The 65,406-nt window shown below is 45.1% G+C and overlaps 1 protein-coding gene across 13 annotated transcripts; it reads left to right on the top strand.

The window, feature by feature from the left end:
- Positions 1 to 7,924: 7,924 nt before the first annotated feature.
- Positions 7,925 to 58,275, top strand: c2cd5.L (C2 calcium-dependent domain containing 5 L homeolog). Of its 13 annotated transcripts, none has more exons than XM_041585780.1 (28): positions 7,925 to 8,070; positions 12,636 to 12,747; positions 13,523 to 13,609; positions 15,468 to 15,639; positions 16,945 to 17,040; positions 18,097 to 18,252; positions 20,814 to 21,012; positions 24,269 to 24,420; positions 26,450 to 26,617; positions 29,559 to 29,644; positions 29,841 to 29,949; positions 39,836 to 39,950; positions 42,067 to 42,249; positions 44,925 to 45,116; positions 45,320 to 45,506; positions 46,173 to 46,337; positions 46,479 to 46,619; positions 48,223 to 48,286; positions 48,377 to 48,438; positions 48,912 to 49,010; positions 49,166 to 49,255; positions 49,378 to 49,465; positions 50,657 to 50,743; positions 51,944 to 51,982; positions 52,145 to 52,240; positions 55,183 to 55,373; positions 57,328 to 57,474; positions 57,789 to 58,275. In XM_041585780.1, the coding sequence occupies exons 2-28, from the start codon at positions 12,658 to 12,660 to the stop codon at positions 57,924 to 57,926; spliced, it is 3,399 nt and encodes a 1,132-aa protein (XP_041441714.1). In that variant the 5' UTR covers positions 7,925 to 8,070; positions 12,636 to 12,657; the 3' UTR covers positions 57,927 to 58,275. The 13 variants fall into 13 exon arrangements, with proteins under 13 accessions (XP_041441714.1, XP_041441720.1, XP_041441717.1 ...); XM_041585783.1 differs by having other exon boundaries at positions 7,926 to 8,070; positions 42,067 to 42,162; XM_041585782.1 differs by having other exon boundaries at positions 7,926 to 8,070; positions 42,067 to 42,162; positions 46,476 to 46,619.
- The last annotated feature ends 7,131 nt before the right edge of the window (positions 58,276 to 65,406 follow it).

The following is a 65,406-nucleotide window of genomic DNA, read 5'->3' as shown; positions in this document are numbered from 1 at the left end:
ATACTGGGAGTGTACTCATACTGGCAGTGTACTCATACTGGGAGTGTACTCATACTGGGAGTGTACTCATACTGGGAGTGTACTCATACTGGCAGTGTACTCATACTGGGAGTGTACTCATACTGGCAGTGTACTCATACTGGGAGTGTACTCATACTGGGAGTGTACTCATACTGGCAGTGTACTCATACTGGCAGTGTACTCATACTGGGAGTGTACTCATACTGGGAGTGGCGTTTGTTCTGAAAATACGCTGAAATGCAACAAATGATCCCCCAGGAGTGAGATTTACTAAGAGCCACATGACTAGCGTGCATTCACATGGGTGTTCCCTCTCCAGAGATAAAATCAGCCTTTGGGGGTGTCATGTGATTCCACGTGAGCCTTTGTCTGCGCTGGAACCTGTCGCCCCGAGTCACAGGGGAAAGAAATGGAACACGAGATGAGAGATTGCGTTTATAGTAGTAGTCCTTACAGGGAAAGTGAATCAGCAGCAGAACTTTCAGCTTCAATTCAAGCTCCTCCCTTGTACATAAAAACCATATTCTCGCAGAGACTTGGGCCCGCCCCCGAGGATCTCCTTATTATGTTTATTGCTTTTTGCCCCAAATCTGGAGATAACTTGGCGGGTTCGGACCTTCCTATGAGCAGCGCTGCCATCACAGATCAAGGGACATTACTACTAATCTAGCAGGGCCCTCCTTTTCTAGGGGCCCCAATTATTCGCCTGACATCACCTGGGCTCCTGGCAGCAAGTAGGAAGGGGCCCCAATAATAAAATGCTAATTTTCTGGCAAGAATTTGGGATATTTGTCACTGAGTGATCCAGTAATTAGGGGGATTAATACGAGGGCCCTAAGTCTGATAGGACATAAATATGTTAGTGAGAGCGAGGGATCCAATCAAAAGCCTCCTGTGTATTAGGCAATTTCCCAGAGTCGATCCAGTCTCTGGTTCTGTCCAATGATCAGACAGACAGAGAATGACGTTCAGGACGGAGCTGCCCTACCAGTTTCACCTGTGATATACACAAAACTCTTCCAGTTTTTCCACTTGTCCCAAATTCCACAGCCGGAATGTTCCAGGACCTGCTCCCCTCCCTGGAAACAAAGTGTCAGCTGATAAGACACCTGGATACACCTGGATACAACACTCACCTGTCCCACAGCAATGGGGGCGGAGCTCTAGGCAGGTGGGGTCACCAATTCCTTTCCTGTACCTGGGCCAGAAATATTTATTGTGCAAATACATCTCTCCTGGGGCCCCGGGGAGGGGTGCGGGGGGGGTATTTACTGAGTGTTGACACATTCCTTCCTCCTCATGCTGTCACTCACACTCATGTCACCATGGCAACCCTGAGCTATCAATACACACATACATCTACCCTCATATGTACTGTGACCAGGGAAGCAATATGGCAGCTCCTGCACACACACACATACAGTGTATATATAAATACATATAACTGAGACATACAGGAAACACAATGTACATATGAGCCTCACAATGACTGTAAATATCCAACTCTCTATCCAGCATTACATATGTCTGTATCTAATGGATCAGAACTTGGCCTAATGTGCAACTTTATCTCTTTAATTAAATGTATTCTCTTCCCGGCCCATAATGATTCTCTGCTTATTCTGAGCAGCAATAAATGAGGTCTCCATGGCGACTCTGTTAACGAGTGGCTCATTACAGGGACAGAGGAATTAGTTCTGGGAAGGGCCCTATCCTGGCACCAGGGGGAAAGATGGAAGTATATATGTGCCTATATATTATACACTTTATATACAATAATATGGATGATGTGGGTGGAAGTGAGAGTGAAAGTGATAGTGGAAGTGAGAGCAGAAGTGAGAGCAGAAGTGAGAGTGGAATGAGGTTGGAAGTGAGAGTGGAAGTGAGAGCAGAAGTGAAAGTGGAAGTGAGAGCTGAAGTGAGAGTGGAAGACAGATTGGAAGTGAGAGTGGAAATGAGAGTGGAAGTGAGAGTGGAATAAGGGTGGAAGTAAGAGTGGAAGTGATAGTAGAAGTGAGAGCGGAAGTGAGAGTGGAAGTGAGATTGGAAGTGAGAGCGGAAGTGAGAGTGGAAGTGATAGGGGAAGTGAGGGTGGAATTGATAGCGGAAGTGAGAGCAGAAGTGAGAGTGGAATTAGTGTGGAATTGAGAGTGGAATGAGGGTGGAAGTGAGAGTGGAATGAGGGTGGAAGTAAGAGTGGCAATGAGGGTGGAAGTGAGAGTAGAAGTGAGGGTGGAAGTGAGAGCGGAATGAGGGTGGAATTGAGAGTGGAAGTGAGAGTGGAATGAGGGTGGAAGTGAGGGTGGAAGTGAGGGTGGAAGTGAGAGCGGAATGAGGGTGGAATTGAGAGTGGAAGTGAGAGTGGAATGAGGGTGGAAGTGAGGGTGGAAGTGAGGGTGGAAGTGAGGGTGGAAGTGAGGGTGGAATTGAGAGTGGAATGAGGGTGGAATTGAGAGTGGAAGTGAGAGTGGAATGAGGGTGGAATTGAGAGTGGAATGAGGGTGGAATTGAGAGTGGAATGAGGGTGGAAGTGAGAGTGGAATGAGGGTGGAAGTGAGGGTGGAAGTGAGAGTGGAAGTGATGGTGGAAGTGAGAGCAGAACTGAGAGTGGAATGAGGGTGGAAGTGAGAGTGGAAGTGAGAGTGGAAGTAATAGTGGAAGTATCATATGAGTAACACACTTGCACACTAATCCCTGCTCACTAAATTCCACACATTTAGAGTAAACACAACTTTCTCTGAGTACAAAGTCAATAATTGTGGATAAAGGAGTTTGGGGAAGATAAGGAGAGAATATTATCAGTCACCAAGCTCTTTAGTTATAGGAACTGTTGCCATTTGTACTATTTATTATCACTCTCCAAACACAGGGCTTTCCCTGATCCCCCCGACTTTCACCTTTATATGGGGGACTTCTGGGATATACACAGTGCAGGGCTGTGCTGAAATCTATGATGCACTATTGTCATTATGGAGTCAGGAAGGAATATTTCCCTCTGAATGAACTTGGAACTGAAGGAAAGAAAGATTTGTGTTTCAGAATGAGCTGTTACATTTCATTCACACAATAATCTCTAAACTGTCTGTCCTGGTGTTGCAGGAAAGCATCCGTCTGTCCGTCACCCAAACGACAACATTCTACACTGGCTTACTTATTGCACCCCCTGGCTCCCCTATAAAGCCGGGGTCAATGTGATGCAATTCTCTGTCCTGTGAATCCCTAATGGGACATTCAGTGTGTTCCCCAATAATCCAGTAGCACCCAGGGGACACATAATAAGGAACATGATTATTTTAAGGTGAAAAGGAAATTTTCACCTTAAAATAAGGGATGAAAACCAGCCAATCCCAGGCAGGGAATCAGAACAAGATGGCAGCCTTGAGACTGTCTGTTATATAGAGGGGCCCCGTGACACCTACATTGACTCAATACACTGACGGCTTCTACCGACTCATCAGTGCAACAGTGTCACAAAGCAAGGAGGTGGGTCGGGAGCTGCCCCCTGGGTCACAGGAGAAACAGCAGCAAAATAGAAACACTATAAATAGTAGAAATACACGAATTACTCCCTGATCCTCCTGCACTGAAACAACCAGCAACTCTCTCTGCTCTTCAACTTCTAACAAACAGGGGAATTAGAGTTCCAGAGAGGAAAATGTTCCTAAAAGCTGACAATCTATAAGTTAAGAGAAAGTTCACCATGTCCCAAAAATGGATACAGATAATCATACACTGAATATAGTAGCGGGATAAGACAGGGGCAAGTGAAAAGTAGCTTTATTTCTTCTTTATAAACCCATGAGAAAGACAAAGATAATGTTCTGCATGGCAGCACCCACCCACGCATGTTACAGGAATACCTGCCAACAAACTAAAGAATCTCTCATTGTGTATTGGGTATCATTTACTCACTTGTACTTATGCTTTTCCTACTTGCACTGTGACTAGTGAGTCTATTTCCTGGTACTCATGTGACTGTCTCTACTACCTTTGTACGGGGGAGTGTATTTCCTGGTACTCATATGACTGTCTCTACTTCCTTTGCAAGGGGGAGTGTATTTCCTGGTACTCGTGTGACTGTCTCTACTTCCTTTGCACGGGGGAGTCTATTTCCTGATACTCATGTGACTGTCTCTACTTCCTTTGCATGGGGGAGTGTATTTCCTGGTACTCGTGTGACTGTCTCTACTTCCTTTGCACAGGGGAGTGTATTTCCTGGTACTCGTGTGACTGTCTCTACTTCCTTTGCACGGGAAGTGTATTTCCTGGAACCTGTGTGACAGTCTCTATTTCCTTTGCATGGGGGAGTGTATTTCCTGGTACTCGTGTGACAGTCTCTACTTCCTGTGCACGGGGGAGTATATTTTCTGTCACTCGTGTGACTGTCTCTACTTCCTGTGCATGGGGGAGCGTATTTCCTGGTACTCGTGTGACTGTCTCTACTTCCTTTGCACGGGGGAGTGTATTTCCTGGTACTTGAGTGACTGTCTCTATTTCCTTTGCACGGGGGATTGTATTTCCTGGTACTCGTGTGACTGTCTCTACTTCCTTTGCACAGGGGAGTGTATTTCCTGGTACTCAAGTGACTATCTCTACTTCCTTTGCACGGGGGAATGTATTTCCTTGTACTCGTGTGACTGTCTCTACTTCCTTTGCAGGGGGGGAGTGTATTTCCTGGTACTCATGTGACTGTCTCTACTTCCTTTACACGGGGGAGTGTATTTCCTGGTACTTGAGTGTGACTGTCTCTACTTCCTTTGCACAGGGGAGTGTATTTTCTGGTACTTATGTGACTGTCTCTACTTCTTTTGCATGGGGGATTGTATTACCTGGTACTCGTGTGACTGTCTCTACTTCCTTTGCACGGGGGAGTGTATTTCCTGGTACTTGTGTGACTGTCTCTACTTCCTTTGCACGGGGGAGTGTATTTCCTGGTACTTGTGTGACTGTCTCTACTTCCTTTGCACGGGGGAGTGTATTTCCTGGTACTTGTGTGACTGTCTCTACTTCCTTTGCACGGGGGAGTGTATTTCCTGGTACTCGTGTGACTGTCTCTACTTCCTTTGCACGGGGGGAGTGTATTTCCTGGTACTCGTGTGACTGTCTCTACTTCCTGTGCTATTAAAGGAAATGCATTGGGGGGTAATGGGGCAGCAGACAGGGCTCTAGTGACACCCCATATCCTCAGGGTGAATGTCCGGCAGATAAATCTGTGAGATATTGGTCTGTGTATGACACAATCTGGTCAGATCTGCAGATAAGCAGCTGTGGGCAGAGATCCAGTTGGATTTACTTGAATTACTTGGATTTCTTGGCCAAATCTGCCCCCCTTACCCTGGACTTTAACACCCAATCTCTTATGTAACAAAAATAAAATCAATTAATGTTTAATCGGTTTGGCCGCACCGACTTTTCTTCCCTGAGATGAATCAATGTTTATGCTGTTACCAGACTTCTGTTGGGGGGCATTTCACTGTATTTAAAGACACACACACCAAATACAGTGCCACGGGCCCAACAAATTAACATTGTGGCAAAGTTGAAGAGGGTCGCTGAGAGTTGTAGTTTAGCTACACTGATATCAGTTTCTGTCTGTCAGATACAACTTCTACTTTATGGGGGTCCTAGAAAGTATAGGGGCCCCTCCTGTTTGTATTGTGCCAATAGCAGTGACAGGAGATCTCGTTACACCCCCAACTACTAACAAAGGCCAATTACAGTCTCTCTGCCCCAATTACACCCCATTGGCTTGTGCTGAACTTCCCCTTTACCTGTGTTGCCCCCGCTGAACCCTGGCAGTTTTCACTCATTAGACATTGCCGAGAGCTAACGATTAATTAGACCAGAATAGACAGCAGGGCTCCCATTGGCTCATCCTGGCACTGCCTCAAACTGTATTTAAAGGGAAACCAAATCTATAGGAAGAGTCTGTGTCCCAATCAGTTTCTCTTAAAGGGAAATGTCTCATTAAATAAAGGGGCCAATGTCTTTAACTGCTTGTACCTTGAAATGGACCAAAGGGGTCGGGGCTTTATTGATCAGCAGATTCTGACTTTTCCCCCAATCCCCCATGTGTCTCTTTTTAGTTATTGGGCCCCGCAGAGAGCTCAGGGACCCCTAAATTCTGAGAACAAGACATTTCCCATGAACATTTATTGCACTTACCCCTGTATAGTTACTCCTGTAGAGTTACTCCTGTAGAGTTACCCCTGTAGAGTTACTCCTGTAGAGTTACTCCTGTATAGTTACCTCTGTATAGTTACCCCTGTATAGTTACTCCTGTATAGTTACCTCTGTATAGTTACTCCTCCTGTATAGTTACCTTAGCACTCCTGTAACGTTACCTCTGTATAGTTACCTCCTGTATAGTTACCTCCTGTATAGTTACTCCTGTATAGTTACTCCTGTATAGTTACGCTCTGCATAGTTACTCCTGTATAGTTACTCCTGTATAGTTACTCTGCATAGTTATCCTGTATAGTTACTCCCTGCTTATAGTTACCTCTGTATAGTTACTCCTGTATAGGTTACCTCTGCCTAGTTACTCCTGTCATAGTTTACCCTGGTATAGTTTATCCCTGTTATAGGTACTCCTGTATATTTAACCCTGTAAGTTATTCTGTATAGCTACTTCCTGTTGAAGTTATCCTGTATAGTTATCCCCTCGTGATGTTACCTCCTGTATATTTAGCTCCTTGTATGTTTTACTCCTGTATAGTTACCCCTGTAGTTACCCTGTAATGTTACCCCTGTATAGTTATCCTGGTATAGTTTACCCTGTATAGTTACTCCTGTATAGTTTACTCCTGATAGTTACCCCCTGTATAGTTACCTCCTGTATAGTTACCCCTGTATAGGTTACTTCCTGTATAGTTACTCCTGTATAGTTACCTCTGTATAGTTACTCCTGTATAGTTACCCCTGTATAGTTACTCCTGTATAGTTACCTCTGTATAGTTACTCCTGTATAGTTACTCCTGTATAGTTACCCCTGTATAGTTACTCCTGTATAGTTACTCCTGCATAGTTACCTCTGTATAGTTACTCCTGTATAGTTACCCCTGTATAGTTACTCCTGTATAGTTACTCCTGTATAGTTACTCCTGCATAGTTACCTCTGTATAGTTACTCCTGTATAGTTACTCCTGTATAGTTACCTCTGCATAGTTACCCTGTATAGTTACTCCTGTATAGTTACTCCTGTATAGTTACCCTGTATAGTTACTCCTGTATAGTTACTCCTGTATAGTTACTCCTGTATAGTTACCCTGTATAGTTACCCCTGTATAGTTACCCCTGTATAGTTACTCCTGCATAGTTACCTCTGTATAGTTACTCCTGTATAGTTACTCCTGTATAGTTACCTCTGCATAGTTACTCCTGTATAGTTACCCTGTATAGTTACTCCTGTATAGTTACTCCTGTATAGTTACTCCTGTATAGTTACCCTGTATAGTTACCCCTGTATAGTTACCCCTGTATAGTTACTCCTGTATAGTTACCCTGTATAGTTACTCCTGTATAGTTACCTCTGCATAGTTACTCCTGTATAGTTACCCCTGTATAGTTACTCCTGTATAGTTACTCCTGTATAGTTACTCCTGTATAGTTACTCCTGTATAGTTACCCCTGTATAGTTACCCCTGTATAGTTACTCCTGTATAGTTACCCTGTATAGTTACTCCTGTATAGTTACCCCTGTATAGTTACCCCTGTATAGTTACTCCTGTATAGTTACCCCTGTATAGTTACTCCTGTATAGTTACTCCTGTAGAGTTACCCCAGGGGTTGTTGGGTGCTGGGAGTTGCACAGGCAGAAAGTGAACAACAAAGATTTGCCCCCTGACAGGGCAATAAACACTGTTCTACCCAAGAGCAGCCAATCAAACTTTTCCTCTATCTCATTATTACCCCAGAGCTTCCTGGCGCACCGCCTTTCTCACTGTATCGGATCCTCTCGCTCTCCGTACTCATGGTCCTTGGTCACGTGACAAGACTGGAAGCGGAAGAGGCTGCGAGAAGACGAGGGGGAACTGGGGACATGTGAGGGTGAGGATTCCGGGGGAGTCGGGAAACGAGACCTGTGTCTGGGGGGAACTTGGAATCCGCAGTGTTTGTGGGACGATACCCGGGACTTACCTGCCTGTGTTACCCGCCCTCGGCTTGTTTTATACCGGCACCGCCGCGACACCTCTAGACCGGGGTCCTACTGAGACACAGGAAGTCTTAGTGATACCCAGGGGTTACTAGTGATACCCAGGAAGTGCTAGTGATACCAAGGGGTTACTAGTGATACCCAGGAGGTGTTAGTGAAACCCAGGATTTACAAGTGATACCCAGGAGTTACTAGTGATACCCAAGAGCTACTAGTGATACCCAAGAGCTACTAGTAATACCCAGGAGGTGTTGGTGATACCCAGGGGTTACTAGTGATACCCAGGAAGTCTTAGTGATACCCAGGGGTTACTAGTGATACCCAGGAGTTACTAGTGATACCCAGGAGGTGTTGGTGATACCCAGGGGTTACTAGTGATACCCAGGAAGTCTTAGTTTTACCCAGGGGTTACTAGTGATACCCAGGAAGTCTTAGTTTTACCCAGGGGTTACTAGTGATACCCAGGAGGTGTTGGTGATACCCAGGGGTTACTAGTGATACCCAGGAGTTACTAGTGATACCCAGGGGTTACTAGTGATACCCAAGAGTTACTAGTGATACCCAGGAGGTGTTGGTGATACCCAGGGGTTACTAGTGATACCCAGGAAGTCTTAGTTTTACCCAGGGGTTACTAGTGATACCCAGGAAGTCTTAGTTTTACCCAGGGGTTACTAGTGATATCCAGGAGGTGTTGGAGATACCCAGGAGTTACTAGTGATACCCAGGAGTTTAGTGATACCCAGGAGTCACTAGTGATACCCATGGGCTAGTAGTGATACACAGGAAGTCTTAGTGATACCCAGGAGTTACTAGTGATACCCAGGAGGTGTTAGTGATACCCAGGAAGTCTTAGTGATACCCAGGGGTTACTAGTGATACCCAGGAGTTACTAATGATACCCAAAAGGTGATAGTGATACCCAGGAAGTGCTAGTGATACCCAGGAGTTATTAGTGATACCCAGGAGGTGTTATTGATACCCAAGGTTTACTAGTGATGCCCAAGGTTTACTAGTAATACCCAAGGGTTACTAGTTATACCCAGTAGTTGTTAGTCATACTCAGGAGGTGTTAGTGATACCCAGGGGTTACTAGTGATACCCAGGAGTTACTAGTGATACCCAGAAGGTGTTTCTAGTATAGGTAAATTTAAAACAACTGAACTTGCTGAGTAATCAATGAAGACATATGCCGAGAACTTCCCACACCAGTCAGTTGAACTGAAGAAGCTGCTCGGATGAGTAGTGAAACATCTTCATTGATTACTCAGCAAGTCCAGTTGTTTTAAATTTACCTATACTAGATATACCATGACCTGGATGAATGAAAATCTTCATAGTCACCAGGAGGTGTTAGTGATACCCAGGGGTTACTAGTGATTCAGAGTAGTTGTTAGTCATACCCAGGAGGTGTTGGTGATACCCAGGGGTTCCTAGTGATACCCAGGGGTTACTAGTGATTCCGAGTAGTTGTTAGTCATACCCAGGAGGTGTTGGTTATACCCAGGGGTTCCTAGTGATACCCAGGAGTTACTAGTGATACCCAGGAGGTGTTAGTGATACCCAGGAGGTGTTAGTGATACCCAGGAGGTGTTAGTGATACCCAGGAGGTGTTAGTAATACCCAGGAGGTGTTATTGATACCCAGGAGTTACTAGTGATACCCAGGAGTTACTAGTGATACCCAGGAGGTGTTAGTGATACCTAGGAGTTCCTAGTGATACTCAGGAGTTCCTAGTGATACCCAGGAGGTGTTAGTGATACCCAGGAGTTACTAGTGATACCCAGGGATTACTAGTGATACCCAGGAGTTACTAGTGATACCCAGGAGGTGTTAGTGATACCCAGGGGTTACCAACTGTTTCCAGGGGGTCCTACTAATTCCCCGGAGGTTCCAGCTGATAGTGGTGCCAGTGATACACAGAATTAGTGCTCATTAATAAGCAGAGTTTGTGCCAGAAATACATTGTGCCCTTTGTCTGACTGAATTGAGATCCAAACAGTTTTCTGCTGAATTCTGCCCTTAGTCCTGCCCCCTTGTGTATTCAGCTCAATTGTAGGAGGAGGAGGAGGAGGGGTTATATACGGGAGCGTTCAGGGACATAATAATGTGGGGGTTGGTGAATTGTGGGCAGCATTTTGGTATAATTTGGGGGAATAACTGGCACAAAAATGATGTGGCCCCATGATTACTGTTGGCAGCCCTGCTCCCTGTTACCTCCCTTTATAATAAACCTCTGCACCTGTCAGTCAAGAGACAGTTATGAGATGATGGGAGAAGCCCATTGTGGGGGAGGTGCAGCAGAACCTTCATTTCTTAATTAAAACACCGGGCAGAACTTATAGTACAAGCCAATAACTCCCCCTGTGCCCCGCTACTCATACATACAGAACCTCAGTGGTACCAGGGGAGCGTTTATATGTAAGATTGGGCCAAATAGGAAATATCACATGTTGTGAGTAATGTTTATCCGCCCGTTGAACTTGACCTTTACTTTCACCGATAAAATTAGCTTTTAATGTTTACAAAATATGGTGGGTAAGTGTTCCATGAATACCCCCCCCCTCATTAAACTTATAACTGCCTCCGCCTCCAGCACAACTTTAACCCACGTCGTTCCTGTTCAGCGGCCCGTCCCTAAGGAGGCAAAATAATGAATTTGTTTTTTGGGTCCGAAAATACCACTTTCTTTATAAATGAATTCACACCTGTAACTTTGTGCTAGTCCACTTGTTATAAAGGCATCCGGCCCTTTCTTAAAGGGGTTGTTCCCCTTCCAAACACTTTTTTTTCAGATTGTTCGCCATAAACAAAGACTTTTTTTCATTTGCTTTTCATCTTTTATTTATTTTTTTTCCATTTTCCCAAAATTGAAGTTTGAAGTTGAATGTTCATGTCTATAGTGTCTGGCAGCTCAGTGATCCAGGGAGAGTCCTGCAGCAGATCGAGTACCCGCGGGTTACCCGCAAGAACCTGCGGGTTGCAGGTCGAAGTTCCGGGTGCGGATATAGACGCGGGTTTGCGGGCCGCGGGTTTTCTCAGTAGCGATTTTTACTCTTTTTTTTCTGATCATGCCTACTTCTAATGATGTCACTTCCAGTTTACAATGACAGCACTTCCTGTTTTACTCCTTTTTTTCTGGTCACGCCTACTTCCGATGATGTCACTTCAGGTTTACAATGACAGCACTTCCTGATTCTTGATGGTCAGCGGGTCGATGGTCCGGGTTGCGGATAAGGTCCTCGCGGGTCGGGTAGCGGGTAAGAATGCGAGTCCGGGTTGCGGATTGCGGGTCGGGTACTGGTTCCAAAAAATGGACCCGCGCAGGACCAGGAACATCCGAACTGTTACAATTTGCTACATTTAGTTGATACAATAAGTTGCGACATTTAGTTGAACATTAGCAACTATTGTATCAAGTCTAACAGCTGCCTTTATTGAAACTCAGGGATTCTGTTCAAGCAGGGACAAAGATAAGAAATGTATCAACTAAATGTATCCATTTAGATCCGTTTACAGGGTCGGCGACCCCCGCCGACCAGACCTGCTTTAGAAGGTGAAAAATTAAACTTTACACTTCAATATTAGAAAAACAGTCACACAAAGAAAATAGAAAGTAATTGGAAAAAGTCTTTATTTCTGGTGAACAATCTGATACCAACTGAACTGAAGAAAGTGTTTGAAGGTGAACAAGCCCTTTAAGGGGCCGATTCATCAAGGGTCGAATATCGAGGGTTAATTAACCCTCGATATTCGACTGGGAATTAAAAAGATATTTGAAGTCGAAGGATTTTTGCACAAATAGTACAATCGAAGGATTATTCCTTCGAATCGAACGATAAATTCCTTCGAATCGAACGATAATTTCCTTCGAACCGAACGATAAATTCCTTCGAACCGAACGATAAATTCCTTCGAACCGAACGATAAATTCCTTCGAATCGAACGATAAATTCCTTCGAATCGAACGATAAATTCCTTCGAATCGAACAATAAATTCCTTCGAATCGAACGATTCGAAGGATTTTAATCCAACGATCGAAGGAATATCCTTCGATCAAAAAAAACATAGGCAAGCCTATGGGGACCTTCCCCATAGGCTAACATTGACTTCGGTAGCTTTTAGATGGCGAACTAGGGGGTCGAAGTTTTTTCTTAAAGAGACAGTACTTCGACTATCGAATGGTCGAATAGTTGAACGATTTTTAGTTTGATTCGAAGTGGTAGTCGAAGGTCGTAGTAGCCCAAAAAACACTTCGAAATTCTACGTTTTTTTACTTCGAATCCTTCACTCGAAGTTAGTGAATCGGCCCCTAACTGTCTGATGTATCTTTTGGTCCGGCCGCTTTGGAGAGAGAATGCCAGTGCCCAATCCATGGTTTTGAGAATCCTCTCACATACATGTATTGCTCCCCTTGTGGTGTTGCCGGTGCACTCACAATGCTATTATCTCCTTACTCAGGTGCAGTCGGGGGTCCGTCGCCATGCCCGGGAAGCTGAAAGTTAAAATTGTGGCCGGGCGCCACTTGCCCGTAATGGACAGAGCCAGTGATCTGACAGATGCCTTTGTGGAGGTGAGATGGTCTGGGCCCAAATTGAGAGCGATTTCCCTTTATTGTAGAGTTTGACTTGTGTGCCATCCTATTACTGCCCCTGGGCCCTCCAGCCGGATAATCATCGTGATTTGATGCCAAGGGCGGAGTCAATAACTGGCAGTTGCAGTGGCACACAATGAGTGGCTTTAGGGAATTAGATCCATTCAGCAGCTTAGAAGTCGGAATTAGGCGAGTGGGGACTTGCCTGGGAATTTCTTGCTCTGTATCAACTGGGAAATGTTCTTTATATATTCCCGGGGGCTGAGGCACTTTTATATTAGGGGACAAATAAACTTTTATTGGTCACCCCCCTTTCCCAGTGTAGGTATTTAGTCCTTTGGCTCATCCTTCCCGTTTCTGTGGGATATTTTTTATTATTAGTTATTTTTATTACAAATGGAACCCAACATCTGTTTAAACCTCCAATGCAGGGGGCACAATGTCCAGTGCCGCGCTTAATCCTGCTGAGAATTTGGGCGGCAGTTTGGAAACCGCCGGCTAATCTGAACCAGTCGGATCAGCCTGGAGTCCCACAAAGACAGGGCCAAAGCTGCTACCGACTCACCCCAAAAAGCTGCTATTGGGGCAAATGGATCAAAGTTGTGATGTTTTCTGACTTTATATCCCCACAAAGTACTAGTTACTATGTAGATGAATATAGAAACAGATGCAGATACTATGCTGCTATTCAACACAACATGTTACGAGCTGTGGGCTCTTTTTTTCAAGCGTCTTTGTTCTGTTCCCTCTGCAGGTGAAGTTCGGCAACACCACTTTCAAAACGGACGTGTACCACAAATCTCTGAACCCACAGTGGAACTCGGAGTGGTTCAAATTCGAGGTAACGATTTATCGACCAAGAACAAAGCAACCCAGTCTCCGTCTGTCTCACTGCACCCGGCATAGGGCTGGCCACGGAAACCCGAATATGTCCCAGACGATTGGTGCCCACAGCACCCCAGTGCTAAATGATAGTGCGGGTGTTAGTGGACTCAAACGAGGCACCAAGTGCAGTGCCTTTTTGAGAAGAGAATCTCCAGCCCCGGAGATTAAATCGAATTAAAATTAGAATCAAGGACTGACTCCCTTAAATTGGTTCCTGACTTATACGTCTCTAAGAGATAGATATATACAGATACAATTTCTTAATAGGGCGTCTATGACCCCCTATGGCCTGTCAAAAATGTATAATAATGTCGTGAGCAAATAGGCACCATGTTTCATGTCTTCTGGACCTGCCCGGCAATTTAGACATTTTTGGGGTGAGCTGCTGCAATTTCTGAATGAGAAGCTTCCAAATATCCGCTCTCCAAAATTGTGTTTATTAGGAGTAATAGGCAACTTCGGTCCAGTATATGCTACCTACAGTCGCTATATTATGCCAACAAAGGCTATAATAATGCACTGGGAATCTCTTGACCCTCCTCCCGTACGATTTTGGCAAAAGTTGGTAAATGATTCCCTAAAAAGTCAAAAATGTACTTATCTAGCAAAGGAAATTAAATGCCATACGGTGTACTTGCCTTGAACTGCAAAATGTCTATTTGTTTTCCTCTGCACAATGGGGCCCATGTGAGCTGACTTGGAGGAGAAACTGCCAGTTGCGGTTCTACATTGTTACAGTGCTCAGGCCTGTGGTTTGATTTATAGCTGAAAGCTGCAGATCTCCCCGTCATATGTTTGTTATTTTTTTGCCTAAAATTCAGCAGGTTTTTAACCCAAAGGGGAAGTCACGTTGCTGCAAACAGGCAGTTACATCCCCCCCCCCTGGGCACCACGTGCCCTTTGTTAATCTTAGTTATATTCCAGTTTGTCCTGAAAATCTTAAAGGAACGGTAAAATATTTTATATTTAAAGTTAAAGGATAACTAAACCCTAAAACTGAATATGGTTAAAAACTGCATATTTTATATAATGACCTTATTGCATCAGCCTAAAGTTTTGTCTACTCAATAGCAGCAATGATCCAGGACTTCAAACTTGTCACAGGGGGTCACCATCTTGGAAAGTGTCTGTGACACTCACATGCTCAGTGGGCTCTGATTGGCTGTTGAGAAGCTAAGCTTAGGGCTCGTCACTAATTATCCAGCAGAAAATGAGCTTCCCTGGCTGTAATATAAGCTGATGCTACAGGTTTGCTGATTATTCAATTCTGATGCTAATTGCACTGGTTTCTGTGCTGCCATGTAGTAATTATGTGTATTAATTACTAATCAGCCTTATATTGTGACATTTCTATTCTATGTGTACTGTATATTGTGAGTGGCTCCCTAAGCTCAGTAAGTGACAGCAGCACAGAGCATGTGAATCAGTGAATCGGCAGAAAAGAAGATGGGGAGCTACTGGGGCATCTTTGGAGACACAGATCTTTACTGCTAAAGGGCTGTGGTTGCCTTGGGATGGAGCAAAAGCACAAAACATCATGTACAACATTTCTACCTACTTCTTTACTTAGGCTTTAGTTCTCCTTTAATGTCTGCCCAACCAGCACACACAATATTTCTTGGCAACAAATGCCCAGTTTTATTTGAGAAAGCTTTTTATTCTGTGCTGTTCCAAAGTCCCATGAACAACGTTTGACCCCTGTTTATCTCCCGGGTAACCAACTGTAAGTTATAGGTTAACAAGGGGGGGCTTATTCCTTATTAGTATCCCTTGTAATTGACTTGAGGAGACTCCATTCTGTGTGTTCTTTGCAGGTGGATGATGAAGACCTCCAGGATGAGCCCCTGCAGATCACAGTCCTCGATCACGACACATACAGCGCCAACGACGCCATTGGCAAAGTCTACATTGATATCGACCCCCTGCTCTATACGGAAGCTGCCACCGTCATATCCGGCTGGTTTCCCATCTATGACACAATACACGGTAAATGTTTGGGTTATGGGAGATATCTCATAGTACAAGTTGATCCAGGGACTGGTCCCATTGCCATTTTGGAGTCAGGAAGGAATTTTTTCCCCTCTGAGGCAAATTGGAGAGGCTTCAAATGGGGTTTTTCGCCTTCCTCTGGATCAACTGGCAGTTAGGCAGGTTATATACAGACTTAAGGTTGAACTTGATGGACGTGTGTCTTTTTTCAACCTAACTTACTATGTTACAAGTTGATCCAGGGACTGGTCCCATTGCCATTTTGGAGTCAGGAAGGAATTTTTCCCCCCTCTGAGGTAAATTGGAGAGGGTTCAGACGGGTTTTTCGCCTTCCTCTGGATCAACTGGCAGTTAGGCAGGTTATATAAAGACTTAAGGTTGAACTTGATGGACTTGTTTCTTTTTTCCACCTTACTTACTATGTTACTATGTTACAAGTTGATCCAGGAATTGGTCCCATTGCCATTTTGGAGTCAGGAAGGAATTTTTCCCCCCTCTGAGGTAAATTGGAGAGGGTTCAGACGGGTTTTTCGCCTTACTCTGGATCAACTGACAGGCAGGTTATATATAGACTTAAGGTTGAACTTGATGGACGTGTGTCTTTTTTCAACCTCACTTACTATGTTACAAGTTGATCCAGGGACTGGGCCCATTGCCATTTTGGAGTCAGGAAGGAATTTTTCCCCCTCTGAGGTAAATTGGAGAGGGTTCAGACGGGTTTTTCGCCTTACTCTGGATCAACTGACAGGCAGGTTATATATAGACTTAAGGTTGAACTTGATGGACGTGTGTCTTTTTTCAACCTCACTTACTTTGTTACAAGTTGATCCAGGGACTGGTCCCATTGCCATTTTGGAGTCAGGAAGGAATTTTTCCCCCCTCTGAGGTAAATTGGAGAGGGTTCAGACGGGTTTTTCGCCTTCCTCTGGATCAACTGGCAGTTAGGCAGGTTATATATAGACTTAAGGTTGAACTTGATGGACGTGTGTCTTTTTTCAACCTCACTTACTTTGTTACAAGTTGATCCAGGGACTGGTCCCATTGCCATTTTGGAGTCAGGAAGGAATTTTTCCCCCCTCTGAGGTAAATTGGAGAGGGTTCAGACGGGTTTTTCGCCTTCCTCTGGATCAACTGACAGTTAGGCAGGTTATATATAGACTTAAGGTTGAACTTGATAGACGTGTGTCTTTTTTCAACCTAACTTATGTTACTATGTAAAATACACAGGGGTTGCCCGTAGTGGAGCCATGTTTATGTAGGGAACTTAGGCTTGAGCTTGAATTTGTTATTATTTGTGCCCAGGTATCCGGGGGGAGATCAGCGTCATAGTGAAAGTGGATCTCTTCAATGACTTGAATCGCTTCAGACAATCTTCCTGCGGGGTTAAATTCTTCTGCAGTAAGTGTCACGTTAACTATTTACCAACTGCGCTACAGGCAGGGACGTTTCATTCTGTCAAGAAACATCCTCACTTTCATAAGTTACACCTATAGGTGGGAGCTGCCATATCGCTTTACCTGAGACAGTACAGTGTGTGGGGAGAGTTAACTCATTGCGCAGGGAGAGTGTAGCAGATACAGACAACGTGGGATATACACTTGGGAGTTTCCAAGTGGCCCAGCATTGGCTGTTTCATTGACACCCAGTTCCTGTATTTTGTTCAGACGTGCAGTGCAGGGTTTGGCTACAGAGCTTGCAGTCACGTATGCAGTTCACAGTGGGGAACAGAGAAGCTTTTAGAGAGATGAAGCTAATGGGGAACTAATAAATTACAGAATGAGGCAATGCCGTTTCCGTTCTGCCCCAAATCCTGAAAAAAACTCTTATGCAGGCGGGGCTTTAGAAATGCCATTAAAGGGGTGGCTCCCCTTTAAGTTAAATCTTAATATGTTATAGAATGGCTAACTATAAGCAACTTTTCAATTGGTCTTCGTTGATTATTTTTAATTATTTGCCTTCTTTTTCTAACTATTTTCAGTTTTCAAACGGGGGGGGTCACTGACCCATCTAAAAACAAACGCTCTGCAAGGCTACAAATTTATTGTTACTTTTTATCACTCATCTTTCTATTCAGTCCTCTTCAAATCAGTGCATGGTTGCTAGGGAGAATTTGGACCTTAGCAACCAGATGGCTAAAATTACAAACTGGAGAGCCGCTGAATAAAAAGCTAAATAAGTCAAAAACCACAAATAATAAAAAATGAAAACCAATTACAAATTGTCTCAGAATATCCCTCTGTACATCATACTAACAGTTAATTTAAAGGAGAACAACCCCTTTAACCCTTTCCTTGCTGGTTGATCCCATAGAATCTGTGACATTGAGGCCTCTATATGTGGGTGAAACAGATTCTCTTCCAAAGCTCTGATTGGTGGGTGAGAACTGGTTGTATGTTGGGGGGTACCCCCCACCCTTGCCTCCTGCTACAGCTGACTCTTTAACTGTTCCAACAGCTACATCCATTCCCAAATCATACCGAGCCGTCGTCATTCATGGGTTTGTGGAAGAACTGGTGGTGAACGAGGATCCCGAGTACCAGTGGATCGATCGAATACGGACCCCCAGAGCCTCGAATGAAGCGAGACAACGGCTTATTTCATTAATGTCTGGTATGGAGCACTGCGACCTGCAATCAACCTTACACTTCAGATAGACTCCCTTCCCCTGTAAGATGCCATCATAGTGTTCTAGTCCCACCCCTTGCTTGAGTCGCAGACTCCTGTCCCAGTAAGTCACCATATGACTGTGCCAGTGCCATGCCAGCTCCCTTATGAGATAAACATTAACCCCACTGCATGACTGACTGAAGTCCATTGCTGTATCATTGGTTTTTTTGGCTCAGTCATACATAGGATACAGTTCAGCAGGAACAAAACAGCGGCTATTGTGTGTTGGAAAAGCAAAGGTCGCTCAGTGACTTGGCACAGGCATTTGCTGATGCAGCTCTCTTGTGCATGCCCTGCACTTACAATTCCCAGCATTCCCACTTACATAGTAACATAGTAAGTAACCCTTTAATTCCATTTATTTGCCCTTAACTCCAGACTGGCGCAAGTTATCAGTTATCATTAAGCCATGGAGATATAGAACCTCTCAGAGCCGACCAGTCTCCGCTATTGAATGGGTTAACAGACGGTTCTTATCTGAGATCTGATAATATCGGTATCTCAATTTATAGACTCATCAGTTCAGCCTTATCAATCCTTTAAGGAATCTGATTGTCACTGCAGAAATGGAGCTGAACGTCTGCCAGGGGGCACTGATTGGGCGAGGAGATAGTAAGGGGCATGGGGCGGCTGTATGGCAGCAATAGGAGAGCTCATTGGAACAGAACTACACCCTTATTCTAAATATCCAGGCCACAAAGGAGCGAGGGAGAGATTTATTGTTAGGATTAGTTCCTGCCGACTCCCAGGAAACCAGATCTTGTTACAATGTTTTAGACACAAACGTATCTGTACATGGCCTTTAATTTCCAGTCTTCTTACATCAGTTAATGATATATAATTGGGCTGGGATGTTGGGGTCCCACCTGGAATCCTTAGGCAGGGGCCACAAACTGCTATCCTCCTATTTTTATTCCCCTTCTCTTTATTATGTTATCATTTCACCCTTTCTGCTGTTTGTATTTCTCTTCCTCCTCAACTCTTCCTCATCCTACCTCTTATTTATTCCCTCACTGCTTTCCCTTCTTCTCTCTCCTTCTGTCTCTCATCCCCTTTCCTTTTCTCCCCCAACTGTTTGGCCTTACTCTCCCCCATCCTCCCTCTTCTCTCCCCTTCTATATTTCTCCTCTCCCCCATTTGTCTCTCTACTCCCTAACCGCCCTTCCCTTATCTTCTTCTGTCTCTCATCCCCTCTCCTTTCCTCCCCCAACTGTTTGGCCTTACTCTCCCCCATCCTCCCTCTTCTCTCCCCTTCTATATTTCTCCTCTCCCCCATTTGTCTCTCTACTCCCTAACCCCCTTTCCCTTCTCTCCTTCTGTCTCTCATCCCCTCTCGTTTCCTTTTCTCCCCCAACTGTTTGGCCTTTCTCTCCCCCATCCTCCCTCTTCTCTCCCCTTCTATATTTCTCCTCTCCCCCATTTGTCTCTCTACTCCCTAAACCCCCTTTCCCTTCTCTCCTTCTGTCTCTCATCCCCTCTCGTTTCCTTTTCTCCCCCAACTGTTTGGCCTTACTCTCCCCCATCCTCCCTCTTCTCTCCCCTTCTATATTTCTCCTCTATCCCATTTGTCTCTCTACTCCCTAACCCCCTTTCCCTTCTCTCCTTCTGTCTCTCATCCCCTCTCCTTTCCTTTTCTCCCCCAACTGTTTGGCCTTACTCTCCCCCATCCTCCCTCTTCTCTCCCCTTCTATATTTCTCCTCTCCCCCATTTGTCTCTCTACTCCCTAACCCCCTTTCCCTTCTCTCCTTCTGTCTCTCATCCCCTCTCCTTTCCTTTTCTCCCCCAACTGTTTGGCCTTACTCTCCCCCATCCTCCCTCTTCTCTCCCCTTCTATATTTCTCCTCTCCCCCATTTGTTTCTCTACTCCCTAACCCCCTTTCCCTTCTCTCCTTCTGTCTCTCATCCCCTCTCCTTTCCTTTTCTCTCCCAACTGTTTGGCCTTACTCTCCCCCATCCTCCCTCTTCTCTCCCCTTCTATATTTCTCCTCTCCCCCAGTTGTCTCTCTACTCCCTAACCCCCTTTCCCTTCTCTCCTTCTGTCTCTCATCCCCTCTCCTTTCCTTTTCTCTCCCAACTGTTTGGCCTTACTCTCCCCCATCCTCCCTCTTCTCTCCCCTTCTATATTTCTCCTCTCCTCCATTTGTCTCTCTTCTTCTTTTGTCACTTGCCCCCTACCACTTTATTGTCATGCTTGTTGTGGGTAGAGCACATGACAACATATTTTGGACAGTGAGTGTATGTGACAAAGAGCCACTGAGGGCTGGATACAAATCCCCAAAACCAAGGGCTGGCACCAAAAATTAAAAACACATTTTTTAGTAAGTCAGGCCTTACAACTAAAACAAGTTTATTCAGATCATGTGTTAAAAGTACATAGAGAATAAAAAATACTAATTTAGTTCTAGTATTTTATTTCGTTTAGTTTTATGTTAATTAATTGTCTATAGAGATGCGCCTGCTGTTTACAGATGTTAAATGTGATTATGTTTTCACGTGACCTCAGGAGAATTGCAGAGAAAGATTGGCCTGAAGGTGCTGGAGATGAGGGGGAACGCAGTGGTGGGATATCTGCAGTGCTTTGACCTGGAAGGGGAATCAGGTCTGGTAGTGAGAGCCATCGGCACTGCCTGTACCCTGGATAAACTAAGTAACCCCGCCTCATTAGCTCCTGCGTGTAATTCTCCTTGTAAAGACATAAAGGAGTAAGTATCCCTGCTTGTTCTTTTTCACTCAGTTTGTCTGTTTGAGATGTATCCTGACAGCTCTAATGGTACCACTTTCTCCCAGTACAGTAGGTACAGTGGGTCGGTAGTTTCCCAGTACCTCCCAGTGGTAACTTGGGGTATATTGAAAGAGCCATATTGGTGCCATTGATCTATGTTCCATTAAGAAACTTGTGATGATTTATTGTAGTGAATCTTATTCCCATGTCTCTTCCTTGATTAAATCGTTGGAAATGACGTCCCTCCTGTTGTGACTTTTGAACCAACGCTGATTAACCCCCAAATACTCACCCTCTGCCCAAGGGCACTGTCTGGGCTCCCCTAACTCTAACATAAACGTGTTGGCTTCTGCTCTCGCTGCTAATTTAATTCATCCCCCCGATCCTCCTCTTATGGTCTCATTACTAATTGGGGGGGGTAAGTAGTGACCTCTTCCAAACCTGTATTGTACATGCCCCCCTACCTTCTCTCTCTCTAACTAACCTGCCCCCCAGTAAGTGTGACATAAATAACATGTGTGAGGTTCTTGTCTGTCTTTCTTTCCCTCCTGCTTCGTGCGTCTGTCTCAGGTCTCCGCCGGTGCAGCCGTCAAGCCACGGATATCGCTCGACCCACAACAGCCCAATTCACTCTGCTACTGGCTCTCGACTCTCTCAGAACTTCTCTGTCTCTGTTCCCACTCTCATCTACACTGGTACGAGACACACGGGCATGTCACTCTCACAGCAGGGGCCGCGCTCATTGGCCGCAGCTCATAATGGCTTCCATTCATTGTAAGGGGCCACCAGCCTCTGCAGTCTCCCCTAAATCTCAGGGGTTGGCCCACGTGGAGAAATGCTTAATCCTAATTTGGGAGAATTTGACTAGTCAGATTGACAGAAAGTGAGCAACTGTTCCACAGCACTGATGTCTGATCATTTTCTCTGGAACAGGGGTAGTTCCCCTTTAAATTAACTGTCAGTATGATGTAGAGAGGGATATACTAAGGCAATTTATAATTGGTTTTCATTTTTTATTATTTGTGGTTTTTGACTTATTTAGCTTTTTATTCAGCAGCTCTCCAATTTGCAATTTCAGCCATCTGGTTGCTAGGGCCCACATTCCCCTAGCAACCATGCATTGATTTGAAGAGACTGGAATATGAATAGGAGAGGCCTGAATAGAACTAGGAATAATCAAAAGTAGCAATAAAAAAGAAATCTGCAGATTTACAGAGCATTCGTTTTTTTTAGATGGGGTCGGTGACCCCCCATGTGAAAGCTAGAAGAAGTCAGGAGAAGATGGCAAATAATGGAAAAACTATACAAAATAAATAATGAAGACCAATTTAAAAGTGGCTTAGAATTGGCCCGTCTATAACCTACTTAAAGGGGTGGTTCGCCGTTAACTTTTAGTATGTTATAGAATGGCTAATTGTAAGTAACTTTTCAATTGGTCATTATTTTTTATAGCTTTTCCATTATTCTCTTTCCAGCTTTAAAATGTGAGGCTACACATTTATTGTTATTGCTGCTTTTTATTCCTCATCTTTCTATTCAGGCCTCTCCTATTCATATTCCAGTCTCTTATTCAAATCACTGCATGGTTGCTAGGGGGATTCAGTCCTAGCAACCAGACTGCTGAAATTGCAAACTGGAGAGCTGCTGAATATAAAGCTAAATAACTTAAAAAAACAAACCCACAAATAATAAAAAATGAAGACCAATTGCAAATTGTCTCAGAATATCCCTCTCTACATGATACTTACAGTTAATTTAAAGGGGAACCATCCTACAGCAGTCCCTCTGGCATTTGCCAGAACCCACTGATTGCTAGTCTGGGCCTGGGCTAATTTATCATTGAAAGTGTGGTTCATCTTTCAGTTAACTTTTATTATGTTATAGAATGGTTAATGCTAAGCAACTTTTCAATTGGTCTCGATTTGTTATAATTTTTTAATTATTTGCTTTTTCTTATAGCTCTTTACAGCTTTCAAATAGGGGTCACCGACCCTCATCTAAAAAACAAAGGCTCTGTAAGGCTACAAATGTGTTGTTATTGCTACTTTTTATTCCTCATCTTTCTATTCAGGCCTCTCAAATTCATATTCCAGTCTCTTATTTATATCCGTGCATGGTTACTAGGGAGGTTTGGGCCTTAGCAACCAGCTACCTGCTGAACTTTCATCTTTCTATTCAGGCCTCTCCTATTCATATTCCAGTCTCTTATTCAAATCAAGGCATGGTTGCTAGGGTAATTTGGACCCTAGCAACCAGACTGCTGAAATTACAAACTGGAGAGCTGCTGAATAAAAAGCTAAATAACTCAAAAACCACAAATAATAAAAAATGAAAACTAATTGCAAATTTGCTCGCAATATCATTTTCTACATCATACTAACAGTTAATTTAAAGGAGAACAACCCCTTTTAAAGGACAAGTCAAAATTTGGTGGGAAGAATTTTTATGGAATGTTCCAGAATTGATCATGGGGCACCAGTTAGGTGAAAGGGGCCCCGAGAAAACCAGTATGACTTTCTCTGGCAGAATGGAAGCATAGACTGATAACACTCTATTGGATCTTTTTCATTTTAGGGACATCCCCACCCCCCCTTGATACACTAATACCTCTCCGCTTTTGTGCCCCTAAACGTAGCAGCGCCCTTTCTATTAACACCGCACTGACCTGATTGCACCCAAATTCTACATTTCTATTGGACGTTCACATCACATGATCAAAGCAAATGCACCGGCCCACTAAGCATGCTGGGTAGAGAATGGAATAAAGGGTTAATAGAAAGGGCTGCAGGTAAGTGACTTTGGCTGTGCTTCATTTTTAGCTGTGTTTCATTTTGGCGCAGTTATGAGAGTCTGATCCGCAGCCTCCTGGCTCTTGTGCAGCTACAACTCCCACCGTGTGTCGGTGTAGCTCCTGGCTCTCAGGGGATGCTGGGATTTGTAGTGTGTAGAGCAGTGAATGTGCGCTAGAGGATAAGGAAACATTAACGAAACATTCCTTATTTATGGCAAATTTGTAAAGAGCAGATTCTGGTTCCGCGTGGGCGGGGAATTAACGCTTCTTTCCTTTATTATTTATTTTTGCCTTATTATTTTGTTTATTTTGAATGATTTCTGGCTGTTTTGTTGGAACATGCCCTGCCTGATGATAGGGGACTGCACCTGTTGTGCTTTATCCCACGCCAGTCATGTGACTGACCCGAGGGGCTTATTAATGTGTCTCCCCCTTCTTCTGGCAGGGCTCCCTTCATTGAAGATCTTAATCCCAATACTCATTCATCAGGACCCTCCACCCCTCTGAAAAACCAAACCTATTCCTTTTCACCTTCCAAGTCCTTCAGCCGACAGTCCTCCTCGTCAGACACAGATTTGAGTTTGACTCCCAAGACTGGTAAGGCTCATCCACCTTGCTCTGCTTTTATTTGTTGCCTTTACTTCCCCTTTATTCTCCATTCCTTTTGCTTTTCCTTTGGGTTCATTTGTGCTTCCCCCATTCCTTCATCCTAACGAGTTTTCAACATTATACTGTTAATTAATATGGATTCCCTGGTGCTCCTGTCATGCTGATCCACTTGTCTCCAAATTCACCTACAAGTGTGCGGTACCATAATCACATGGCCTCCAAAACTTCCAGGGATTCTAGGTAATATCCTCCTAATACCATAATCACATGGCCTCCAAAACTTCCAGGTATTCTGGGTAATATCCTCCTAATACCATAATCACATGGCCTCCAAAACTTCCAGGGATTCTAGGTAATATCCTCCTAATACCATAATCACATGGCCTCCAAAACTTCCAGGGATTCTGGGTAATATCCTCCTAATACCATAATCACATGGCCTCCAAAACTTCCAGGGATTCTGGGTAATATCCTCCTAATACCATAATCACATGGCCTCCAAAGCTTCTAGGTATTCTGGGTAATATCCTCCTAATACCATAATCACATGGCCTCCAAAACTTCCAGGGATTCTGGGTAATATCCTCCTAATACCATAATCACATGGCCTCCAAAACTTCCAGGGATTCTGGGTAATATCCTCCTAATACCATAATCACATGGCCTCCAAAGCTTCTAGGTATTCTGGGTAATATCCTCCTAATACCATAATCACATGGCCTCCAAAACTTCCAGGGATTCTGGGTAATATCCTCCTAATACCATAATCACATGGCCTCCAAAACTTCCAGGGATTCTGGGTAATATCCTCCTAATACCATAATCACATGGCCTCCAAAACTTCCAGGGATTCTAGGTAATATCCTCCTAATACCATAATCACATGGCCTCCAAAACTTCCAGGGATTCTGGGTAATATCCTCCTAATACCATAATCACATGGCCTCCAAAACTTCCAGGGATTCTGGGTAATATCCTCCTAATACCATAATCACATGGCCTCCAAAACTTCCAGGGATTCTGGGTAATATCCTCCTTATTCCATAATCACATGGCCTCCAAAACTTCCAGGGATTCTGGGTAATATCCTCCTAATACCATAATCACATGGCCTCCAAAGCTTCTAGGGATTCTGGGTAATATCCTCCTAATACCATAATCACATGGCCTCCAAAGCTTCTAGGGATTCTGGGTAATATCCTCCTAATACCATAATCACATGGCCTCCAAAGCTTCTAGGGATTCTGGGTAATATCCTCCTAATACCATAATCACATGGCCTCCAAAACTTCCAGGGATTCTGGGTAATATCCTCCTTATTCCATAATCACATGGGCCCAAAACTTCTAGGGATTCTGGGTAATAGCCTCCTTATCACACAATCACATGGTCTCCTAAGCTTCTAGGGAATCTGGGTAATATCCTCCTTATTCCATATTCACATGGCCTCCAAAACTTCTAGGGATTCTGGGTAATATCCTCCTAACCCCATAATCACATGGTCTCTAAAACTTCCCTTCCAACCAGGGATTCTGGGTAATATCCTCTTTATACCATAATCACATGGCCTCCAAAGCTTCTAGGGATTCTGGGTAATATCCTCCTCATCCCATAATGAGTGCTAGCTGTAGGGTGCTCCTCTCGCTTAGCCGCACCCATGATACAGAGTACAGTAAAGTAGAATTCAGCGGATCTGGTAGCAGAACACCAGGGAATCTCCAAACAGAAATAGAAATATATTCCGTAACCCTAAAATCTTTTCTATTTACATAATTCTGATAACTCGTCTCCTCGTGCCTCTCATTATTCTGTATATTAGAAGTTGGCTCCCTGCCAGTAGTATATATATATATATTTGTAAATATTCCTCTATACACTTGCCTAATTGCTGTTTTTCCTTCATTTATTTATTGTTTACTTCTGTCTTTTTTTCTTCTATTCCTTTTTTTTTTTTTTTTTTGCTTTCCCTCTCCACCCCTGAAACTGCCATCACCCTGCTGCCACCGTCTCCCCTCAGTTCTCATTGGCAAGTCCCCTAGTACCCCTTCCCTCATTTGTTACCCCCCAAGTCTCAAAGATCCCTGTAGTCAGCAGCCCGGGGGCAGTTTCTCCCCCAGCAAGTCCAGCCACGTTAGCCCTGTGCTGAGGAAATCCGTTTCGTTCAGTGATGAGCTGCTATTGGCTGGTAGGATGAGTCTCTCTCTTGGCTTCTGTTCACTGGTTGGTGGGTTCTTGTGCACTCGAGACACACGCACGTCTCTTTAACCCTCTCCTAACTGTTATGGACAAGCACAGGCCTAACCCCTAATGCACCCAGTTTGCCCGGGCCTGGACCCACATTTAACACACAAGGGGTAACTGTCACATCACATAACTGCCCCTTTCTCAGCACACTGAGCATGTGCAGTGCCACTGACACACAAGTGACGGCCACACAAGTTTAGGAGATGGGAGGCTGCTGGGGCCTGGATTAGGGAAATTAAACCAAAGAGATAATAAGGGTTGAATCACAACAGGCATCCTGTGTAGTGAAGCTGCGTCTCACTGTAGCTTTGCAGCAGTGCAGTAAATGACAGCTGTTGTAACAAAGCATTCTAGTAACGTGTAAGGAAAACCCAACTGGCCCTTGTACCTGGGAGTTTTCTGCCCTAAACCCCAAGGCTGGAATTCAGGATCCTCCCTTGTTTTACCCTTTATTGCACCTACAGTTGCCCCCAGACTCTGTATCTTTACATGTGTGTATATATATATATATATATATATATATATATATATATATATATATATATATATATATATATATATACATACACACGACAACTCTACTCTCCATATCTTCCATCACTCGTCTCCTAAACTTTATCCCTGTGACTATCGGGGGTCTGACACCCCCCTTCTCTCAGTGTTAATGGAATGTGCTGCTTCTTCTCTATGGGATATAGTGTATTGCTGTGGCTTCTGTCTGTCTGCATGTTTGTCTGTCTGACCCACTGGCTCCGCCCACTCCTCCCAGCACAGAGGAGAGTGATTGGGTGCTCAGATGGTACCGGTACTAAATGAGTGGTGTTTCCTTATCCAAACACAGCTAAAAATGGTTGCATTTGTTTCCTTGGCTGCTGATTGGTCAGTTGGTTGTTACAGTGTCACTAATGGTGCTGTATGCAACAGTACGGCAACCCCCGCTGCATGCTTCCCAATAGAGCAGCCTAGTGATGTGCACCCCAAAATATTCTCTTCTCCTTGGCCTCTTTAGGCTTTAATCCACTTTTTTATTATAAATAAAAAATTTTTTTTTACAATTTACTAAAAGGACTGTGAAATGGCTGCTCCATCTGATTAGTGAACCCCCATATGTCAGATTCACTTTAAGTGTTTGCTTGGAAGATGGAGACTGTTTGGCAAGATGGAAGACAGTAAGACAAGATGGAGGCAGTAGGACAAGATGGAGACAGTAGGGCAAGATGGAGACAGTAGGACAAGATGGAGACAATAGGACAAGATGGAGACAGTAGGACAAGATGGAGACAGTAGGACAAGATGGAGACAGTAGGACAAGATGGAGACAGTAGGACAAGACGGAGACAATAGGACAAGATGGAGACAGTAGGACAAGATGGAGACAGTAGGGCAAGATGGAGTCAGTAGGACAAGATGGAGACAATAGGACAAGATGGAGACAGTAGGGCAAGATGGAGACAGTAGGGCAAGATGGAGACAGTAGGACAAGATGGAGACAATAGGACAAGATGGAGACAGTAGGACAAGATGGAGACAGTAGGGCAAGATGGAGTCAGTAGGACATGAAGGAGACAGTAGGGTAAGATGAGACAGTAGGGTAAGATGAGACAGTAGGGCAGGATGGAGACACTAGGGCAGGATGGAGACACTAGGGCAAGATGGAGACACTAGGGCAAGATGGAGACAGTAGGACATGATGGAGACAGTAGGACAAGATGGAGACAGTAGGACAAGATGGAGACAGTAGGACAAGATGGAGACAGTAGGGGGGAGTCAGTAGGGCAAGATGGATACACTAGAGCAAGATGGAGACAGTAGGGCAAGATGGAGTCAGTAGGACATGAAGGAGACAGTAGGACATGAAGGAGACAGTAGGGTAAGATTAGACAGTAGGGCAATATAAAGACAAGATGGAGTCAGTAGGACATGAAGGAGACAGTAGGGTAAGATGAGACAGTAGGGCAAGATGGAGACACTAGGGCAGGATGGAGACACTAGGGCAAGATGGAGACACTAGGGCAAGATGGAGACACTAGGGCAAGATGGAGACAGTAGGACATGATGGAGACAGTAGGACAAGATGGAGACAGTAGGACAAGATGGAGACAGTAGGACAAGATGGAGACAGTAGGGGGAGTCAGTAGGGCAAGATGGATACACTAGAGCAAGATGGAGACAGTAGGGCAAGATGGAGTCAGTAGGACATGAAGGAGACAGTAGGACATGAAGGAGACAGTAGGGTAAGATGAGACAGTAGGGCAATATAAAGACAGTAGGACAGGATGGAGACAGTAGGGCAGGATGGAGACAGTAGGGCAGGATGGAGACAGTAGGGCAAGATGGAGACAGTAGGGCAAGATGGAGACAGTAGGACACGATGGAGACAGTAGGACAAGATGGAGACACTAGGGGAAGATGGAGACAGTTGGACAAGATGGAGACTGTAGGGCAAGATGGAGATAGTAGGACAGAATGGAGACAGTAGGGCAGGATGGAGACTGTAGGGCAAGATGGTGTCAGAAGATGCTTACTCTAATGTAAGAGGGAGGCTTAAGAGCAATAGGGCAAAATGGCAAAAGCCAGAAAGATGGCAAGAATTGGCAAAGATGGAGAAGATAGAGGGTGATGGCAGAAGCCAGTAAGGAAGGTTGGAATTAGGGTGGGCCTGAATCTGCTACAATGGGTCCTCGTGTCATTCCTGTTGCACTTTGGTTTTCATGGGTAGGTGAGCTCTGGGGGTGCCATGATTTTGACTTTGTTTCTAAGGACAGAAGTGCAGACTGAAGGGTTGTTGTGTGAGTGTGTGAGTGAGTGTGAGTGGGAGGGTGAGAGAGCATTGCAGTGGAGCAGAGAGGAACTAACAGTATTTTTGTGATAATGTCCTTTAGGAATGGGAAGTGGGAGCGCTGGAAAAGACGGGGGGACATTTAAAACCCTCCTTAGGCAGCAAACTCAGTCGGCACTGGAACAGAGGGTGAGTATGAGTGTGAGTGTGAGTCCCAGATACATCATGGCCAGTAAAGGTGACACTGTAGCTGGATATGAATCACAGACGCCCTGAGCTGTACAGATGGGAGGTTTGGGGCAATTAACATGGGAGGAACCCGAGGCAGGCCCATTCTGCAGGGTGTTAGTTCCCCTGACTGACTCAGTCTCCCATCTCCCCACAGGAATTCCCCTTTTTCACCCTGACCTCCTTTCCCTATGGATTCCTCGTTCACGTCGGGGGAGTGGTCAGCGCTCGTTCAGTCAAACTCCTGGACCGTATCCATAACCCCGGTAAGTCTCTCGCCCCAACCACGTGCCCTGTAACCCCCTTGTACCCCCCGTAGGTGCTGCTCAGAGACGAGACATTGATATGAAATGATAAATTGTCTGTATTGTACCCAAGGATACACAATACTCCGAGCTCAGGATCAAAAATCACAATCAAATATTCCTTCTTTATTTCAGCCGCGCTACAGTGCGCAATTTTACTACTACTGACGCGTTTCGTGCCCGCAAAGGTCCTCAGAGCACAGTTACATCATCTAAAAATCCATAACTTTACGGATAGCAACTACGGATGCACCCAGTCCACTAGTTTGGATCTGGCCGAAGCCCTGAATTCGGCCGAGTACCAATCCGGATCCTAATTTGCTTATGCAAATTAGGGGTGGGAAGGGGAAAACCTTTTTTACTTCCTTGTTTTGTGACAAAAAGTCACATTTCCTTCCCTACCCCTAATTTGCATATGCAAATTAGGATTCGGTTCGGCCGGGCAGAAGGATTGCTCCGAATCCTGCTGAAAAAGGCCGAATCCTGGATTCGGTGCATCCCTAATAGCAACACATACCGTTTTAGAATTATTTGTCTACATAAAATGTCTTTAAAAGCAAAATCTTTTTTTGTTATCGAATTCTAATATGTAATGAAGAGGTGGGATGTTATATCTCATACTACTTCGTTTTCTCTCTCTCTCAATATCTCCCCTTCTCTTTCCTAATTTCGCATGTTCTGTACCTGGAAAGGAGATGCATTTCTCATTCCCATTATGTTCACTCAGATTATGTCCTGAGGGTTTGGATTAAAGGGCAACTAAACCCCACATGGAATGAGGCTACACATATTAGGGTCCCCTCTTGTCTCCAGCCCCCCAGTATCCATGTCCCAGGAGCCGTTCTGTCTGTCCTCCTGGTTCCTCCATTCTCATGGACAGACAGACAGACACACACTGTTATTCTCTCTTTATACCTCAGATTTGCCTGTGCTAATAATAATAATTCCGGGTGAACGTTCCCTATAACCCCACTCACAGCGCCCCCTTTATTTGTACTGACCCAGCACAGAATTTCCCCCCCCCCCCATATTTATTCTTTGGCTCCTGAAAAGCCCTTGGAGTTGAAGTGAAATTGCAATGAAATTCCAGGTTTCTCTGAGAGTTCCCATCAATGACATTCCTGGTTCTGAAGAGCTTTTTTCCTCTTAAGCTCCCACATTCCTCCCAGAACAGGGGGGTCCCACTGGCAGCCCTCCATCGCTCCAGGGAATGGATATAGAGATGGGGGCTCTGCTTTGCTGAACTGTTCTCTGGTTTCAGACTCTGATTAACCCTTTGCTGTCTGTGTCGTTGCAGTTCTGTGTGTGTGTATGATAGTGTCTCTCTCTCTCACTGACCTACTAATTTGCTGTTTTAAACTCAGCCAATGTCGGGATTATGGGTAACACCAGATCTTACAAACTGCTAGACTGGAATAGTTACACCTCAGGTATTTGCCATGAGTCCTTCCATAATGCATATTATGATCACCAAAATTATGGCAGCTCAGTGAAAATCCTCCAGATTCCAGCCCCGCAGCTAGTCGCTCCACTTCCAAAAATTCATTTCCTTTTATTTTTCAACCAATGTTTAGTTTCTTGGCCGACCCCCAGCACTTACCTTTATATCAGGATTATAATGACTTTTTAACCCAAAGCAGTGGTATCTCAGTGGCAAACATTGCTCATCTCTCTGTTGTTACACACTTCATATTTCTCTCTTTTCTGTGCCCCAAAATATACCCCCATGCAGCAAGACTGGCACGTTACGTTGAAGACCCCAGCTGCACCAATCAGGATGCTTGCTCTATAGGCCTGATACATTTTAGCCTGTGCCCAGAACATTCCTTCTCTGTATATTTGTATTTATACATATGGGAGGAGGAGGTGCCATATTGATTCCCTTAGACAGTACAGTATGAGGGTATAGCTTATTGTGTGACCAGAACATTCCTTCTCTGTATATTTGTATTTATACATATGGGAGGAGGTGCCATATTGATTCCCTTAGACAGTACAGTATGAGGGTATAACTTATTGTGTGCCCAGAACATTCCTTCTCTGTATATTTGTATTTATACATATGGGAGGAGGAGGTGCCATATTGATTCCCTTAGACAGTACAGTATGAGGGTATTAGCTTATTGTGTGCCCAGAACATTCCTTCTCTGTATATTTGTATTTATACATATGGGAGGAGGAGGTGCCATATTGATTCCCTTAGACAGTACAGTATGAGGGTATAGCTTATTGTGTGCCAGAACATTCCTTCTCTGTATATTTGTATTATACATATGGGAGGAGGAGGTGCCATATTGATTCCTTAGACGTCAGTATGAGGGTATAGCTTATTGTGTGCCCAGAACATTCCTTCTCTGTATATTTGTATTTATACATATAGGAGGAGGAGGTGCCATATTGATTCCCTTAGACAGTACAGTATGAGGGTATAGCTTATTGTGTGCCCAGAACATTCCTTCTCTGTATATTTGTATTTATACATATGGGAGGAGGAGGTGCCATTTTGATTCCTTAGACAGTACAGTATGGGGTATAGCTTATTGTGTGCCCAGAACATTCCTTCTCTGTATATGTATTTATACATATGGGAGGAGGTGCCATATTGATTCCTAGACAGTACAGTATGAGGGTATAGCTTATTGTGTGCCCAGAACATTCCTTCTCTGTATATTTGTATTTATACATATGGGAGGAGGAGGTGCCATATTGATTCCTTAGACAGTACAGTATGAGGGTATAGCTTATTGTGTGCCCAGAGCATTCCTTCTCTGTATATTTGTATTTATACATATGGGAGGAGGTGCCATATTGATTCCTTAGACAGTACAGTATGAGGGTATAGCTTATTGTGTGCCCAGAACATTCCTTCTCTGTATATTTGTATTTATACATATGGGAGGAGGAGGTGCCATATTGATTCCCTTAGACAGTACAGTATGAGGGTATAGCTTATTGTGTGCCCAGAACATTCCTTCTCTGTATATTTGTATTTATACATATGGGAGGAGGTGCCATATTGATTCCCTTAGACAGTACAGTATGAGGGTATAGCTTATTGTGTGCCCAGAACATTCCTTCTCTGTATATTTGTATTTATACATATGGGAGGAGGAGGTGCCATATTGATTCCCTTAGACAGTACAGTATGAGGGTATAGCTTATTCCCTGTATATGTGTATTTATACGTATGGGTGTGAGCCAGTGAGAAAGAAAGAAGGTGGGTGCTGTGGGTGCTGCTGGCAGGGGATTATACAGTGTATCCGGGCAGCTGGGGGTGCATATTTGTCAGTGTGGGACAAGATAATGTTGGTGTTATGATAAAACTCGTTATGATAAAGCAGATTAATGATGTTTATTTACATGCAGATTCTGTAAAGCTTTTAATTCTCGCCATTCTATAACCCTTTATTCACTGTCACATGGACATTCCTCTGGTCGGAACACAAGGCCTTTCCCACAGTAGGAATGTGCCAGGCCCGGGGGGAGCTGGTTCTCTTTCTGATCCTTCCCCTGTTTGTGTTTTTGCAGCTGGTGGGGCACCTGGGGGCGAGAGCTTTGGGAATGGGCATCTTGTCATTAGGCAGCCACAATGCATGCGAATCCCTCTGCTCCCAAACAGCCCAAATGCTCCCAGCAGCCCCTGCTCCCTATTCCTAGCAGCCCCGCATTTGTCTCTCTGATAGTAAATTCACTGCAGTTTTATCATAATAATTCTGATATTCACATTTACTTGACATTGTGGGCTCCAGCGTGATGCCGAATTGCCCTCGGCTGTACAGTTTAGTGATGTATTTCCTCTGTCCTACTGAGCATGCTCCCTGAGCTTTATTATCCTGTTCCACTTGATACATTTCCTCTGTCCTACTGAGCATGCTCCCTGAGCTTTATTATCCTGTTCCACTTGATACATTTCCTCTGTCCTACTGAGCATGCTCCCTGAGCTTTATTATCCTGTTCCAATTGATACATTTCCTCTGTCCTACTGAGCATGCTCCCTGAGCTTTATTATCCTGTTCCAATTGATACATTTCCTCTGTCCTACTGAGCATGCTCCCTGAGCTTTATTATCCTGTTCCAATTGAATACATTTCCTCTGTCCTACTGAGCATGCTCCCTGAGCTTTATTATCCTGTTCCACTTGATACATTTCCTCTGTCCTACTGAGCATGCTCCCTGAGCTTTATTATCCTGTTCCACTTGATACATTTCCTCTGTCCTACTGAGCATGCTCCCTGAGCTTTATTATCCTGTTCCACTTGATACATTTCCTCTATCCTACTGAGCATGCTCCCTGAGCTTTATTATCCTGTTCCACTTGATACATTTCCTCTGTCCTACTGAGCATGCTCCCTGAGCTTTATTATCCTGTTCCACTTGATACATTTCCTCTATCCTACTGAGCATGCTCCTGAGCTTTATTATCCTGTTCCACTTGATACATTTCCTCTATCCTACTGAGCATGCTCCCTGAGCTTTATTATCCTGTTCCACTTGATACATTTCCTCTGTCCTACTGAGCATGCTCCCTGAGCTTTATTATCCTGTTCCAATTGATACATTTCCTCTGTCCTACTGAGCATGCTCCCTGAGCTTTATTATCCTTTCCACTTGATACATTTCCTCTGTCCTACTGAGCATGCTCCCTGAGCTTTATTATCCTGTTCCACTTGATACATTCCTCTGTCCTACTGAGCATGCTCCCTGAGCTTTATTATCCTGTTCCACTTGATACATTTCCTCTATCCTACTGAGCATGCTCCCTGAGCTTTATTATCCTGTTCCACTTGATACATTTCCTGTCCTACTGAGCATGCTCCCTGAGCTTTATTATCCTGTTCCACTTGATACATTTCCTCTTCCTACTGAGCATGCTCCCTGAGCTTTATTATCCTGTTCCAATTGATACATTCCCTCTGTCCTACTGAGCATGCTCCCTGAGCTTATTATCCTGTTCCACTTATACATTTCCTCTGCCCTACTGAGCATTCCCTGAGCTTTATTATCCTGTTCAGTAGATACATTCCCTCTGTCCTACTGAGCATGCTCCCTGAGCTTTATTATCCTGTTCCACTTGATACATTTCCTCTGCCCTACTGAGCATGCTCCCTGAGCTTTATTATCCTGTTACAGATACATTCCCTCTGTCCTACTGAGCATGCTCCCTGAGCTTTATATCCTGTTCCAATTGATACATTCCTCTGTCCTACTGAGCATGCTCCCTGAGCTTTATTATCCTGTTCCAATTGATACATTCCCTCTGTCCTACTGAGCATGCTCCCTGAGCTTTATTATCCTGTTCCATTGATACATTTCCTCTGTCCTACTGAGCATGCTCCCTGAGCTTTATTATCCTGTTCCACTTGATACATTTCCTCTGTCCTACTGAGCATGCTCCCTGAGCTTTATTATCCTGTTCCATTGATACATTCCTCTGTCCTACTGAGCATGCTCCCTGAGCTTTATTATCCTGTTCATTGATACATTTCCTCTGTCCTACTGAGCATGCTCCCTGAGCTTTATTATCCTGTTCTACTTGATACATTTCCTCTGTCCTACTGAGCATGCTCCCTGAGCTTTATTATCCTGTTACATTGATACATTTCCTCTGTCCTACTGAGCATGCTCCCTGAGCTTTATTATCCTGTTCATGATACATTTCCTCTGTCCTACTGAGCATGCTCCCTGAGCTTTATTATCCTGTTCCACTTGATACATTTCCTCTGTCCTACTGAGCATGCTCCCTGAGCTTTATTATCCTGTTCCACTTGATACATTTCCTCTGTCCTACTGAGCATGCTCCCTGAGCTTTATTATCCTGTTCCACTTGATACATTTCCTCTGCCCTACTGAGCATGCTCCCTGAGCTTTATTATCCTGTTCCATTGATACATTTCCTCTGTCCTACTGAGCATGCTCCCTGAGCTTTATTATCCTGTTCCACTTGATACATTTCCTCTGTCCTACTGAGCATGCTCCCTGAGCTTTATTATCCTGTTCCATTGATACATTTCCTCTGTCCTACTGAGCATGCTCCCTGAGCTTTATTATCCTGTTCCAATTGATACATTTCCTCTGCCTACTGAGCATGCTCCCTGAGCTTTATTATCCTGTTCACTTGATACATTTCCTCTGTCCTACTGAGCATGCTCCCTGAGCTTTATTATCCTGTTCCAATTGATACATTTCCTCTGTCCTACTGAGCATGCTCCCTGAGCTTTATTATCCTGTTCCACTTGATACATTTCCTCTGTCCTACTGAGCATGCTCCCTGAGCTTTATTATCCTGTTCCACTTGATACATTTCCTCTGTCCTACTGAGCATGCTCCCTGAAGCTTTATTATCCTGTTCCATTGATACATTCCTCGTCCTACTGAGCATGCTCCCTGAGCTTTATTATCCTGTTCCATTGATACATTTCCTCTGTCCTACTGAGCATGCTCCCTGAGCTTTATTATCTGTTCCATATTAGATACATTTCCTCTGTCCTACTGAGCATGCTCCTGAGCTTTATTATCCTGTTCAATTGATACATTTCCTCTGTCCTACTGAGCATGCTCCCTGAGCTTTATTATCCTGTTCCAATTGATACATTTCCTCTGTCCTACTGAGCATGCTCCCTGAGCTTTATTATCCTGTTCCACTTGATACATTTCCTCTGTCCTACTGAGCATGCTCCCTGAGCTTTATTATCCTGTTCCACTTGATACATTTCCTCTGTCCTACTGAGCATGCTCCCTGAGCTTTATTATCCTGTTCCACTTGATACATTTCCTCTATCCTACTGAGCATGCTCCCTGAGCTTTATTATCCTGTTCCACTTGATACATTTCCTCTGTCCTACTGAGCATGCTCCCTGAGCTTTATTATCCTGTTCCACTTGATACATTTCCTCTATCCTACTGAGCATGCTCCCTGAGCTTTATTATCCTGTTCCAATTGATACATTCCCTCTGTCCTACTGAGCATGCTCCCTGAGCTTTATTATCCTGTTCCACTTGATACATTTCCTCTGCCCTACTGAGCATGCTCCCTGAGCTTTATTATCCTGTTACAGTAGATACATTCCCTCTGTCCTACTGAGCATGCTCCCTGAGCTTTATTATCCTGTTCCACTTGATACATTTCCTCTGCCCTACTGAGCATGCTCCCTGAGCTTTATTATCCTGTTACAGTAGATACATTCCCTCTGTCCTACTGAGCATGCTCCCTGAGCTTTATTATCCTGTTCCAATTGATACATTTCCTCTGTCCTACTGAGCATGCTCCCTGAGCTTTATTATCCTGTTCCAAATTATACATTCCCTCGGCCCTACTGAGCATGCTCCCTGAGCTTTATTATCCTGTTCCAATTGATACATTTCCTCTGTCCTACTGAGCATGCTCCCTGAGCTTTATTATCCTGTTCTACTTGATACATTTCCTCTGTCCTACTGAGCATGCTCCCTGAGCTTTATTATCCTGTTCTACTTGATACATTTCCTCTGTCCTACTGAGCATGCTCCCTGAGCTTTATTATCCTGTTACAGTAGATACATTCCCTCTGCCCTACTGAGCATGCTCCCCGAGCTTTATTATCCTTTTCCACTTGATACATTTCCTCTGTCCTACTGAGCATGCTCCCTGAGCTTTATTATCCTGTTACAGTAGATACATTCCCTCTGCCCTACTGAGCATGCTCCCTGAGCTTTATTATCCTGTTCCAAATGATACATTTCCTCTGTCCTACTGAGCATGCTCCCTGAGCTTTATTATCCTGTTCCACTTGATACATTTCCTCTGCCCTACTGAGCATGCTCCCTGAGCTTTATTATCCTGTTCCACTTGATACATTTCCTCTGTCCTACTGAGCATGCTCCCTGAGCTTTATTATCCTGTTCCACTTGATACATTTCCTCTGTCCTACTGAGCATGCTCCCTGAGCTTTATTATCCTGTTCCATTGATACATTTCCTCTGTCCTACTGAGCATGCTCCCCGAGCTTTATTATCCTTTTCCATTGATACATTTCCTCTGTCCTACTGAGCATGCTCCCTGAGCTTTATTATCCTGTTCCAATTGATACATTTCCTCTGTCCTACTGAGCATGCTCCCTGAGCTTTATTATCCTTTTCCACTTGATACATTTCCTCTGTCCTACTGAGCATGCTCCCTGAGCTTTATTATCCTGTTCTACTTGATACATTTCCTCTGTCCTACTGAGCATGCTCCCTGAGCTTTATTATCCTGTTCCAATTGATACATTTCTTCAGTCCTACTGAGCATGCTCCCCGAGCTTTATTATCCTTTTCCACTTGATACATTTCCTCTGTCCTACTGAGCATGCTCCCTGAGCTTTATTATCCTGTTCCACTTGATACATTTCCTCTGCCCTACTGAGCATGCTCCCTGAACTTTATTATCCTATAATTTTCCAGTTGGAAAAAGGAAGGGGGAATCATTCCTAAAATTGCAGTTCCTTGATCTCCTTCCATGTAGAGACCCCCCCCCCCCGTCCCAGGAAGTCCTATCACTGAGCGCCCAGATCTTGCCCTAATCCCCCATAATTAATAGAGGTCAGTAATGACAAAGAGAGGGCAGAACTGTTTGTTGTGACATTTCTTAGGATAAAATCTCTCCCACCCTTAGGGTAGAGACCTGGCACAGGGACTGCACAGTGTGGGGCACTTTATGACTCACGCTCCTTCATTCAACTATTACAAGAATTCAGTGAGCTGCCATAGTTTTTAGTATGTTCCGTCACCAAATCCGAGCATGCTCCAAAATTCCCATTTATGGCTACTGTCTGCTAATCTGCCTTGCCAACCCTTAGCCACTGAGCTTCTGCTTGTGCCCGAGAGACGGCCATTCTCTGTAGCTGCTGGACTCTCTCCCGCTTTCCTTCCTGACTCTTTTCTAGTGTTTCTCATGTAAATCCGTAGAGTATTTCAGTGCGACACTGACATCCCCATGTGAAAGCCGTCAGTTAGTTGCACAGAAAGCTTGTGTGGGTGGCACCATATTGGGCCGCCATGAGTTTTACCATAACTCGCCCGGTGTGTAGCGGGTATCACGTAGCTGCCCCAGCAGTGTTGTGGCAGTTTCATGTAATGTACAGACTGTGTATGAGCTGAAAGGTAAGTAAGATGTAAGTGCAGATTCGTGAGGCTCGGGACGAAGAACAGACGAGAACGAAGAAGCGGATTTCCCGAGTTGTTTTCTATTTTCTTAATTCCAGCTCAGGTTGCTGCCAGTTTGTGGGTGGGTGAAGCTCATGGCATTGACTGAATGCATGCATTGTAACCAACCTTGTCACCCTGCAACCCTTGCGCTCAATCCTTAGGGCTCTGGATTGTGACGTCTGCCTGTTTGTTTAGTTAGAAGTGGGGAGGATGAGATTGTGGGTGAGAGGCTGTCTAATGTTTTGGAAATCCCTGGGGGGAGACAGGTTTTTATTGTGTTATGTAATAAGCTAAGGGGGGGGGGGGGGCTGAGCAATGAAAACATTGTTTACCTGTGAAACCTGCACTCCCCCTTGTGGCTAAAGCTTAAAGTTCAGGCAGTAGTTGGGCCCTGATCCGTTACGCATTGGGTGGACTCCATGTTTCAGAAGCTCTCTCTACAATGAGACCTAAAGCGCACTGGGCCCAATGTACACACAATATTCATGGATACTCTGCAAACAGCTGGCCCAGTAAGCATGCAATTCCATATGATCCACAGAGCTGCTAAATGGTGCTAAGGAAGCCCCTTGATGCACAGTATATGCCCATGATCCAGTCTGATGCACAGTCAATATTATTGCTGCTGCCTGAATAGAATGACTGCAATAGGGGAGCATAGTAAATTGCACTTTCTCTCTCGTTTCAGACGAACCGGAAACCCGCGATGCTTGGTGGGCAGAGATCAGGCAGGAGATTAAATCTCATGCCCGAGCGCTAGGTTGCCATGCTGTCGTAGGCTACAGCGAATCTACAAGTATATGGTACGTGTGTCCTGAGTCCGTGTCTCCTTCACTTCAGCTCCAAGTTGATAGAAAAACCATATGCCTTTAACGTTTCCTTTGTTCCATGTGTAGGTAATTACAGGCAGGAGTTATAGGGCCCCAATTCAGTGGGTTGAACAAAAAGATTGCAGAAAATGTGAGGAACTAAAGCCTTTTTTTTAACACAATCACCTCATTTCAGGGGCTCAAAAGTAATTGGACAATTGAGTCAAAGGCTACTTCATCAGAAATAATATAAGTTGATACCAATTACACCGTTACTTGCCTGCGCCACTGCTTCTGTCCCACTTAGAAGCCAATAGACTACAATTTCTGTAAAGGTTGTGGACAAAACCGGCTCCAAACCGCAGAAGCTTTGCTGCCAGGTTTATTCAACACAACATGTTTCAGGCTCTTTATCAAGTGCACACAGGGCAGCCATCAGGGAGGGACTGGGGGGAGAGTTGTAGGGGGCCCCGAGGGTAAGGGGGGCCCGGCCACGCCACACTTACTTGATTAGCCGGGCCCCCATCTTTCTGAGAGCTGCTGACTTCAGAAAGGCATGGACGTTTAAGGGGCCCCGGCCACCAATTTTCTAATAATGGGGGGGGGGGGCCTGGCCACCAATTTTGGCCACCAATTTCTTTTTCTCATGTGCCTTGGCGACAAATGTTTTTTTATGGGGGGCCCTGACCAACAATATCTTTTTATTTTTAATTAACATGTGGAAACCCTAGCCACCAATATTTTTTTTGTTTTTGTACTGTGTGGTTGGGGGCGGACCTGTGGCACGAGGAGGGCGGACCTGTAGGTGGGGCTTGCGGTGGGCACAGCCCAGGGGGCCCAGGAAATTTTGATGGCGGTCCTGGGTGCACATCATACAAAAGACTTTAAATACATTTGACTCCTCCCCTCCGCCGTGATAGGTAGATAAATTAGTTTAAAAAAATGAGTTTAAAAAAAAATCCCAGTGTCATCAAAGGTTACTGCAAAGGGGGTTTGTTCGCCTAACCTCCATTTTGATCCAATCTTATATACATCAATTAGTATTCCCTCCATTAATGCAAAGTGTCCATCTTTTCCAATGAAATGCAGCCGCCCTATTTCATGGGCAGGTGGAGCAATTCCTTGGTTATGTCATTATCAATGAAGCAGATAAAAGCCCTGGAGTTGATTTGAGGGGGGGGGGGGTGTATGTGGGACAGTCAACATGAGGACAAAGGAGCTCTCCATGCAGGTGAAACAAGCCATCCTTAAAGGGGAAGGAAACCTAGTCGGCGCAAAAACCCTCCCCCCCCTCCCGTTTGTTGCCCACCCTCCCTCCTCCCCCCTGGCCTACCCGTCCCGCTGGGCAAATGCCCCTAACTTGTTACTTACCCTTCTGCACAGGTCCAGTCCAGGGGGTTCACAGACGCCATCTTCTTCCACGCGATCTTCTACCTGCTGTGAACGGCGTTTTGGCGCATGCGCAGTAGGAGCATTCTGCCGGTACGGATCTACTGCGCATGCGCCAAAAGTCACAAAGTTTTCCTTCGTGACTTTTGGCGCATGCGCAGTAGATCGTACCGGCGAAATGCTCCTACTGCGCATGCGCCGGTCAAAGCAGGAAGAAGATCGCGTGGAAGAAGATGGCGTCTGTGAACTCCCTGGACTGGACCTGCGTAGAAGGGCAATAACAAGTAGGGATGCACCGAATCCACTATTTTGGATTCGGCCGAACCCCCGAATCCTTTGCGAAAGATTCGGCCGAATACCGAACCGAATCCGAACCCTAATTTGCATATGCAAATTAGGGGTGGGAAGGGGGAAATTTTTTTACTTCCTTGTTTTCTGACAAAAAGTCACGCGATTTCTCGCCCGCCCCTAATTTGCATATGCAAATTAGGGTTCGGATTTGGTTCGGCCTGGCAGAAGGATTCGGCCGAATCCGAATCCTGCTGAAAAGGGCCGAATCCCGAACCGAATCCTGGATTCGGTGCATCCCTAGAGAAAGGTTGTCTCTGTATGGGCCTAACTGTATTTGATGTTAGTAGGGTTCAGATGAATGGGACCAGGGAGAGGCTTCTGTAGGCCATGGAAATGGTATGTGATTTCTTTTCTCTGTGTTCCTTTGCAGTGAGGAAGTCTGTATCTTGTCCGCCTCGGGCACAGCCGCAGTTCTGAACCCCAAGTTCCTGCAGGAGTCGGCCGCAGATTGCTGTTTGGACCAAAGGTTGTCTGGGCAGCCTGGATTCTATATAGGGTCAGACAAGGGAGAGGTTGAGAGGTTAATTCTGCAAGATAGTTCTGTCCCACTAGGGTAGGTTACGCTGCAATAGACCGGCCTGTGGGACCAATGTAACCCCTTGTAACTAACAGCCGCAGAGGGGTGATCCCCCGTGCCTCCTCCTGTCAACCAGCACTCTAATGGGAGCAGTTTAAAGGGGCAGTCCCAATCAGCTGCATGACAGATAATCAGAAACCTCTCATGTACATCACACATTGATTCCCTTAGACAGTACAGTATGAGGGTATAGCTTATTGTGTGCCCAGAACATTCCTTCTCTGTATATTTGTATTTATACATATGGGAGGAGGTGCCATATTGATTCCCTTAGACAGTACAGTATGAGGGTATAGCTTATTGTGTGCCCAGAACATTCCTTCTCTGTATATTTGTATTTATACATATGGGAGGAGGGAGGTGCCATATTGATTCCCTTAGACAGTACAGTATGAGGGTATAGCTTATTGTGTGCCCAGAACATTCCTTCTCTGTATATTTGTATTTATACATATGGGAGGAGGGAGGTGCCATATTGATTCCCTTAGACAGTACAGTATGAGGGTATAGCTTATTGTGTGCCCAGAACATTCCTTCTCTGTATATTTGTATTTATACATATGGGAGGAGGAGGTGCCATATTGATTCCCTTAGACAGTACAGTATGAGGGTATAGCTTATTGTGTGCCCAGAGCATTCCTTCTCTGTATATTTGTATTTATACATATGGGAGGAGGTGCCATATTGATTCCCTTAGACAGTACAGTATGAGGGTATAGCTTATTGTGTGCCCAGAACATTCCTTCTCTGTATATTTGTATTTATACATATGGGAGGAGGAGGTGCCATATTGATTCCCTTAGACAGTACAGTATGAGGGTATAGCTTATTGTGTGCCCAGAACATTCCTTCTCTGTATATTTGTATTTATACATATGGGAGGAGGTGCCATATTGATTCCCTTAGACAGTACAGTATGAGGGTATAGCTTATTGTGTGCCCAGAACATTCCTTCTCTGTATATTTGTATTTATACATATGGGAGGAGGGAGGCGCCATATTGATTCCCTTAGACAGTACACTATAAGGAGACATATAGATGTAATTTATGAGAATAACAATTACAGGTCTTTATTTAAGTGAAGCTGTTGTTCTATCTTGGGACTGGCCCTTTAAATTCTTGCCCCTCCATAGGAGGCACTGTTCGTTTTCTTGCACCCACTTGTCACCCTTTCAATATAAAAGCACGAAAAATTAACATTTTATTGATTTCCAACTAACGGGCTTTCAATAACCCACTGTGGTTGTGACGCATGCAGCGCAGCTGGTACTGTATTATTGGTCCCTTCAGATTTCAATATGTGCAGAAGCTTCTGAGAGACCTGTATGGTCCCAGCACTGTCTGAGGTCTGTCTGAGATATTACCCGGGCCTTAACAGGTTACTGTCCTACAGTTGTGGTACTGCAACTCCCAGCAACTGCTAACAGACTTTGGTACATGCAGTGAGTTGTACTTTTGCAACTACTGAATGGCTGCAGACTCGGCAACAATCATATAATGTGTTATTGTCTTCTTCTTCTTGCCCTACTGTCTCCATCTTTCCCTACTGTCTCCATCTTGCCCTACTGTCTCCATCTTGTCCTACTGTCTCCATCTTGTCCTACTGTCTTCATCTTGTCTTACTGTCTCCATCTTGTCCTACTGTCTCCATCTTGCCCTACTGTCTCCATCTTGCCCCACTGTCCCCATCTTGCCCTACTGTCTTCCATCTTGCCCTACTGTCTCCTTCTTGTCCTACTGTCTCCATCTTGCCGTACTGTCTCCATCTTGTCTTACTGTCTCCATCTTGCCCTACTGTCTCCATCTTGCCCTACTGTCTCCATCTTGTCCTACTGTCTCGATCTTGTCCTACTGTCTCCATCTTGTCCTACTGTCTCCATCTTATCCTACTGTCTTTATATTGTCCTACTGTCTCCATCTTGTCCTACTGTCTCCATCTTGTCCTACTGTCTCCATCTTGTCCTACTGTCTCCATCTTGCCCTACTGTCTCCATCTTGTCCTACTGTCTCCATCTTGCCCTACTGTCTCCATCTTGTCCTACTGTCTCCATCTTGCCCTACTGTCTCCATCTTGTCCTACTGCATTGATCGATATTGAAGCAATATCTATATCCTCATAATTCCTGCCTCGGGAAGTTGTTGGGTGTTGCAGTTTGGCAGCAGATTTAGGGCTGCTTTAATCACCTTTTCAGGTTTGAGAAGGAGTCTAGAGTTCTGAATATATTCTTTATGCTGTACTATGTACCACCCCTGCTGGCAGGCCTCTCACTTGATCCAACACTCCTTTGTACAGTGGTGCCACCTTGCACTGACTGCTGTGATGTTGAACTGTTAATCTCTGCATTCACTTTCTCTCTGATTTGCACAATTGTTCCAGTGCATTTTATACTCCGGGTTCTGGTTAATGCAATGCAGTCTTATCTGTGTCTGTCTCTGTCCTTCTCTGTCTGCCTGTCTGTCTCTGTCCTTTTCTTTCTGCCTGTCTCTCTCTGTACTTCTCTGTCTGCCTGTCTGTCTCTGTCTGTCTCTGTCCTTCTCTGTCTACCTGTCTGTCTCTGTCTGCCTGTCTGTCTCTGTCCTTCTCTGTCTGCCTGAGGGGAACGTGTTCATTTGTTTTTATCTGATAAAGTTTTTCCTTTCCTCCCGACAGGACAGAGGAAAGCTCCCCGACTGCCTGTTCTTTCTGTCACATTCCCTATGATGAGTTAAACATGCCCTTCCCGGCCCACCTCACCTACTGTTACTCGTGCCGCAAGCAGAAAGTGCCCGATGTTCTGTTCACCACTATAGACCTGCCCCGTGATGCCCTCGTCATAGGGAAAGGCTGTCTGATCCAAGCCAGGTATCTGTAATATAATCGCACTCACTGATTGGCTGCCTGTCTCACTGAGAGAGCAGCCAATCAGAGCTTGTTAGTGAAAGCTTAGGCCACTCCGACCCATTATAATTGAAATTCCTGCATTATATACAGAGGTGAGACTTTGTCTCAGCACCAGGATTTTGGGCATTGCCTCAGCCAATCACAGATCTCTATTTTGGTTGCAGGTTGTGTCGGCTGAAGAAGAAGTCGCAGGCAGAAGCCAATGCCACAGTGATTAGCAGTCTCCTCCCGTTTATGGAGTACGAGTTGCACACTCAGCTCATGAACAAGCTCAAGCTGAAGGGAATGAATGCTCTGTTTGGCCTGAGGATCCAGATCACAGTGGGGGAGAGCATGCTCTTGGGTCTAGCAGTAAGTGCCCCATGTCACATGTAACAGCTCCGCTCACTCCTTTATATTAACTGTCAGTATGATGTAGAGAGGGATCTTGTGAGACAATTTGCAATTGGTCTTCATTTTTTATTATTTGTGGTTTTTGAGTTATTTCGCTTTTTATGCAGCATCTGGTTGCTAGGGTCCAAATTCCCCTAGCAACCATGCATTGATTTGAATAAGAGACTGGAATATGAATAGGAGAGGCAATACAAAACAAGACATTTGTAGCCTTACAGAGCATTTGTTTTTTACATGGGGTCATTTGAAAGCTGGAAAGAGTCAGAAGAAGAAGGGAAATAATTAAAAAAAACTATAAAAAAAGACCATTTGCTTAGAATTGGCCATTCTATAACATACTGCAAGTTAATTTAAAGGGGAAGCGCCCCTTTAACTCTCTACCTCTGTCCCCAGAAGGCACCTGAGTGCTCAGTTCAACTGCCCAACTCTAATTAGATGACACCCCAGGCTTCTGGCACATTTCACCCTTTGCCCCACTGTTCGGGTGAGATGTTGCAGAACTACAGCACCCAAAATGCCCATAGATGCTTCACTGTGGGGGTTGTAAGTCCAGCAACATCTGGGAAGTGTCTGTCCCCCAATGTGGCATCTAAAGAACAATACTGACCCCCGTGCCCTTGTCAGTCTGCTACAGGAGTCTATTTATCAGCGTTACCCACCCCGGGGGGCATCCAGATCTCAGGGAAGACCCCCAGCGATGGATCAAACGAGCAGCACATGTCACACATGCAGAAAAAGATCAACGAAACCATCGCCAAGAACAAGGAGCTGTATGAGATTAACCCTCCGGTGAGTAATGGGGCCCCTCCTGCTTAATGTGGCCCCACAGAGGCGGATCCTTTCATGCTACATTTGTGCCCCCGTTGGGGTTTGTACATCACGTGCCCCCCTCTAGCAGCATAAATGACGCTTCTTCTGCGCCCCCAGCAGGAAATATTGGAGGAGACGGTGGGGTCCCCCATTCCGGAACCGAGGCAGCGTTCTAGGCTCCTGCGCTCCCAGTCTGAAAGCTCCGATGAGACGGCAGAACTGGATCTATCACACGGGAAGAAGGACGCTTTTGTCTTGGAGGTAAGTGCTCCCGTGGGACAAACCACTTGCCTGTGAATAGAGGGACAATAGAGGGTAAAGATGATTTTTCAGCAGGATTCAGATTCAACCGGCGAATACGAATCCTAATTTGCATATGCAAATTAGAGGTGGGGAGGAAATCACGTGACTTTTTGTCACAAAACAAGGAAGTAAAAAAATTTTCCCCTTCCCACCCCTAATTTGCATATGCAAATTTGGATTCGGTTTAGTATTCGACTGAATCTTTCTCTAAGGATTGGGGGTCGGCCAAATCCAAAATAGTGGCTTTGGTGCATACCTACCCCTCGTATTTCGGCGCCCTCTCCCACCTTCACTTCCCATGGGGCCCCACATACCCGTTAATATCGGGAGCCCCGCCATGAGTGAACATTAGGGCCACAAATTGCTGAGATTTACTAATTTCTATTGTTTTCCCCTGAATGGCTGAGCACTGGGCGGTGAAGCTTGCACTCACCATAATGGCCGCCTGGGGGGCTGTTTGCCATAGGATTGAATGCTGGCTCTTAGGGTAGGACTCCACGAGCGATTTTGTCGCGATCCGACGCGCTGCGACAAAACTAAGGTAAGTAATAGAATTGTCGCATGATGTCGCAGCGTTGATCCGACGCAACACGACTGTCGGATGCAAACACAGCGCATGGCATCTGCATCCGACCGATGTGTTGCGTCGGATCAACGCTGTGACATCACGCGACAATTCTATCTCTTACCTTATTTATGTCGTATACGGTTTGTCACAGCGCGTTGGATCGCGACAAAATCGCTCGTGGAGTCCTACCCTAAGAGCCAGCAATCAGCATTCAATCCTATGGCGGCCATTATGGTGAGTGCAAGCTTCACCGCCCAGTGCTCAGCCATTCAGGGGAAAACAATAGAAATGAGTAAATCTCAGCAATTTGTGGCCCTAACGTTCACTCATGGCGGGGCTCCTGATAGTAACAGGTATGTGGGGCCCCATGGGAAGTGAATAAGGGCCCGGCCTCGAGGCTATTGATCTCTTCTATATGGGAATGAACCCAGGGGCCAATTAAATTCCGTTATTCTTTCTTCCCAATTGTTCTTGTGCTTAGGGCCCGACGGGGGCCCGGCAAATGAACAGAAATGGTTGGGTTTGTTGTTTAGAATTAGGGATGCAACGAATCCAGGATTTGGTTCGGGATTCGCCCTTTTTCAGGAGGATTCGGATTCTGCCAAATCCTTCTGCCCGGCCAAACCAAATCCGAATATACCCTCTGCAAATTAGGGACGGGGAGAGAAATCACGTGACTTTTTGTCACAAAACAAAGAAGTAAAAAATGTTTTCCCCCTCCCCACCCTTAATTTGCATATGCAAATTCAGATTTGGTTCGGTTTTCGGCCGAATCTTTCGTGAAGGTGCATCCCTAATAGAAAGGGTCACTGATTACACACTCCGCCCCCATTCGCACTGTGCATTATGGGCCATTGTGGTGGGAGATTGTAACGGGTTTTGCGGGTCCCGCTAAGCAACTTGATTGATGGGAAACAAGTATCCACTGCTAATGTGATCCAAGCCCCAGGGCAGCTCCCGCACGAGCACCCAAAACTCTCTTGCTGCTTTCAGATCGATGACACCGATGCCATGGAGGATGTGCACTCTCTGCTGACGGATGTGGCTCCTCCTCCTGGTAAGATCCGCCTCCCCCACTCCCAGCCAATCCAACTGCTCAGTCTCCATGCGGCCTCATGTTCTTAGTTCCCCTTTATTTCTCTTGTAGGGTTTTTTATCTGCAATACAGAAATCATGCCTGGAATAAATAACTGGATACCCAATATACAAGTGAGTGAGATGTAGGGGGGTGCAAGAGCCATTGTAGGGGGGATAGGTATATACAGTATCTATATATATATATATATATATATATATATATATATATATATATATATATATATATATATATATTTCGTCACATGACTCCTTAAACTTGTGTATTATAAATAAATAAAGTAGCCCTTGTTGGAAAATATGAGGATATTAGAAGTAACCTCGGAGTTCCATGACCTATATAAAACTCCTTGGTGACTTATAATCCTTATATCTTACAATAGGGGGTACTTTATTCACTATTTATATAAATCTATATATATATGACCCATATTAAATGATGTTATGGTCACTGGCCAATAGCTTTACTGTCACAGTCTGGGAGGAGGGGCACAGGTTCAGTTTCAGAGGGTGGGAAGGGGAGGGGCCTGGGATATGTGGGTGATAATGACTCATTATCTTATTACCTCGTTATCGGCCCCGTTTAGATGTTCACCTCGGTGAGAGTCATCCGGCTGAACAACATGAACCTGACCAATCAGAGTCTGAATAAGAGCTTCAGTGATCTCTGTGAGAATCTGCTGAAGGTGAGCTAATTAATATGCGCACGGAGCCTGCCAATCAGGACTCTGCATGTGCCACTCTGCACGTAGAGAAGAATGAAGCCCAGGGAAAAGCATCCTGATTGGTGGATGAGTTTAGCTAGAGATTTTCATGCACGATGCCAATGTCTCCCTCACAGAGTCTTTACTTCAAGCTGCGCTCTATGGTGCCCTGCTGCCTGTGCCACGTTAATTTCACCGTGGCCGTGCCGGAGGAGGAGTCTATACAGGTAAGTAACGTGCACCTACGGTGGCTCATTCCTCCTTATCAGAACAAAGGGCAACTTTCCCTCTAGGTTTGTGAGACCCTGGCAGTGCCCTCGTGCCTAATTTTGGTGTCTCTTCCTTTCAGGTGGCTGTAACTGCCGTCGCCATCACATTCGACAAACAACAGGCGCTGCAGGTCATTAAGAACAGGCCGGAGAGAGCTCAGCCCCGAGGTAAGGGGTGCACCTTAAAGGGGTTCAGCCCAGAATTCACTTGGTTGTTAAAGGGATCCTGTCATCGGAAAACATGTTTATTTCAAAACACATCAGTTAATAGTGCTGCTCCAGCAGAATTCTGCACTGAAATCCATTTCTCAATAGAGCAAACAGATTTTTTTATATTCAATTTTGAAATCTGACATGGGGCTAGACATATTGTCAATTTCCCAGCTGCCCCCAGTCATGTGACTTGTGCCTGCACTTTAGGAGAGAACTGCTTTCTGGCAGGTTGCTGTTTTTCATTCTCAATGTAACTGAATGTGTCTCAGTGGGACCTGGATTTTACTATTGAGTGTTGTTCTTAGATCTACCAGGCAGCTGTTATCTTGTGTTAGGGAGCTGCTATCTGGTTACCTTCCCATTGTTCTTTTGTTTGGCTGCTGGGGGGGAAATGGTGGGGGTGATATCACTCCAACTTGCAGTACAGCAGTAAAGAGTGATTGAAGTTTATCAGAGCACAAGTCACATGACTTGGGGCAGCTGGGAAATTGACAATATGTCTAGCCCCATGTCAGATTTCAAAATTGAATATAAAAAAAATCTATTTGCTCTTTTGAGAAATGGATTTTCGCATGACAGTATCCATTTAAAGGAGAAGGAAAGGCTGGAGACACTTGGGGGTGCCAAACATTAGGCACCCCCAAGTGATTGTAGCGACTTACCAAAAACCCAGGGCCAGTGCACCGGCCCCGGGTTATAGGAGCGAGCACCATGGAGATATCTACTTCCGTCTTCGCGCAGCTGCGCATTTCCCCGGACTGACGCATGCGCAGTTGAACGAAAAAGCCGACTTTAAAGTTAAAGTTCGGCTTTTAGTTCTAATGCGCATGTGCAGCTGCGCGAAGACGGAAGTAGATATCTCCGTGGTGCTCCCTGGGTTTTTGGTAAGTCGCTACAATCACTTGGGGGTGCCTTATGTTTGGCACCCCCAAGTGTCTCCAGCCTTTCCTTCTCCTTTAACAGCAACTATCTGCCTGTGGGGTAATTCCTCTGTTTGTCCTGAAGGTGGCGCCACCATAGATCACTGATCTCCTACCCACTAGAGCTGCTGCGCTTCCCATGCAGAGAATGTCTAAATAAATACATTTATACTGGAGGTGCTGGGAGTTGCCAGTATGAGCTGAATCCCACTTTTGTCTCTTTCAGTCTCTGCAGACGCCGAGGAGCAACTTCAGTTCCCCATGGAATTATCCTCCGACTCTCCCGGCCCCCAGCCTTTCTCTCCGGCCAGAGGTGGGTGTATAAACAGGAGGTTAGTGGGCAGTGCCACACACATATACGCTCTGTCTGACCCTGTTGCAGTTGGTCAGTACTGATACATATAGGCTCTGTTTCACTCTGTACCTCTTGCAGTTGGTCAATACTGATACATATAGGCTCTGCCTGACTCTGTACCTGTTGCAGTTGGTCAGTACTGATACATATAGGCTCTGTTTGACTCTGTACCTCTTGCAGTTGGTCAATACTGATACATATAGGCTCTGTTTGACTCTCTACCTGTTGCAGTTGGTCAGTACTGATACATATAGGCTCTGTCTGACCCTCTACCTGTTGCAGTTGGTCAGTACTGATACATATAGGCTCTGTTTGACTCTCTACCTGTTGCAGTTGGTCAATACTGATACATATAGGCTCTGTCTGACCCTCTACCTGTTGCAGTTGGTCAGTACTGATACATATAGGCTCTGTTTCACTCTGTACCTCTTGCAGTTGGTCAGTACTGATACATATAGGCTCTGTTTGACTCTGTACCTCTTGCAGTTGGTCAATACTGATACATATAGGCTCTGCCTGACTCTGTACCTGTTGCAGTTGGTCAGTACTGATACATATAGGCTCTGTTTGACTCTCTACCTGTTGCAGTTGGTCAATACTGATACATATAGGCTCTGTTTGACTCTCTACCTGTTGCAGTTGGTCAGTACTGATACATATAGGCTCTGTCTGACCCTCTACCTGTTGCAGTTGGTCAGTACTGATACATATAGGCTCTGTCTGACCCTCTACCTGTTGCAGTTGGTCAGTACTGATACATATAGGCTCTGTTTGACTCTCTACCTGTTGCAGTTGGTCAATACTGATACATATAGGCTCTGTCTGACCCTCTACCTGTTGCAGTTGGTCAATACTGATACATATAGGCTCTGTTTGACTCTCTACCTGTTGCAGTTGGTCAGTACTGATACATATAGGCTCTGTTTGACTCTCTACCTGTTGCAGTTGGTCAATACTGATACATATAGGCTCTGTCTGACCCTCTACCTGTTGCAGTTGGTCAGTACTGATACATATAGGCTCTGCCTGACTCTGTACCTGTTGCAGTTGGTCAGTACTGATACATATATGCTCTGCCTGACCCTGTACCTGTTGCAGTTGGTCAGTACTGATTCCATATGAGTGGCTGCAGCATCTCACTGACCTTTGTTCCCACAGATAATCACGAGCGAGGCGGATCCCCGGCCACTCAGAGAGGTAAGTGTGGGTGGTATATGAAGCCCCTCTAGATTACCCACAATCCTCTTCTTCTGGAGTACTACAGATAGCTGCATCATCAGAAGACATTGCAATGAGCAAGAGACGTCATCCATGTTTTTTTCTTTCTTTCTGTGTGTCCCTCTGTCCGTGTGTCTCCAGCCGCTGATTACGGTTCCTTTGCAGACAGATGTAACAGCTGGATAGAGCACATTAGAGTGCGAGCTCACACCATAAGACGCGGATCAGTTAAGACAAGTAGGCTGCGCTGCTGCTGCACTGCTGTCTCTCCCTCCCAGTCTTCTTCCTCCCACAATCCAATCAGCTTCTGAATCCGCAGTGGTGCCGGCCCCCCCGGGTTCCTTCTCATACTCGCTGCACCATCCAATCAGCTCCTGAATCTGCAGTGGTGCTGCACCATCCAATCAGCTCCTGAATCTGCAGTGGTGCTGCACCATCCAATCAGCACAGGAACAGCGCATAGAAACTTCTGGTTCTTCTCACTTTATCTTCAGTTCTCACCCCCTTAATATCAGTTCCATGGTGCTGCCCTGGTGGCCTCGGCCTCCTCTCATTGGACACGGGAAGCCCCTCCTCTATCTTGATTTGCTTAAAGGCCAATGGTTGCTGTTGCTGGCCTCCTCATCTTCACCTGGGATGCCATTGATATGGTGATGGCCATATTTCTGGTTGGGCACAGAGCATACGAGAATGGCCAGTCCATTCACCACCTCTCCAACAGCCTTTGTATATGTGAGGGTACTGGGAGTTGTACTTGTGCAACTGATGGGCCATACATTATATACATATATATATATATAGTACATAACAACTGCATTTACACCACGGGATCGTAGGGCTGAAATGAAATGTCAGGGTGCAGCCAAACTTAGTGAATAAGCTTTATTAATCCATTTGAAGTCACCAAAATATCTTCTGATGAAGGGACTTGTATGTCACCAAACGGCTGCTTTTTATTTTGCTTCATTTAAATGGATTAATAAAGCTTTTACGCAATTTTTTTGGCTGCCTCCTCACATCTCATTTCAGCGCTACGATCCCATGGGGTAAATCCTGTTCTTATGAGTTATTGTTCCCACGGCCAGAGCACATGATAGGGATTGGCTGTTTGCTGCTCTTCTCCCGTCTACTCTATTTGGAAGCCTGTGTTTGGAGCTTACCTCCAATTCATCTTATATATATTGTTACTGTTGGGCTCTTGCCCTGGTGTTCTTATTTTGTCCTCCTCTCCACCTTCACTCAGTGTCACTTCTTCTCCTACTGTTTCCATCTTGTCCTACTGTCTCCCTCTTGTCCTACTGTCTCCATCTTGTCCTACTGTCTTCATATTGCCCTACTGTCTCCATCTTGTACTACTGTCTCCATCTTGTCCTACAGTCTCCATCTTGTCCTACAATCTCCATCTTGTCCTACTGTCTCCATCTTGTCCTACTGTCTCCATCTTATCCTACTGTCTCCATCTTGTCCTACTGTCTCTATCTTGTCCTACTGTTTCCATCTTGTCCCACTGTCTCCATCTTGTCCTACTGTCTCCATCTTGCCCTACTGTCTCCATCTTGTCTTACTGTCTCCATCTTGTCTTACTGTCTCCATCTTGTCCTACTGTCTCCATCTTGCCCTACTGTCTCCATCTTGCCCTACTGTCTCCATCTTGCCCTACTGTCTCCATCTTGTCCTACTGTCTCCATCTTGTCCTACTGTCTCCATCTTGTCCTACTGTCTCCATCTTGTCCTACTGTCTCCATCTTGTCTTACTGTCTCCATCTTGTCCTACTGTCTCCATCTTGCCCTACTGTCTCCATCTTGTCCTACTGTCTCCATCTTGTCCTACTGTCTCCATCTTGTCCTATTGTCTCCATCTTGTCCTATTGTCTCCATCTTGTCCTACTGTCTCCATCTTGTCCTATTGTCTCCATCTTGTCCTACTGTCTCCATCTTGTCCTACTGTCTCCATCTTGTCCTATTGTCTCCATCTTGTCCTATTGTCTCCATCTTGTCCTACTGTCTCCATCTTGTCCTACTGTCTCCATCTTGTCCTACTGTCTCCATCTTGCCCTACTTTCTCCATCTTGCCCTACTGTCTCCATCTTGTCCTACTTTCTCCATCTTGTCCTACTGTCTCCATCTTGTCCTAATGTCTCCATCTTGTCCTACTGTCTCCATCTTGTCCTACTGTCTCCATCTTGTCCTACTGTCTCCATCTTGTCTTACTGTCTCCATCTTGTCCTACTGTCTCCATCTTGTCCTACTGTCTCCATCTTGCCCTACTTTCTCCATCTTGCCCTACTGTCTCCATCTTGTCCTACTTTCTCCATCTTGTCCTACTGTCTCCATCTTGTCCTATTGTTTCCATCTTGCCCTACTGTCTCCATCTTGTCCTACTTTCTCCATCTTGTCCTACTGTCTCCATCTTGTCCTACTGTCTCCATCTTGTCCTACTGTCTCCATCTTGTCCTACTGTCTCCATCTTGTCCTACTGTCTCCATCTTGTCCTATTGTTTCCATTTTGCCCTACTGTCTCCATCTTGTCCTACTGTCTGCTCTGTGCTGAGGGTTTTATATCAGTCTTGCTCATATAGATATTTCATGTGTATTTAGTTAATAAGCCCTATTCCTGTCAGATGCTTAAGCACAACTCCCAGTAGGCTTCCTGGGTTTCTGGGAGTTGCAGTTGAGTGACAGCTGTGGGAATGATAGTGACCATGTGAACCAGAAGTGGTCGGCGCTGTTTGATATCTTCTAATCCTGCAAATGTAATTGGGGGAGAGATCCAAGGTGCAGAGCTCTGATTGGTTAAAGGAAATGGCGACTTTCCTGCGCTTTATGTACAACGCAGCGGATCTTCCCTCTCAGATCTTCAATGATTTTGAGTTATTCTTCTTTTTTTGTTCTTCTTTTCTCATTTGTTCTGATCATTTTCTCATGCGCTGGAATTGCGCCTCCTGGTCTGTCCGTAGCAGCTTGTCCTTGTGTCTGACTAGTGTCGCATGCACTGCATGACTCCGCCTCCATCTTCTCTCTCTCTGTGACGCCGTTCCTGCTTGACTTGCTTCACCAGTTCCACCTCTGCTCCGTGCCGCCACCCACTTCATTCCAGACTGAGGCTCCGCCCCCATGTGTCTCTGTAGCCCCTGTTCTTGTCTCTGTCCCACCTCTCCCCTCTCTTGTCGTTCATGTAGCCGTCTCTCAGGACAAGTCCAGCCCCCTGACTGAGGGCCCCATGCGCCACCGAGGAGGAACCGCCGGCTCCATTCCCTCCGTCACGGTTGTAAAGATGACGCCCCTCTCCTTCATTCCTGGCGCCAAGATCACCAAATTCCTGGGGATCATCAACATGTTCTTTATACGGGAAACCACTTCTCTGCGCGAGGTTAGTCTGGAGCTAACACCTGTTATTTTTACCTGTGCCACGGAGCTAGCACTCTAGTGCTACTGACTATACACACAGCCCCTACCGACAGAGCTAGCACTCTAGTACTACTGACTATACACACAGCCCCTACCCACAGAGCTAACACTCTAGTACTACTAAGTATACACATAGCCCTTACCCACAGAGCTAACACTCTAGTACTACTGACTATACACACAGCCCTTACCCACAGAGCTAACACTCTAGTGCTACTGACTATACACACAGCCCTTACCCACAGAGCTAACACTCTAGTACTACCAACTATACACACAGCCCCTACTCACAGAGCTAACACTCTAGTACTACTAAGTATACACATAGCCCTTACCCACAGAGCTAACACTCTAGTACTACTGACTATACACACAGCCCTTACCCACAGAGCTAACACTCTAGTGCTACTGACTATACACACAGCCCTTACCCACAGAGCTAACACTCTAGTGCTACTGACTATACACACAGCCCTTACCCACAGAGCTAACACTCTAGTACTACCAACTATACACACAGCCCCTACTCACAGAGCTAACACTCTAGTACTACTAACTATACACACAGCTCTTACCCACAGAGCTAGCACTCTAGTACTACTGACTATACACACAGCCCCTACCCACAGAGCTAACACTCTAGTACTACCAACTATACACACAGCCCCTACTCACAGAGCTAACACTCTAGTACTACTAAACTATACACACAGCCCTTACCCACAGAGCTAACACTCTAGTACTACCAACTATACACACAGCCCCTACCCACAGAGCTAACACTCTAGTACTACTAACTATACACACAGCCCCACCCACAGAGCTAACACTCTAGTACTACTAAGTATACACATAGCCCTTACCCACAGAGCTAACACTCTAGTACTACTGACTATACACACAGCCCTTACCCACAGAGCTAAAACTCTAGTACTACTAACTATACACAGCCCCTACCCCAGAGCTAACACTCTAGTACTACTAACTATACACACAGCCCCTACTCACAGAGCTAACACTCTAGTACTACTAAACTATACACACAGCCCCTACCCACAGAACTAACACTCTAGTACTACTAAGTATACACATAGCCCTTACCCACAGAGCTAGCACTCTAGTACTACTAACTATACACATAGCCCTTAACCACAGAGCTAGCACTCTAGTGTTTCTACTTATACACACAGCCCTTACTCACAGAGCTAACACTCAAGTACTACTAACTATACACACAACTCTTACCCACAGACCTAACACTCTAGTGCTTCTAATTATACACACAGCCCTTACTCAGAGAGCTAGCACTCTAGTGCTACTAGCTATACACACAACCCTTATCCACGGAGCTAACACGCTTGTGCTTCTATTTATACACACATTCCTTACAGAGCTAGCAATCTAGTGCTACTAACTATACACACAGCTAACACTCTAGTGCTTCTAATTATACACACAGCCCTTACTCAGAGTTAACACTAGTTAGTGATAACTATACACACAACTCTTACCCACAGAGCTAACACTCTAGTGCTTTTAATTGTACACACAGAGCTAACAATCTAGTGCTAACTATACACACAGCCCTTACTCACAGATCTAGCCCTCTAGTACTACTAACTATACACACAGCCCCTACCCACAGAGCTTACACTCTAGTATTACAAACTATACACACAGCTCTTACCCACAGAGCTAGCACTCTAGTGCTACTAACTATACACACAGCTCTTACCCACAGAGCTAGCACTCTAGTACTACTAACTATACACACAGCTCTTACCCACAGAGCTAACACTCTAGCACTACTAACTATACACACAGCCCCTACCCACAGAGCTAGCACTCTAGTGCTACTTACTATACACACAAAATGCCTTTTCTATCGGACTCCTCTAATGTCTGTTTCATTGCAGGAGGGCGGAGTCAGCGGGTTTCTCCATGCCTTTATATGTGAGGTGTTTGCCATGGTCCGTGCCCACGTGGCAGCGCTTGGGGGCAATGCTGTGGTGTCGTACATAATGAAGCAGTGTGTGTTCATGGAAAATGCCAACAAGAATCAGGTGAAATAGATCCTGGACTTCTAATAACCTGTAGCACATTACTGACACTCTTCCATAATGTTGCCCTAATTCTCTCTACTTCCTGCTCCTGGGCTGCTCTCCTTCCTGTGGTCAGACAAGCCCCTCCCCCTGACCTGTTCATGGGAAAGAGAACAGCCCAGGAGCTGGAAGTACCGGAGCTCTGCCTGGGGAAGTAGTCGGAGGGCAACACTGGAGTAACTTACCTGACGGGGGGCGGTGGCTACTTTGGCTTATTACTTTGTATTATATAGAATTTGGGGCTGACATGTGACCGTTCCCCTTGCTCTTTGCAGGCTCAATGTCTGATCAACGTCAGCGGAGACGCCGTTATTTTCATCTCTGAATCAGAACTGGACGCAGCGCCGGCTCCACCCACAGCCCCACCCACAGCGCCACCGGCCCAGTCAGTGGGAGGAGACTGCGCTACATGAACCCAACGCCACTGCCCGTGTTGTTTCAATCAGGTGGAGCTGAGAATTGGACCCGGGGACATAGAGACTGATGCAGAGAAATTGTGGCTTTATCAGAAGCTGGTGGTGCTGAAACCAATGAAACTGGAACAAATCTATTTATTTGTATTGTTTCCCTCTGAACCCTCCCCCATGTTTATCCAGCGCCACCCCTGGGACTAAATCATTATTAGTAATTGCAGAACTGCAGCCTTACAGCTGTTTGCTGAACTACAACTCCCAGCACCCCCAGACACTTCTGTTTTACATGGTTTTCTCTCCAGTTGCTGTCTCACCTCCTCCCGTGTAATTAATTCCAGTCACTAGAAAGTACTTACCCAGGTACAGAACCTCCCCCTGGGTAAGTGAATCCAATCTCCCCCAGTACTTACCCAGGTACAGAGCTCTGATTCTCTGTACTTCCTGCTCCTGGGCTGTTCTCTTTCCCATGGTCAGACAGGAACCTCCCCCTGGGTAAGTGAATCCAATCTCCCCCAGTACTTACCCAGGTACAGAGCTCTGATTCTCTGTACTTCCTGCTCCTGGGCTGTTCTCTTTCCCATGGTCAGACAGGAACCTCCCCCTCGGTAAGTGAATCCAATCTCCCCCAGTACTTACCCAGGTACAGAGCTCTGATTCTCTGTACTTCCTGCTCCTGGGCTGTTCTCTTTCCATGGTCAGACAGGAACCTCCCCCTGGGTAAGTGAATCCAATCTCCCCAGTACTTACCCAGGTACAGAGCTCTGATTCTCTGTACTTCCTGCTCCTGGGCTGTTCTCTTTCCCATGGTCAGACAGGAACCTCCCCCTGGGTAAGTGAATCCAATCTCCCCCAGTACTTACCCAGGTACAGAGCTCTGATTCTCTGTACTTCCTGCTCCTGGGCTGTTCTCTTTCCCATGGTCAGACAGGAACCTCCCCTGGGTAAGTGAATCCAATCTCCCCCAGTACTTACCCAGGTACAGAGCTCTGATTCTCTGTACTTCCTGCTCCTGGGCTGTTTTCTTTCCTATGGTCAGACAGGAACCTCCCCTGGGTAAATGAATCCAATCTCCCCAGTACTTACCCAGGTACAGAGCTCTGATTCTCTGTACTTCCTGCTCCTGGGCTGTTCTCTTTCCTATGGTCAGACAGGAACCTCCCCCTGGGTAAATTAATCCAATCTCCCCAGTACTTACCCAGGTACAGAGCTCTGATTCTCTGTACTTCCTGCTCCTGGGCTGTTCTCTTTCCCATGGTCAGACAGGAACCTCCCCCTGGGTAAGTGAATCCAATCTCCCCCAGTACTTACCCAGGTACAGAGCTCTGATTCTCTGTACTTCCTGCTCCTGGGCTGTTCTCTTTCCCATGGTCAGACAGGAACCTCCCCCTGGGTAAGTGAATCCAATCTCCCCAGTACTTACCCAGGTACAGAGCTCTGATTCTCTGTACTTCCTGCTCCTGGGCTGTTCTCTTTCCCATGGTCAGACAGGAACCTCCCCCTGGGTAAGTGAATCCAATCTCCCCAGTACTTACCCAGGTACAGAGCTCTGATTCTCTGTACTTCCTGCTCCTGGGCTGTTCTCTTTCCCATGGTCAGACAGGAACCTCCCCCTGGGTAAGTGAATCTCCCCCAGTACTTACCCAGGTACAGAGCTCTGATTCTCTGTACTTCCTGCTCCTGGGCTGTTCTCTTTCCCATGGTCAGACAGGAACCTCCCCCTGGGTAAGTGAATCCAATCTCCCCCAGTACTAGAGAATGTGAATGGGACAAGGCCGGTTGTTAGAGCTTTGGCCACTAGAGGGAGCTCATGCTACACAAGTGAATTCAGCAGAGATTTGAAGAGATGTGATTGGTGGTTGAGTCAGTGAAATCTATTGGATCCAATGGGCAACATGTTCTAATGTCTTTACTCTCTGTATCTTGCCAGGGTGGAGGGGCATTCGTTGCAGTGCATGCTGGGGGTTGTGGCTATGTATGTAAATATGGGGGAATGTTGCATTACAAGCGCCTCTCTCCCTATATAATAACCCCCATGTATATACTGATAAATAAAGAGATATATCCTGTGTATAAGCTCCGCCCCTGTTTATTTCATGTGACCCTTTGGGTGTCAGTGCAGGATACAATCAATGGCACTCGATGGGTTACATTGCATGTAAATACCCCTATATGGCAAAGTGTATGCAGGGCATTAATAAGCACTTGCCCCTCTCTTTATAACTGCCCCGGGGCTTCTGGGAAGGTTCCCACCACATGTCGGAACACTATTACTGGGAGTTGTTGCTGGGAGTTGCTTCCATTCCGAGCAGGGTAAGTGGGCGTCGGCCTGGGCAGTTTCTGGCCCATATTAGAGAGTCAGCGAGACGGTCCTGAAACATTTACATTTGTCTGAACTTCCGTCATCCGCATCTCCACTTCCTCCTGAAAGAGGAAACAGATGGATCCTTCCCATCAAGCAACAAACTGACAACTCCCGGGGACCCTGGGATCTCCCCCTCTTGCCCTTAAACAACTGGACAAAGTCTCACCCACAGAGCTTACCATCTATACCTTAGGAGCTTTAGAGGGGCAGTTCACCTTAAGTTCACGTTTAGTACATTATAGAATGGCTAATTTTCAACAAACTTTTCAATTGGTCTTCATTTTTTATAGTTTTTGGATATTCACCTTCTTCTGAATCTTTCCAGCTTTTAAATGGGGGTCACCGACCCCATCTAAAAACAAACACTCTGTAAGGCTACAAATATATAGTTATTGCTGCTTTTTATTGCTCTTTCTATTCAGGCCTCTCCTATTCATATTCCAGTCACTTATTCAAATCAGTGCATGGTTGCTAGGGGAATTTGTACCCTAGCAACCAGATTACTGAAAGTACAAACTGGAGAGCTGCTGAATAAAAAGCTAAATAAGTCAAAAACCACAAATAATAAAAAATGAAAACCAATTGTCTCTGAATATCCCTCTCTACGTCATACTGACAATTTAAAGGTGAACAGCCCCTTTAAGAGACACCCAGAGACTTGTTAAACCTAAACTTCTTAGTCTGCAGTCTCTGCGCCCCAACAGCACCCCCAATAAACTGTCTGGACCCCAAGGGGCTTGTGGGTGGGGGAGTTGCTGTGCCAGTGACAAGGGATTAGGGAGCGAGAGGGAATTTTGGTTTTATAGTTTTTTACTTCAATTAAAAACTCTGGTTCCCTTAGTTCTCTACGAGTCTTGTTACTGCTCTGTCTCACCCACAGTCTGACACTTACACTCATACTCACAGTCTGACACTTACACTCATACCCACAGTCTGACACTTACACTCATACTCACAGTCTGACACTTACACTCATACTCACAGTCTGACACTTACACTCATACTCACAGTCTGACACTTACACTCATACTCACAGTCTGACACTTACACTCATACTCACAGTCTGACACTTACACTCATACTCACAGTCTGACACTTACACTCATACTCACAGTCTGACACTTACACTCATACTCAGTCTGACACTTACACTCATACTCACAGTCTGACACTTACACTCATACTCACAGTCTGACACTTACACTCATACTCACAGTCTGACACTTACACTCATACTCACAGTCTGACACTTACACTCATACTCACAGTCTGACACTTACACTCATACTCACAGTCTGACACTTACACTCATACTCAGTCTGACACTTACACTCATACTCACAGTCTGACACTTACACTCATACTCACAGTCTGACACTTACACTCATACTCACAGTCTGACACTTACACTCATACTCACAGTCTGACACTTACACTCATACTCACAGTCTGACACTTACACTCATACTCACAGTCTGACACTTACACTCATACTCACAGTCTGACACTTACACTCATACTCACAGTCTGACACTTACACTCATACTCACAGTCTGACACTTACACTCATACTCACAGTCTGACACTACACTCATACTCACAGTCTGACACTTACACTCATACTCACAGTCTGACACTATATACTCATACACTCACTCATAAGTCTGACACTTACACTCATACCCCACAGTCTGACACTTACACCACTCATTACTCACAGTCTGACACTTACACTCATACTCACAGTCTGACACTACACTCATACTCACAGTCTGACACTTACACTCATACTCACAGTTTTTTTTTTTTTTTTTTTTTTTTTTTTTAAAAAAAAAAAAAAAAAAAAAAACTCATACCAGTTGACCTTACACTCATACTCACAGTCGACACTTACTCATCTCAGCTACTTACATCATACTCACAGTCGACACTATCATACTACTCTACATACACTCATACCCAGTTGACACTTACACTATCTCACACTGACACCACCAACCACAGTCTGATTACACTCATACTCACATCTGACATTACACTATATCAGTCTGACACTTACACTCATACTCAGTCTGACACTTACACATCGAATAACTCATCAGTCTGACACACTCATACTACAGTCTGACACTTACACTCATACTCACAGCTGACATTACACTCATCCACAGTCTGACACTTACACTCATACTCAAGTCTGACACTTAACTCATACTCACAGTCTGACACTTAACTATACTCACAGTCTGACCACTCATACTCAAGTCTGACACTTACATCATACTCACAGTCTGACACACCATACTCACAGTTGACACACCTCATACTCACAGTCTGACACACTCTACTCACAGTCTGACACACATCATACTCAGTCTGAACTTACACTCATATCACAGTCTGACACTTACACTCATACTCACATCTGACACTACACTCATACTCACAGTCTGACACTTACATCATACTCACAGTCTGAACTTACACTCATACTCACATCTGCACTACACTCATACTACAGTCTGACACTTACACTCATACTCAAGTCTGACACAACTCATACCCAGTCTGACACACTCATACTCAGTCTGCACACTTACACTCATACTCACATCTGACACTACACTCATACTCACAGTCTGACACACTCATACTCACAGTCTGACACCACTCATACTCAAGTCTGACACTTACCTCATACACAGTCTGACACTTACACTCATACTCACAGTCTGACACTTACACTCATACTCAAGTCTGACACTTACACTCATACTCACATCTACATTACACTCATACTCACAGTCTGACACTTACACTCATACTCACAGTCTGACACTTACACTCATACTCACAGTCTGACAACTACACTCATACTCACAGTCTGACACTTACACTCAACTCACAGTCTGAACACACTCATACCACAATCTGACACACTCATACTCAGTCTGACACACTCATACTCACAGTCTGACACTTACTCATACTCACAGTCTGACACTTACACTCATACTCAAGTCTGACATTAACTCATACTCACAGTCTGACACTTACACTCATACTCACAGTCTGACACTTAACTCATACTCACAGTCTGACACTTACAGCTCATATACTCACAGTCTGACACTTACACTCATACTCACAGTCTGACACTTACACTCATACTCACAGTCTGACACTTACACTCATACTCACAGTCTGACACTTACACTCATACTCACAGTCTGACACTTACACTCATACTCACAGTCTGACACTTACACTCATACTCACAGTCTGACACTTACACTCATACTCACAGTCTGACACTTACACTCATACTCACAGTCTGACACTTACACTCATACTCACAGTCTGACACTTACACTCATACTCACAGTCTGACACTTACACTCATACTCACAGTCTGACACTTACACTCATACTCACAGTCTGACACTTACACTCATACTCACAGTCTGACACTTACACTCATACTCACAGTCTGACACACTCATACTCACAGTCTGACACTTACACTCATACTCACAGTCTGACACACTCATACTCACAGTCTGACACTTACACTCATACTCACAGTCTGACACTTACACTCATACTCACAGTCTGACACTTACACTCATACTCACAGTCTGACACTTACACTCATACTCACAGTCTGACACTTACACTCATACTCACAGTCTGACACTTACACTCATACTCACAGTCTGACACTTACACTCATACTCAGTCTGACACTTACACTCATACTCACAGTCTGACACTTACACTCATACTCACAGTCTGACACTTACACTCATACTCACAGTCTGACACTTACACTCATACTCACAGTCTGACACTTACACTCATACTCACAGTCTGACACTTACACTCATACTCACAGTCTGACACTTACACTCATACTCACAGTCTGACACTTACACTCATACTCACAGTCTGACACTTACACTCATACTCACAGTCTGACACTTACACTCATACTCACAGTCTGACACTTACACTCATACTCACAGTCTGACACTTACACTCATACTCACAGTCTGACACTTACACTCATACTCACAGTCTGACACACTCATACTCACAGTCTGACACACTCATACTCAGTCTGACACACTCATACTCACAGTCTGACACTTACACTCATACTCACAGTCTGACACTTACACTCATACTCACAGTCTGACACTTACACTCATACTCACAGTCTGACACTTACACTCATACTCACAGTCTGACACTTACACTCATACTCACAGTCTGACACTTACACTCATACTCACAGTCTGACACTTACACTCATACTCACAGTCTGACACACTCATACTCACAGTCTGACACTTACACTCATACTCAGTCTGACACACTCATACTCACAGTCTGACACTTACACTCATACTCACAGTCTGACACTTACACTCATACTCACAGTCTGACACTTACACTCATACTCACAGTCTGACACTTACACTCATACTCACAGTCTGACACTTACACTCATACTCACAGTCTGACACTTACACTCATACTCACAGTCTGACACTTACACTCATACTCACAGTCTGACACTTACACTCATACTCACAGTCTGACACTTACACTCATACTCACAGTCTGACACTTACACTCATACTCACAGTCTGACACACTCATACTCACAGTCTGACACTTACACTCATACTCACAGTCTGACACACTCATACTCACAGTCTGACACTTACACTCATACTCACAGTCTGACACACTCATACTCACAGTCTGACACTTACACTCATACTCACAGTCTGACACTTACACTCATACTCACAGTCTGACACTTACACTCATACTCACAGTCTGACACACTCATACTCACAGTCTGACACTTACACTCATACTCAGTCTGACACACTCATACTCACAGTCTGACACTTACACTCATACTCACAGTCTGACACACTCATACTCACAGTCTGACACTTACACTCATACTCACAGTCTGACACTTACACTCATACTCACAGTCTGACACTTACACTCATACTCACAGTCTGACACTTACACTCATACTCACAGTCTGACACTTACACTCATACTCACAGTCTGACACTTACACTCATACTCACA

This window comes from Xenopus laevis, chromosome 3L (assembly GCF_017654675.1).
Source record: "Xenopus laevis strain J_2021 chromosome 3L, Xenopus_laevis_v10.1, whole genome shotgun sequence".
Lineage (NCBI taxonomy): Eukaryota > Metazoa > Chordata > Amphibia > Anura > Pipidae > Xenopus > Xenopus laevis.
This window is presented reverse-complemented; position numbering and strand designations above follow the sequence as displayed.

What these genes read in the sequence shown, in the direction of transcription:
- c2cd5.L (XM_041585777.1), top strand. Translation starts at nt 12,658, where the DNA reads ATGCCCGGGAAGCTGAAAGTTAAAATTGTGGCCGGGCGCCACTTGCCC. An exon ending in GGATGTGGCTCCTCCTCCTG is followed by an intron (nt 48,287 to 48,376) that starts GTAAGATCCGCC and finishes TTTCTCTTGTAG; the next exon opens with GGTTTTTTATCTGCAATACA. An exon ending in GGAGAGAGCTCAGCCCCGAG is followed by an intron (nt 49,466 to 50,656) that starts GTAAGGGGTGCA and finishes TGTCTCTTTCAG; the next exon opens with TCTCTGCAGACGCCGAGGAG.